This window comes from Malania oleifera, chromosome 13, assembly GCF_029873635.1.
Source record: "Malania oleifera isolate guangnan ecotype guangnan chromosome 13, ASM2987363v1, whole genome shotgun sequence".
NCBI lineage: Eukaryota > Viridiplantae > Streptophyta > Magnoliopsida > Santalales > Ximeniaceae > Malania > Malania oleifera.
The window spans coordinates 28,929,232-29,001,320 of record NC_080429.1 but is presented as its reverse complement, the minus strand read 5'-3'; the positions used below and the strand labels follow the sequence as shown (position 1 = coordinate 29,001,320).

The following is a 72,089-nucleotide window of genomic DNA, read 5'->3' as shown; positions in this document are numbered from 1 at the left end:
AGTTTGCGTATAACAACAGCTACCAGGCCAGCATTGGGATGGCACCGTATGAGGCGCTGTATGGTAGGAGGTGCCGATCCCTGTTATACTGGGATGATATAGGTGAGAGATAGATTTTGGGGCTAGAGCTGATACAGCAGACTCAGGATAAAGTCAGACTTATCAGAGACATGATCAGGATAGCAAGAGCCGACATAAGAGTTATGCGGATACTCACTGACGAGAATTGGAGTTTGACATAGGAGATCACATATTCTTGAGGGTGGCACCGCTGAAAGGGATTATGGGGTTTGGGAGTAAGGGTAAGCTGAGTCATAGGTATATTGGACCATTCGAGATTCTTGAAAGAATGGGTCCAGTTGCCTATAGGTTGGCATTAACATTGGTCCTATCTAGAATCCATGACGTATTCCACATTTCTATGCTGAGAAAATACGTCCCAGAGCCCTCCCATGTGATCAGCTATGAAGCACTAGAGCTGGGTGATACCTTGACTTATAAAGAGGTGCCAGTGCAGATTTTAGACTAGAAGGAACAGGAGTTATGCCCGAAGAAGATTCCACTAGTAAAGATGATATGGCGCAATCATGCAGTAAAAGAAGTTTCATGGGAATTAGAAGAAAAAATGGGTAAGAGTTGTCTGTAGCTATTTAGTGGGACCCAATGTGACACCCCGACTTTTTTCATAACAATTTTTTTTTTCCATATGAACCACACATATCAGCCACGTCAACCACTGATACCATAATACATAACCCGACCCGCAAGTGGGTACCAGGTATACATCATACACACATGCATAATCCTAACAACGAAAGCCATTTCATATTCATATATACATCCCACAGCAAATACACATACCAGAGTACAAAACCATCCATAAATACAAGTCTAATACAAAACCTCTAAGGAAGCCAAACGTCCCTAACTCAAAATACTCACCCTGGCTACTCAGGGTATCTGCTCCCCTCTATCTCAAAGCTCTATCACCGGGTCAATCTTGGTTTCTTGAAATATTTAAAAGATTGGGTGAGACACATCTCAGTAAGACGGAATAAATTATCTACAGTGTGTGGTAATATGAGACTCATTATATCATAACATATAAGCATACCAGTGTTAGTATTTTTTGAGAAAATATACCTTTTCACATTTATCATCATACAGATATACAAGATAAGCTTACAAAAGCTTTTACTTTCATTTCAAAAATCATTCAATATAACCCAAAATTTATCCATGAAATTCCTAAGAATAGGGAAGCTTACCCGCCTATACAAGCAGTTTCCCTCTGCCCTGATATCGTTTGCAGCCTAACCCGATTAACTCGGATTCAGCTACAACTAATACTTATCAAAGCACTCACCTTACTCAACAATCCCTCAAGTGGTGTGTTTTACTTCGCTTTAATTATTTATTAACTCACACTATTCATTTCTCATTTCATTATTATTCCTATTTTCATGTTCATTTCCATTTTCCATTTTCATTTTCATTTTCCATTCCCTTTTCCTTTCCATTTCTATATCTAGCTCATGAGTGTCACCATATTGAGGTATCCGTGTTTGTACTCATGGCTGCCCTGAGCATCTCGCTCCACGTCATGCTTCCTCTTATGAATAGGGTTGTGCGGCCCGAAACCTGGACCTAACCGCGGCTGGCCGTCCCAATTAGGTCAAATATCACCATATATTTCATGTCTATAGTACGAATGGCCAACCAAAACCCTAATCCAAACTCAAGGGGCACAAAAACTCTACTATACGGCTCAGCCTACTACCACGCCACATGCTCCACGAGCTTATATGGTTGCACTACTCCATTAGCAACGGTACTGTGTTCTCATTATCATAATCCATCATTAGGGTTTACATATTCATCCATCACGGTTTTCATTGCTACATACCAAAAATTATTATGTGGTATTGGCAATTCATCCATCACATGTATGTATTCCCTGTGCAGAATTCCATATTTCATTTCTCACACTTTATTATTCATATTGCAGAATTAACGTGCAATATTCACATTTCATATAATCATACTTCGCATTTTTCATATTGCAAGAATTAACATTGCAACATTTTCATTTCCCATATTCACATTTCTTATCATCATGTTTCACATGTCCACATTCCTTATATTCATATTGTAGAATTTTGCATTGCAATTACACATTTAAAAATCAGTATTCTCAACACATTTTATCATATAAATATCTCTTTTCACAAATATTCAGTATTTCTCAAAATACATTCACATATTTCACATTTCCTCAGTTTCTCAGAAAATGCCTTTCCTATATATTTTACTTTCATCATTTTCCCATAATTCAATTCTCATACCATAACACATTTCAATATCACATATTTCACAGGGTAATTCATTTATCACAGTTTAAACATTTCCCAACACAATTCATATGCCACACAAATTTCATTTGATATTTATATTATAAATAAATTTCAGGTAAAATATCATATACCATTTTCACATATTTTTCAACCCATAATTTCCTTAAAAATACTGCTACAATTTATTCCCCTTACCTGACTTACTGAGATGCTCTTAATTTATTCCAAACCTACACCCACAGTGTTCCCAGCTCAACACCCTAAAATTTACATTTTCCCAAACCAAACTTCAGTATTATTCCATCTACTACACTTCCCTCAGTCCAGAAATACTAAATACCTTATAAAATTTTAAATAATCAAATTACTCAGATTTTGGGATGGTGCCCAAGTTGGCCTAACCAACGAACTACTCCAACAGACTTGAAGAGAATCTTCCCAAGAGCAGCGTGGCGATTTTCGGTCATCGAACCGGTGAAGAACGAAGTCAGAAATCTAGAGAGAAGGTAGAGGAGACGATTTTAGAGAGAGAGAAAATGGCTGCATGAAAATTTCGCTGAAATCCTAAGGTTGGTACATTTATAAAATTCGGATTCATCGACGAAACATGTCACCTCATCGACGAGTCCATTAAGGAAGTTTGTCAACGAACTCCTAACCCTCGTCGATGAAATTCAAGCTCCACTAAACCCCTGTCGGTAAGTTCTCGTTGACGAGACACGAGTCCACGTTGATAAGCCCAAGAAGGCTACTCGTCAACGAGCGCTCTGCGGTTTTTCAACGAGACCCTACTGAGTCCCTTTAGAAAAATAGTTTTCCCTCCTTTTTTTATTTACTTAATTTCTACAATACTTCGGATCTCTACATTCTCCCCTCCTTATAAAATTTCGTCCTTGAAATTTACTATCTATATGAACACCATCTTTTGAGGAAAAATCGGCTACTTATTTTATTGCTTACCCTCACTTGTGGTGGAGGAATATCGTGGTTACAAAGGGGTTCTGAGAAATTACAACCATTGAAATAAAATTCTCCCCTAAACCATTAAAATCTAAACACTACATAATCTACATTATACAAATTTAACTACATACCTTAACCCTGATTCCCGCCAAACAGGTGCGGATATCTCTGGCGCATCTGCTCCTCTAACTCCCAAGAAGCTTCCTCTACTTCATGGTTGCACCGCAGAACTTTTACCAATGGTATACTTTCGTACGTAGCTTCTGTTCTTTCCAATCTAAAATCTGCACTAGTGCTTCTTCATAAGACAAACTATCACTGAGTTCCAATGCCTTATATCTAATCACATGAGAGGGGTCTGGGATGTATTTTCTCAACATCAAAATGTGAAATACATCATGGATTCTAGAAAAAGCAGGTGGCAGATCCAACCTATAAGAAACTGGACTTACTCTCCCTAGAATCTCAAATGGCCTAATATACCTAGGGCTCAGTTTACCCTTCCTCCCGAATCTCATAACACCTTTTAACGCTGCCACTTTTAAGAACACATGATCCCTGGTGTCAAACTTCAACTCTCGCCAGCAAGTATCAGCATAACTCTTCTACCGGCTCTGCGCTACACTGATTTTATCTCTGATGAGTCTAACTTTATCCTAAGTTTGTTGTATCAGCTCTGGCCCCAATATCTATCTCTCGCCAATATCATCCCAATATAACAGGGATCAGCACCTCCTGCATTATAATGCCTCAAATGGAGTCATCCCAATGTTCGCATGATAGCTGTTATTATACGCAAACTCGACTAATGGTATAAATTGTATCCAACTACCTCCCAATTCCAACAGGCATGTTCGTAGCATATCCTCCAATATTTGTATCATCCTCTCCATTTGTTCATCTGTCTGAGGATGAAATGCAGTGTTGAATGACAACTGAGAACCCACGGCCTCTTACAAACTCCTTTAAAAACAGGATGTGCACCGTGGGTCTCAATCTGACACTATGGATATGGCACGCCATGCATTCTTACTACCTCTTGAATATATACAACTCTGCTAACCGGTTTAAGCAGTAGTTAACTATGATAGGCAAAAAATGGGAAATCTTTGTAAGTCGATCCACCACTACCCAAATGGCGTCCTGTCCATGAAGCGTCAGCAATAACCTAGTCGATCCACCACCACTTCCACTCAGGAATATACAGTAGCTGCAATGACCCCGGTGGTCTCTGATGCTCAGCTTTCACCTGTTGGCATGTTAAACACTGTGCTACAAACTCGAAAATCTCTTTTTCCATTCTGCACCGCCAAAATGAATCCTGAAGATCCCTGCATATTTTAGTGCTACCAGGATGTACCGTATACAAGGATCGGTGCGCTTCCTCCAAAATCACTTTTTTAATCTCAAGATCGGAAGGTACACATAACCTGGTACGGAAACTCAACGCCCCATCATCTGGGATACTAAAATCTTCCTCTAGACCATCTTGTACTTTCTCTATCAGCTCTACCAGTTCTACATCACTCCTCTATGCCACTTTAATTCTTTCCTGTAGAGTCGGTTGCAACACCAGATTGGCAATAAATGCCTTATGGTCACCCTCCACGAGTTTATCCCCATTCTTTCTAGATCCATCTGAATCGAATGCTGGATCTCCACTACAGATACTGATGCACCCACAGATTTTTGGCTTAAGGCATTAGTCACCACATTAGCCTTTCCCGGGTGGTAACTGATGGTGCAGTCGTAATCCTTTATCAATTCTAACCATCTCCTTTGCCTCATATTCAACTCTTTCTGCATGAAAAAGTATTTTAAACTCTTATGATCAGTAAAAATTTTGCACCTACCCCCATAAAGATAATGCTGCCAAATCTGTAGTGCGTACACTACCGCTGCCAGCTCCAAATCATGGGTAGGGTAATTCTTCTCATATTCTTTTAACTGACGTGAGGCATACGCTATAACTCTCCTCTGCTGCATTAGAACACAGCCAATTCCTTTATGCAATGCATCATTGTAAATCACCAAACCCTCATCACTTGAAGGAATCGTCAACACCAATGCAGTGATGAGTCGCTGCTTTAGCTCCTGGAAGCTCTGCTCACATTCATATGACCGTTCAAACTTTACCCCTTTCCTAGTCAACCTCGTAAATGGACTGGACAATCTAGAGAAACCCTCAATGAACCTGTGATAGTATCCAGCCAATCTCAGAACTTCTAATTTCCTGCACATTCTTTGGTCATACCCAATCTACTACCGCCTCGATCTTACTCGAGTCTATAGAGAAACCACCCTTGGAGATCACATGTCCAAGGAAAGTAACCTGCTTTAGCCAGAATTTACACTTCTTAAATTTCGCAAACAGTTTCCTTTCCCTCAGTATCTGAAGTACTATCCTTAGATGTTCCTCGTGCTCCTCTGGGTTCTTTGAATACACCAGTATATCATCGATAAATACCACCAAGAACTGATCCAGATACCAGTGAAATACCCTGTTTATCAAATCCTTAGCTTTGGTGTATTCCCAAGAGGGGGGGTGAATTAGGTATTTAAAATTTATTCCTAGGTTTAGCAAATCCAATAGCAGTATTTTACAACCTAAGGTCTTTCTATATACACATAAACCCAAATGCACAGATAATATGCAAAAATTAAATCATGCATGACATTCATAAAATAATATACATGTATAGAAAATAAATTACGAAAAAGTAAAGTGCACACACGATATGTTATCGGGGTTCGACCAACTGTGCCTACGTCCTCGCCTCTAACTTGCAAGTCCGAGAATTCCACTAAAGCTTACTTAACGAGTGGAGCAGCACCAGTTACAACTAGGTCAATTACTGGGGCTGGCCTCAACCTACAACTGTACCTTACCAAGATGGTGCACCTAGTTTTCCTAACCAAGTCTAAGCCAATCCAGGACTATTTAACAGGGTTAGTCTCCCTCTTCAGGCCCACGCCTAGAATACAAATGATATAAAGATTTGCATACAAAAAAATGCTTCTTTACACAAGAAAAATGTACCACTACACACAAATAATAATCAATGCACCTCAAGAATGTATGAACTATAAGTTTGGTGCTCTACGTATGCATTCAACACTCAGTCTAATGATTATTTTCAAGCAAGCAATAGAGTGTTTAAAAGGCTATTCTTTGAAAACCAAGTATACCAAATCTCAATGTCAAATCAGTGTTTCAAAGAAGCAAGCAATAATATTCAAACAAACTCAAAAATATTTTCTTTAATGTAGCAAGCACAAGAGTTGTTTGAAAACGAGCTTGTAAAATATTTTCTGCACACAAAATATAAGCTTAAGGAATCTTGCAATATCAATGCAAAGACCCTCAAGCTACTAAGTTTTCCCACACAAGATTTATTTGTTAAAATCAGTGGGAACAACTCTACCCTAACTCTCAAGATAAAAATCAAACAATACAAACTTCAAATGAGAGTTGTTGGCTTTTTAGAACGGAGGACTAGCAATCTAGAAACTCTCACAATACTTGGATAATCAAGGAATAAGTTTATGAGAGTGAATGCGAGTAGCAAGAGATAAATAGGTTTTGAAAATTTTGAGAGAATGTTGACTTAATGATTTTGCTAATCCACCCTTAATTTTACAAATAAGCTTGTATATGTAGGCATAGGCAAAATTGTGACCGTTGGGGGCTCAATGGGCATTATTAAAAAAGTTTTAAACCTATTTAAAGAAAATAACCCCATTTTACCACTTTAACCTCGATAAAAAAATAAACAACTCAAGAGTTTTCGGGTGCCCGACCCAAGGTTTGGGTGCCCCGAACAAACACAGTGTAAAAAGGTGTTGTTCGAGGTTTGGGTGCCCAAAAATGGGCTCGGTATGCTGACCGAAGTGATTCCTTAAAAGTCTGCGATTCGATCACCCGGTCTAAAGTTCAATATGTCGAACTTATAAGTTTGGTCGCCCGAGGGTAAAATGAACGTGAGGTTCGGGCACCCGGGTTGGTGAAAAGTGACCTGACACAGGTTCGGTCAATCGTGGAAGATGTGTACATTTGGCTTCGGTCTGCTGAACATAGGTCAACTTGTTGACTCATCCACGGTTCGGTTGACCAAGGCAATTTGAACTGCCAGGTTCGGTCGCTTGAATGCCTTCCTTTTTTTACCTTTAAGTCATGATTTTTCTTTCAATTTATTCCCCTAATATGTTAAGTGATTTTGGGGACAACTTATGTACTAGTGCTGGGACCTAGGGTCTTTCTAAAGTCTTTTGAGGACACTGAAAAAATCCAGCAAGGGTGATTCCCAAGGCCTTTCTAAGGTCTTGAGCTTATAGTCCTACATGCATGATATGCAGATTATTACAGACCTTTTCTTAATTAAGATTACAGACCCAAATAGAAATTACAATAAATAAATATGTCAGGGTCTTCCTTTTCTTCAAGTTACTGCATGCTATCAATGTGATCCAGCTTAATATGATCCTATAGACAAACTTGAAAGTCATCAAATACGAGAGTATTTGTCATTATCAAAACTAGGAATGACTCATAGGGTCAACAATCTCCCCTTTTTTTATGATGACAAATACTCGCCTACTTCTCCCCCTTTTGGCAACAACAAAAAGGGCCTAGAAAAACATTTGAGTATATATAGGAAAATAAGTGGAAAATATCATTCATATATAAGATATGGTTTGGGAAAATTTTAAGAAAATTTGGCAGCATATCGTTTGAAAGTAGAGCATTTTCCAAAAATCTTTGTATACAAGAGACCTGATTGAGTAATATATTGATAATATATCCACAACTACTTACTCAAACAATCTTGTATTCTCAAAAAACATAAATATAATTATCAATATGCAAGAGATATGATAGTCATGCATTGCAAACCATAAACAAATTCACAAAGCAAGAAATATAACAATAACACACACAAACTGTATAACTGGTCATTAAAAGGTTCAAATGACATAACAAACATGATTAGACCAGAAATATATACACAAACCATTGCAATTGAAACATATCATAAGAACCGTGAAAGATTTGAGTTAAAAGCACACGGCATATGATACCAAATAGAAGGTTTGAGCATAAAAGCAGTCTAACTAGTTCGCATGCATTTTCATGTGAAGTTACTGAACCAATTATGCAATTTAAAAACATATAATAATAATAATAATAATAATAACAATAATAATAATAATAATAATAATAATAATAATAATAATAATAATAATAATAATAATAATAATAATAAGGCAAGTAATAAAGAGTTTAGTTTTGAAATTTGATCTTGCCAAAAGTACATATAAATAAATATATATATATATATATATATGTATATAATAATAATAATATATCTCCTTATAATGTTTGCAAAATGGTACTGGGGGTTGCTTGCTAAAAAAGAAGCTTAAATTTAAAATAAGCAAGCACAAATTTTCTGATTTGTAAATTAAGCACATACTAAAATATAACCAAAAAACCACAACCATAATGATTCTAAAAATTTAACAATCACATGCAAGATCATATGGCAAGTACAAACAACTGTGGCAATATAAAATAAGATTTTCAATAATATCATTTCAGTTAAGCACATGTCACACTCGATTCAAAATAGATCTAAGCTAAAAGGTGTTGGTGAGCATAACAGGGTAGTAATTTAATTTTAGATGCTCCCCCTATCAATTTGAGTTACAGCTTAGATGAAATAAACTGCTTATACTTAATAAGGATTGATTTCATTAAGAATGCCAAGTAGTATAAGCCATCAATCCAAATCTTTAAAATCAACTATACTGAGTATTTGTCAATTACATTTGTCAGTTGATTAGTATAGTTGTCCCTATAGACCATAGATGCATCAGAGAGTATATATTAAGGCATGCAATACTGTTCATAACCCAAGGACATTCCATATCAAATCATGAGGCCTTGAGCGCAAGATACAATGTTTAGAGATTCTTAGAAGAGCCTCAATATTCAAAAAGCGAAATGATGCATATAAGTCATTTATGCGCTTCCTATAGAGATGAATTTTAGCCTTTCTAAATCTTTGATGATTATGCTAAGATGAAGTTTAATTATTCAATTGATTTTCTGTAATGACCAGAAAAATTCTAATGATAAAATAATATATGAGAAAGATAAATAAAAAATAAAGAAAAGAGAGGGAAGAAGAAAGGGAAAAGAAATTTGAAAAGGGATAATAAGCAAGTGATCGTCGACAAGTAGGATTTTCTCGTCGACAAGTGATGTTGTGTGCCTCGTCGTCCAGTATATACATCTTGTCGATGAGGATTAACCGAGAGGCTTTTGGCTTTTTTGAAACTCGTTGATGAGCTCACGGTCTTGTCGACGAGTGCTCTTCAGTGGTTCGTCGACGAGTCCACGTGGCAAGGTCGAGTATAAGAAGGTTTGGGGAAGCTTCTCTATGAAGGAAACTTATTTTCCTTCAGTTTTTTTCTCTCTAAACGATTCCTCTCTCTTCTTTCTAAGAATCCGGCCTGGATTTAGTCTGAATCACTAAACGGAAGTCGCTACGGTGTTCTAGGGAAGATTCTCTACACATCTAGCGGATCAATTTCTTAAACTGGGCATTTTGGGAAACACTCCTAAGTTGAGGTAAGGGCCTAGATGCTTAGTTTTAGGTTTTTATAAGTTTATTTATGTAAGAACCCGAACCATGATATTTGGGTTTATTATACAAAAGAAGGGTAAAACGGTAATTTGGGCAAGCTTCATCGACGAAGCTAGAGTTCGTCGACGAAGTTTTTATTATTCTCAATGATGAAATTCAGTGTCTCGTCGATGAGGAGATCCCGAAGGATTTTGGAAAATCTGGAATCTTGGGCTCGTCGACGAAGCCACTATCTCGTCGATGAAGGTAATGGCGGACTCGTCGACGAGGACGCCAATTCGTCGACGAATCCACTCGAGTCAAAGGGGCTATAAATATTCAAATGGGTTGTTTCCAAGCTAAGTTAGCTTAATATCTTTACTCTCTCTCCCTAGAACTCGAAGCTCTCTCTCTCTCTCTCTCTCTCTTGATTTCTTCACCGTTCGTCACCAAATTCATAAACCTGACGTTACTGCAAGGATTAGGGAAGGATTCTCTACGTTTCTAACGAATCGGAATCTCGTTTCGAGCAGTTTCGTGTTTTGGTCCAAAATCGAGTTAAGGCTCGATTTTTGTTTCTGTTTCAAAATACGTATAGTAGTAAGGATTGTAAGCATGTATCGTATTGTGATTTGTAGGTTTTGGAGTCTCGGTTCGTAGTTTTGGGGACCGTAGAGTTCGTAATGGAATTCGGGTTAAGGTAAGGGGATTCAGTTTATATCAGTTACTTTTCGAAATCGGGATTGGTAAGCTTGTAGGCTACGATTATATGTATGTTTCGTTATCTTATTTGGGGAAACCTATCGGGTAAAATATGGGATTTTTGGGTTACTCTTTTTGGGAAAATTTGGAGATTTCGGGTATCATCTCTATTTTGTTTGGAAAACCGTTTGTTTTGTTGAAACTGTATTATTGAGATGACTATTATCCATATTTGTATAAACTGTATACTTGAATTTGGAAAACGATATGATTTGTCGTAAACCAAATAAGTGTGGTATGTATGGTTGTATGTAATTGTTCCAAGTATTTTGTAAAACAACTATGTGGCGGCTAATTACCGTATGCTGATAAGAATAGGAACATGAGTTCCAAAATGATTTCAGGTTTTGTGAAATCAGCTAGGGGCGGCTAATTACCGTACGCCGAAACAGTTATGTGACGGCTAATTACCGTATACTGCGCCATGTACCGGTGTGAAAATCATGGGCGAGAGTGTCATGCTCTATATCCAAGGGTGTGAAATATCACTACGTATCCCAGCTGGTCACCGAGGGGTGTGAGCTACACTGTAGTGGCAATGTAATCACTGTGAAGTTTTGGGTTCATGGAGTAGTTGCGTACTAGTGTGAGCTACATCGTATTGGCAATGTAATCGTTGTGAAGCTTCGGGTTTCATAGCGTAGTTGCATATTAGTGTGATGACACTGACCATATGTTTTGGGTATCATATGTACTGGAATGAATTTGTGAAAATAGTAGAACTATATGGAACTGTATGGAAATGTTTTCGAGCTATATCGTATTGTATAGTGTTATGTTTTGCGTAAAATAACACTAGTATGCCACACACTAATATAACCTGCTTTCTTCCTTACTGAGAGATGCCTCACCCCGCATGTACGTACAATGTTTTCAGGTCCATCAGGTAGTTGTAATTAACATCCTAGCAATCGGCAACGGGGGTGTCGTTAGCTGCTGTTAGTTCCTGATTAGGTACGAGATTTTGCAACCGAGTTGTCGTGATGGTTTTTGTAGACACCCAGAGTATGTACGGTATTTATGGGATTGTATACCTAGTATTGTATGGGTTCGTGTATCCTAGCTTTGTACAGACTCTGGTATGGTATGTTATATAGATAGATGAAGCATTTTCCGCTGCATAACTGATGAGTATGGATGTATATGTGTATGTGTATAGGGCATCTATGTACCCACGGGATCGGACCCTCTTACTATATTGTATCATGTATGTTTGAATTGATACAGAGACAGGTTAGGTTACTATATTCACACCTGGGACCCATCTACGTGTTCGGGGTGTGACAATTCAAGATTTATAAGTTGAGAAAATGTAGAAATAATAGCTTATTTGGGGTTTATTTAATTAAACTAGGGTTTTTGAACCAGGGTCCGGGTGAGCATCACAGGCATCAATTTGGGATACTTGTTGGTGTAGTTCGAGGATTCAGTGTAAGGGGAAAATTTATATATTAAATCAGGTTTTCATGAATTAAAATGGATTATGTTTTATTTATGTATATATGTTTCGATATGGGTATAAAATGCCAACCATGTAAATTATGTTTTCTGAGCTTAGGACTGCTTATTTAGCTACTTATATATGAAAATGAATGGATGAAAGTGGAAAGTATTTCAAGATAATTATGTAAGAAATGAAGGAATATTTTCAGTTAACAAATGTTAAATGTTGGTTGGCTTATTTTACAGGCAATGTATGAACTTTTTTGCTAAAATGTTTGGCATGAGTAGATAGTAATGTTGTTAGAACATATGTTATTTGTATGAGATGCAGACTATGTAAGAAATGCACTGTTAATGAAATGTTATAAGGGTCATGTTGCTTGTGTTTGATAATGCAACCATATATGCAAAGACAGCAAAAAGGAGCTATAGACTAATTCATGACAGCTAAAAGGAGTTGTGTTAGTAGATTCTAGCGCATATCTATATGAACTAACTGATGTACAGCTAAAAGGAGTTGTAGTACGAATGAATGAAATATAAAAATGAATGAAACGGATATGAAATATGAAATGTGAATGATGTAAAATGTTAGAGGTTACATAAAGTGAAATGCCAAGAAATGTTAAAGTTGTGAATATGAATAGATACGGATAATTAGATAATGATATACAGAATAATGTATTATGATATTATCAAGTACTTATGCTAGTAGAACATGTCATGTTAGGGCGGGACAAACTCTTCGCCTAAGGGTTTGCTGAGAAAGGCGAGTGCACTAGTAGTATCAGATGTAGCAGTAGGCTACATAACACACTAGGACAGAGGGAAACTACTTGTATGGGCGGGTAGATTTCCTTATTTTTTGGGGGCCTTCGCTAGTAAACTTTTGTATGAACTGTGTGAGTACAAGATTAATCTGACACTTGAGTGCTTACTGAGTAAGATGAGTGCTCTGGTTTGCTTCAATTGTGACCTTTGGGTTGCCTATTATATTAGAGCAAAAGGGTGCTACTTGTATGGGCGGGTAATCACCCTTATCCTTGGGTAGTCTCATGGGTGAATGTTTTGCATGTGTTTGATAGGGTTTAGAAAATGATTTCAGAATATATGTTGTTGGTTATGCAAATGACATTAAAATGTTGATTATAATCTCATGTGGGCCACACGCTGTTTTAATGTATATTGTTTCTTTCCCTTACTGAGATGTGTCTCACCCGATTACAAATGATTCTTTTTTAGGATCACCACATAAACGAGCTTAGAGGAGCTCAAGTTGGATATAGCATTTTTGGGTTCTAGATAGAGAAAAGGATATAAATATTTTTGATGATATTTGAGATGTATATAAGTTTTATGTTTTAAGTTTTCTGGATTTTATGGATGGTTGTGGAACATACTAAATATTGTTGGAGATGTGTGTATATATGGAAATACAGGTGATGAATGGCTATTATGGAATATGGATAGAATTAGTAAATTCTGGTATTTATTTATATGATTAAGGATCATAGTTATGTTTTCTGCTGCGTATGTATGATTTAAATATGGATTATTAGGATTTTATCAGGAAATAATGCACCAGACCGGGTTTAAGGGTTCAAGGCGTTATATTTTCATTCATCCTTTCAAAAAGATTTTAACGTCTATTTTATCATAATCATCTTTAGCACAATGTTTTATTTTGAAAAAATTCATGTCAAAATTTCGACAGCATGCCGTTTGTAAATCAGACATTGTCCCATAAAACCTATACCTGATAGGTTCATAAGCAATTTATAGTTCAGTTCAAGGCACACGAGAACCTATAACCACTACCAGTATGCAATACACATCAACTGCATCTGCCATGCAGGAGGCTTTCAACCCAAGCATGCAATCCAGTAGTATTATCAACAATACATATAAAGTATATACCATCCATTAAGATAACATGAATAATAAATGACATGGATAGTTAGCCATAGTTCAGATCTTATAAGGCATGTAGACACAAAATATAATTACGAGAGCATTTAATTTGTTATGTCCATGAAAGTGAAAAGCTCCCCCTGAGTTATGCACTAATCTTGACTAAACATGCTTAGGCTTAGAGGACCAAAGATTCACATGCAATACTTTTTAAGGGTCATAAGCCAACGTATACTTCTTTACTTTTGAATTTCAATATATGATAGAGGTTCAAGTTCAAATGGCTTTTCTTTCTTAACATTCATGCATAGGTTTCTTAGTTATTGCATTTTCATATATGTTGAAACCTATGTCATCATATTAGCTATTTAACTTATTTCTAAGGATATGAAGCTCGAATGGATTTGATTTAATGTTTGAGAGCTAATGAAGCAAATAAGAATAAATACTTTTAAAGATTCAATTTTTATTAAGTTCGGTTAAGTACTTTGGAAAAGCAGGACATTATTTAAGATAGGCAAGCTAAAGATTATGTCCTGACCATTTTGGAAAATAGCAACAAGGACAATATGAATTTTTGAACATAGCTCTTTGGTGGTTGGAAGTACCCTTAAAGTATGATCATAATTTTGGAGCAAGGATATGAACCAATGAGAGGATGGATCTTTACCTAATGTGATCATGGTATGGTAAAGATTTCCTATGAAGGAGATAGGTGAACCAAGATTAGAGGATTTTTATATTTTAAGCTCAAAGGGAATATTTTCATTTACTTGATTCCCTTAGTGGATGCGTCTAATTTTGATTATGAGCAGGATGTCTTTTTAATTAGCACTAGTAGATATGGAATTTATTATCATTGGTGCTTATACGTATAGTGATGACCAGATTTTGATTAATGAGATTAGCGTTAAAGGTATGTATACTAGGATGGATCCCTAAAGCTCATTTCTGTGCATGGACAACAGTTGCTTAACTTAAGATGTTTTATCTTCAAGCATGAGTTAAGCATTTTGAATTAGTTACCTGGCAAGGATGTTATGTCCAATTTGAAGTGGATGCTAATACTAGGTTTTTATATTTTGACCCGAACCACTTCATAAGCCTATAGTCATCACTACCCCTAAACTTAGGAACTAAGGGAAGATTAAAATATTAATATAATTTCTATTGGAATCTAATCTTCCTTAGATCCTACAAGGTTTGCTTTCATAACTACCCACGCCTTCTCCTTATCTAAGCCTCTGGCACTTCTAGATGGACAAGTAGATTGAAAGTGCCATTTCATTTTTTGAAACAAGCAAAATTTATATGCTCGTGAAAGATTATGCTTATTTATTCGGCTTTTACTCATTAAGGCATTTTTGTGACTGTGGGACTTGAAGTATGAATCCTTTTTCAAAGATTTATTTCTTTTAATTTCCAAGGGTTTATTATGATTGATCTTCTCACTTTTAGCCTTAAGCGACACTTTAGAATGGTCTTCTATTTTTCTCTCAAAGTAGATGATTTTCAATATCTTCACCAATTTTTTATTCTCTAAAGTGGCATGGTAAGCTTTCAATTCTTTTAAATTTTTTTTTCCCATATTTTTGTTTTGATTTTTCAGAATAGTTTTATGATAAGACATTCCAACTAGAGACATGAATTTTAATGAATCATTTTCTAGTTGTCTATTCAATGACATGCTTTCATCATAAAACTCATTGCATGATTCAATACAAGATTTATCTCTATAACTATCATATGAATCAATGCATACAATACCATCATCAGAAATAGTCAATGATTCATCATAAGATATATCACAGTTATTACATGAATCATTGCATTCTATGTCAATAGTAATATCACAATATTCAACAGATGGTCAAGTAATGTGTTGCAGGAATCAACAGATGAATCATCACATACAATATTAGTTAAACTAGAAGGAGAAACATATACCTCCTTGTTGATTATTGCAATATACTCATGATCTGCCACTACCTGATCATTAAGACTTGGAGCATTTGGAGTGGCAATCTCCTTTTCCTAGGATTCTCCATATTTCTTTTCAAGTTCATCTCAGATTTCCTGCGCACTATGACATGCCACAAACTCAACAAAAATATTAGAATCTAATGCAAGATATAACATGTCCATGGCATATGAATTTTCATGCATCAAATTAATATCATTTTCTACTAGCGTACAAATTCCACTATCAATCATCTGTCAGGCCCTCCAATTCATAGATTTTAAAAATACGCTCAATCGACTTTTCCAACGGGTGTAATTTACACCACAAAATACAGGAGGACTGGAAGGTGACCATCCCTCTCTAAATGGGAATACACCAATTTGAGTCATTGCAATTTTTATAAAAGCTGTTAAGCCTAGTGCAACGAGGCTCTTATACCAATTGTTAGCTTTGGTGTATTCCCAAGAGGGGGGCTGAATTGGGTATTTAAAATTTATTCCTAGGTTTAGCTAATCCAATAGCGGTATTTCACAACTTAGGGTCTTTCTATATACACATAAACCCAAATGCACAGATAATATGTGAAAATTAAATCATGTGCGACATTCATAAAATAACATACATGTGCTTAAAATAAATTACAGTAAAGTGCACACACAATATGTTATCAGGGTTCAGCCAACTGTGCCTATGTCCCTGCCTGTAACTTGCAAGAGCGAGGATTCCAATAATGCTCACTTAACGGGTGAAGCGGCACCGGTTACAACCAGGTCAATTAATGGACCTAACCTCAACCTACAATCGCACCTTACCAGGATGGTGCACCTAGCTTTCCTAACCGGGTCTAAGCCAATCCGGGACTATTCAATAGGGCTAGTCTCCCTCTTCTGACCCACGCCTGGAATACAAATGATATCAAGATTTGTGTACAAACAAATGCTTCTTTACACAATAAAAATGTACCACTATGCACAAGTAATAATCAATGCCCCTCAAGAATGTATGAACTATAAGCTTGGTGCTCTACGTGCGGAATCAACACTCAATTTAATGATTATTCTCAAGCAAGCACTAGAGTATTTAAACAGACTATTCTTTGAAAACGAAGTATACCAAATTTCAATGTCAGATAAGTGTTTCAAAGAAGCTAGCAATAATATTCAAACAAACTCAAAAATATTTTCTTCAATGTAGCAAGCACAAGAGTTGTTTGAAAACGAGCTTGTAAAATATTTTTTGCACACAAAATATAAGCCTAAGAAATCTTGCAATATCAATACAAAGACCCTCAAGCTACTGAGTTTTCCCACACAAGATTTATTTGTTAAAATCAGTGGGAACAACTCTAGCCTAACTCTCAAGATAAAAATCAAACAATGCAAACTTCAAATGAGAGTTGTGGGCATTTTAGAATGGAGGACAATCAATCTAGAAACTCTCACAATACTTGGATAATCAAGGAATAAGTGCATGAGAGTGAATGGGATTAATATGAGCTAAATAGGTTTTGAATTTTAAGAGAATTTTGGCTTAATGATTTTACTAATCCACCCTTAATTTTGAAATGAGCTTGTATATATATGCATAGGCAAAATTATAACCGTTGGGGACTCAATGGGCATTATTAAAAAAAGTTTTAAACCTGTTAAATAAAATGACCCCATTTTACCACTTTAACCTCGATAAAAAAATAAACAACTCGAGAGTTTTTAGGTGCCCGACCCAAGGTTCAGGTGCCCCGAACAGACACAGTGTAAAAAGTGTTGTTCGAGATTCGGGTGCCCAAAAATGGGCTTGGTATGTTGACCGAAGCGATTCCTTAAAAGTCCGCGATCGATCTCCTGGTCTAAAGTTCGATATGCCGAACTTATAAGTTTGGTCGCCCAAGGGTAAAATGAACGTGAGATTTGGGTGCCCGGGTTGGTGAAAAGTGACCTGACACAGGTTTGGTCAATCGTGGAAGATGTGTACATTTTGGTTCGATCTGCTGAACATAGGCCAACTTGTTGACTCGTCCATGGTCCGGTCGACTGAGGCAATTTGAATTGCTAGGTTTAGTCGCCCGAATGCCTTCTGATTTTTACCTTTAAGTCATGATTTTTTTTCAAGTTATTCCCCTGATATGGTAAGTGATTTTGGGAACATCTTATGTGCTAGTGGTGGGACCTAGGGTCTTTCTAAAGTCTTTTGAGGACACCAAAAAAATTCGGCGATGGTGATCCCTTAGGTCTTTCTAAGGTCTTGAGCTTATAGTCCTACATGAATGATATGTAGATTATTACAGACCTTTTCTTAATTAAGATTACAGACCCAAATAGAAATTACAACAAATAAATATGTCGGGGTCTTCCTTTTCTTCAAGTTACCACATGTTATCAATGTTATCCAACTTAGTATGATCCTGCACACAAACTTAAAAGTCATCAAATACCAAAGTATTTGTCATTATCAAAATCGGGAATGACTCATAGGGCCAACAATAAACACTGCAGGAGCATTTGTCAACCCAAATGGCATAACCAAGAATTCGTAGTGGTCATACCGAGTCCTAAATGCCGTCTTGGGAACATCCTCTGCTCTGAACTTTATTTGATGATACCCAGACTGTAAATCTATCTTTGAGAAAACCTGTGTCCCCTGTAACTGATCAAATAAATCATTGATGTGGGGAAGCGGGTACTTATTCTTGATAGTCACTTTATTAATTTAACGGTAGTCGATGCACATTCTCATCGACCTATCTTTCTTTTTTACAAATAATACCGACACTCCCCAGGGTGACACGCTGGGAAAAATAAATCCCTTATCCAATAGTTCTTGCAACTGATCCTTCAGTTCTTTTAATTTTGCCGGCGCCATTCTGTACGCCCCTTTCAAAATCGGCGTTGTCCTTGGCACTAAATCAATAGAAAAATTTACCTCACAATCAGGAGGTAGTCCGGGCAAATCCTCAAGAAAGACATCAGGAAAATTCCTCACTATCGGGATATCCTCCATCCTCAACTCACCCTCTTGTATCGCCTTTACACAGGCCACAAAACCCTGACAATCATCTAACAACAATCACCTCACCTGAATAGCGAATAACAACTATGGTGGAGTACGCACACAAGACCCCAAAAACCGATACTCCTGTCCCCTTAGAGGTCTAAACACTACCTCCTTCTAATGACAATCTATACTAACATAGTAAGCTGCTAGCTTGTCCATACCCAGTATCACCTCGAACCTATGCATATCCAAAACAACTAGACTAGCCATTAAAATCCTCCCTTGAATACACACTGAACAATTGCTAAGTACTTTATCACAGATCCCCACAACCCCCATTGGTGTAGCCACTGACAAACTGACACCCAACCACTATGTTTCTAACCCATAAAATTTAATATACTCCGGGCGAGAAAAGAATGCATCGCCCCCGAATCAAAGAAAATAGTAGTTGTAAATGATGGAATTGAAAATGTACCTATCACCACATCTTCTACAACCTATGCATCCCTCGGTTTTAATGCGTAGACTCGAGCTGGGGCAATATTCCTCTACTGTCCGTTATGAGGTTCCTGATGACCTCCTCTGTACGGTCTCAAAGCAAGCACTGTCGCTGACGTTACACGACAATCCCTTGCCATATGTCTCAGCTGATGACACTGATAGCAAACCATCTCCCTCATTCGGCATTCACCCGAGTGTCTCCTATAATATGTAGGACAAGGAGGGGGCACCTAACCATCCTATACAGCTCGATCTCTCACTATCTGTCTCCGTCCACCTTTGTTGTCCTACCTCCTCCATGGCCCCCGACTGGACCATGCCTGAACATCTAAAGACGCAGGCCTCTTTCCCAAACCCTGCGCTGCGGTGCCTCTCTGAAGGCCACCCTCAATCATGGCAGCTCTGTCTACCACCTCTACAAATTTCTGAGCTCGAAAACCTATAACCTACTCAAATAGAATCTACCTCAGACCTTCCTCAAATTTCCTCGCCTTCCTCTCTTCATCGGGTACCAGATACAGAGCAAACCGTGACGGCTCGACAAACTCACCGCATATTGTTGTACTGTCATTAGTCCCTACGTCAGATGCAGGAACTCTGTTGCCTTTGCACTCCTAACAGTAGTGGGAAAGTACCTCTCGAAAAACATCTCTCTAAAACAGCTCCACGTCACCGCTACAAGGTCCAGTCTCTACTCCACCAACAACCTCGCTAATCTCCACCAGCACTTTGCTTCCCCTGTCAACTTAAACGTCGCAAATAGAACTTTCTGCTCATTTATACATGGCAACACTGCCAACATATCCTCTATGTTTTGGAGCCAGTTCTCAGTTACCAATGGGTTTGCTCCTCTAGAAAATGAAAAGGGTCTCATTCGCGTGAATTGCTAAATTTGGCAGCTCCGCTCCCCTAAACCTCTAGCCATCTCGGCCATCACCTACTAGGTGACACTACATAGTATAGCTTCTGGGTCTCCTCCGCCCATACTGGATGGCCCTGCATCATCACCTCCAGCCTGTGCATTGCTACTCCCTGGATCCATCCACAACATATTCCGCTATACATATCTCTCTATCCCCATTTAAGATTCAATCTTACCATACAGAAATATGATCCGGCGATAGTGTATATGGTTTCCTAAAAGTCGTCACCCCAAGAAAAACATAGAAATAACAACGGAACTCCTGCTTCCAGGTCACAAGATAGAACCCTAAATTCTAATTTCATCCTTTTGCAATCATTTGACCCATATCTCATCAATATCAATTCCTATACTCTGGTATTGTATTCAGTTGTTCACTAAAGTCTGCAGAACCTAACAAACCTAGGCTCTGATGCCAAACTATGACACTCCGATTTTTTTCATTCCATTTTTTTTTTTCCATATAAACCACGTATATCGGCCACGTCAACCACTGAAACCATAATACATAACTCAACCCGCAAGTGGGTACCGGGTATACATCATACACACATACATAATCCTAACAGCAGAAGTCATTTCATATTCATATATACATCCCACAGCGAATACACATACCAGAGTACAAAACCATCTATAAATACAAGTCTAATACAAAACCTCTAGGGAAGCCAAACCTCCCTAGCACAAAATACTCACCCTAGCTACTCAAGGTATCTGTTCCCTTCTATCTCAGAGCTCTATCACCAGGTCTATCTCGGTTTCCTGAAATATTTAAATGATTGGGTGAGACACATCTCAATAAGACGAAATAAATTATCTACAGTGTGTGGGAATATGAGATTCATTATATCATAACATATAAGCATACCAGTGTTAGTATTTTCTGAGAAAATATACCTTTTCACATTTATCATCATACAAATATACAAGATAAGCTTACAAAAGCTTTTACTTTCATTTCCAAAATCATTCAATATAACCCAAAATTTACCAGCGAAGTTCTTGAGAATAGGGGAGCTTACCCGCCTATACAAGCAGCTTCCCTCTGCCCTATTATCGTTTGTAACCTAACCAGATTAACTCGGGTTCAACTACAACTGATACTTATCAGAGCACTCACCTTACTCAACAAGCCTTCAGGCGGTGTGTTTTACTTCGCTTTAATTATTTATTAACTCACACTATTCATTTCTCATTTCATTATTGATCCCATTTTCATGTTCATTTCCATTCTCATTTCATTTCCATTTTCTATTTTCATTTTCCATTCCATTTTCCTTTCCATTTCTATATATAGCTCATGAGTGTCACCATATTGAGGTATCTGTGTCTGTACTCATGGCTGCCATGAGGATCTCGCTCCACGTCGTGCTTCCCCCCATGAATAGGGTTGTGCGACACGAAGGCTAGACCTAACCACTGCTGGCTGACCCGATTAGGTCAAATGTCATCATATATCTCATGTCTGAATACGACTGGTTGGCCAAAGCCCTGATCTAGACTCAGAGGGCACAACAACTCTACTATACGGCTCAGCCTATTGCCACGCCACACGCTCCACGAGCTCATATGGTTGCACTACTCCACTAGCAATGGTACCGTGCTCTCATTATCATAACCCATCATTAGGGTTTCCATATTCATCCATCAGGGTTTTCACTGCTACATACCAACAATCATTATGTGGTATTGGCATTTCATCCATCACATGTCTATATTCCCCGTGCAGAATTCCACATTTCATTTACCGCAATTTAATATTCATATTGCAATATTCACATTTCACATAATCATACTTCGCATTTTCATATTGCAAAATTAACATTGCAACATTTTCATTTCCCATATTCACATTTCTTATCATCATGTTTCACATGCCGACATTCCTTATATTCATATTGCAGAATTTTGCATTGCAATATACACATTTCAAAATCAGTATTCTCAACACATTTTATCTTATAAACATTTCTTTTCACAAATATTTAGTATTTCTCAAAACACATTCACATATTTGACATTTCCTCATTTTCTCAGAAAATACCTTTCCTGCATATTTTACTTTCATCATTTTCCCATAATTCAATTCTTATACCACAACACATTTCAATATCACGTATTTCACAAGGTAATTCATTTATCAAAGTTTAAACATTTCCCAACACAATTCATATGCCACACAAATTTCATCTGATATTTATATTATAAATAAATTTTAGGTAAAATATCATATACCATTTTCACATATTTTCCAACCCATAATTTCCATAAAAATACTGTTATAATTTATTTCCCTTATTTGGCTTAGTGAGATGCTCGCAATTTAATCCAAACCTACACCCACGGTGTTCCCAGCTCAATACCCTAAAATTTACATTTTCCCAAACAAAACTTCTGTATTATTCCATCTACTTCACTTCCCTCAGTTCAGAAATACCAAATACCTTATAAAACTTAAAATAACCAACTTACCCATATTTTGGGATGGTGCCCAAGTTGGCCTAACCAACGAATTACTCCAGCAAACTTGAAGAGAATCATCCCAACAGTAGTGTGGCAGCTTCCCATCATCGAACCGATAAATAAAGAAGCTGAAAATCTAGAGAGAAGGTAGAGGAGACGATTTTAGAGAGAGAAAGGAAATGGCTGCATGAACATTTCACTGAAATCCCAATGTTGGTGTATTTATAAAATGTGGATTCGTCAATGAGACACGTCACCTGGTCGATGAGTCCATGAAAGAAGTTCGTTGACGAACTCGTAACCCTCAACGATGTAATTCAGGCTCCACTAAACCCCTCTTGGTAAGTTCTCGTCGACGAGACACGAGTCCACATCAATGAGCCCAAGAACACTGCTCGTCGACGAGCGCTCTGCATTCGTCGATGAGACCCTATGAGTCCCTTTAGAATTCCTCAGGTCTCTACACTCAGAGGTGAGTTGACTATTTTGTATAATGACTTGCATATTGTATTGTAGGTAGTGTTTTGGTTTTGTTATGAAGGGTTTGGGGAGAACTTTCTTTTATGTGAATAATTGTAATCTCCCATGACCCTCCCTTGTAATCACGGTATTCTTTTACCATAAGTGAGGGTTATTAATATATTTGGGATGGGGCTGCTATATAGGTGGCCGTAGGCTCTTCTTGGAGGCGAATAAACATTAGCAAAAACTGTGATAAAAGTAAGATTATATTTAACAAATTTTGAGGACGAAATTTCTACAAGGAGGAGAGAATGTAACGTCCCAAAAATAATTATTACAGGAGGATGTAGTGATTCAAAAAATAAATAATTAATTAATTAATTTTAAAAAATTTAAAAATTAATTAATTTTTATTTTTATTTTTATTAATTAAATATAATAATAATAATATAATAATAATAATAATAATAATTATTATTATTATTATTATTATTATTATTATTATATATATATAAAATATATGTATCACCAAGAAGCTTCACGATTTACTTTGCAGAAATCTAGAGCCCCCCCCCCCCTTTTGTTGCTCACACGCTCTCTCTTTTGTGTCCACCTATCTCCCTCTCTTTTTGATTTCTTCAACCAAACGGGCGCCGATCAAAAATCAAAAAATACCACTAGGCTCCATTCTCCGCCACTGACATTTCTACTAGAGTGGATTTGTTGTAGGAGCGACGTAGACATATCTCCTAGGGTAAGGTAAATTCTCATTCTTGCCTCATATTTTCTTAAATCTTAAGTCAGATTGATGATTGGAGACCACCACGAGAATCTATGGATGATTCTTTACAAGTCTAGCGGAACAGATTTCTCGTGGGGTCGTCATAGGCATAGCCCCAAAACTAGGTTAAGGGGGTTATTTAGAGATTAATTGTTATTTAATTAATGTAGATTTGGAAATGTTAGAATATTGGGCATTCTGGGGTTGAACTAAGGTTATTGAATTCAAGGTTCAGGTGAGCGCCGCGAGTATAATTTCGAGATCCCTGCAAGCATAGTTCAAGAAACCGGGTAAGGAGAATAAATTATAACAGTTATTTTGAGAACTATTGATTTAGTTAATATGTGAAAATGAGTATATGACATTTTGTCTGAAATTATTATGATATAAATATCAGATAAAGTTGTGTGGCATATGATGTATATTGAATTGTGGTGTTTTGGTTTTTGAAATACAAGAGGTGATGAAAAGTGATAAATATTAATGAGTATTTTCTGAGAAATACTGAAATGTGAAACATTGATATATTTATGGGAAAATGATTATGAAATGATGATATGTTCTATTGAGAAATGTTGAAGCACGTGAAACATGATATATACTATTATGAGATGATGAAATGTGCACAAAAAATGATGAGAATATTTTTATTGAGATGAATTAAAATATGCTGATATGAGGTTAATTGTGAATATTGAGATGAGAATATTGAAATGTGAATATCATAATGTGAATACTGAAATGTGAACAAAGAAAGGTGAATAATGCAACGTGAATACTGTAATATGGAAATTGAAATATGATGATTGAATTAAGAATACTAATTGTAAATTTTGGGAAATGTGAATGTTACAAAGTACGAAAGCTGCAATGGGATTATTGAAATATGATTGATGAAATGCCAATACCGGATTTTGATTGCAGGTATGTGGTAATGATAACCCTAACAGATGTTTATGGAAATCCTAATGATGGGTTGTGATATTTAGCACGGTAATGTTACTAGTGGTGATAGTGCAACCACACGGACTCTTGGAGCGTGTGGCATGGCAGTCGATTGAGCGATTTAGCAGAATTGTTGTGCCCCCTGAGTCCGGATCAGGGCTATAGGCCGGCCAGTCGTACTATAGACGCAGGATATATGATATGATATTTTGATCTAACCGGGTCGGCCAGCCGCAATTAGATCCAGCCTTCGGGCCTCACAACCCTGACCATGGGGGGAAGCATGGCGTGGAAAAGAGATCCTCAGGGCAGCCATGAGTTATAGAAGCGATATTGGTACTAGGTACTAAGGAAATTCATGTGCTGGAAAGTGAAATGGAAATGGATATGGAAAGTGAAAGAATGATGAAATTGAGATATGAAAGAAATAATGGAAAATAGGAAATAAAGAATGATGAAATTGAGAAAAGGATGTGTGTGAGTTAATAACATAAATAATTGAGGTGAAGTAAAACTCTCCGCCTGAGGGCTTATTGAGTAAGGTGTGTGTCCTAATGAGTATCAGTTGTAGTTGAACCCGAGTTAATTGGGTAAGGTTACAAAAGATATCAGAGCAGAGGGGAGCTGCATGTATGGACATGCAATCTCCCCTATCCTCAGAAATTTTGCTAGTAAATATGGGTTGTATATGAATGAACTTGAGAAATGGTTTTAAAGCTTATAAAAGCTTGTGTTTTATAACTATATGATTATGAGCATATATATCAGTGTATTTTATCAGATGAATTGATGAATTGAAAAGTAAAATGTGTTATAATTGAACTCATATTGCCACACACTGTAAATAATTTATTCCGTCTTACTGAGATGTGTCTCACCCAAATTATCTAAACTTTTCAGGGAATAGAGACAGACCAGGTGATAGAGTTTCGAGATAGTAGAGAACTGGGACGCTGATATATAGGGTGAATTTTTGGACTAGGGAGGTGTGATTTTCCTAGGGTTGTATTGTTTTTAAGTATGAGATAGAAATGTATGTATATGGATATTATTACTCTGGGTATTGTGTTCTGGATGGTATGTACATTATGTCTTCTGCTGTTAGGTTAATTTAAATAAAATGTATGTTTACTCAGTACCCAAGGGTCATGTGAGTGGTATCAAAGTTGTTGATGTGGCCGATGGTTGATGAATATTTGCTATTTGTTGAAAAAAAAATGGTATGAAAAATCAGGACGTCACATTGGTACTTCTGGAGTGGCGGTTTCATTTTCTTGTGTCTCTGCATATCTCCTATCCAGCTCCTCCCATATATCCCTTGCAGATTTACTTGCCACAATCTCAAAAAGGATATTAGAACTTAAAGCGCAATAGAGTTTATCCATGGCATTTTGATTAATCAAACTGAAATCATTTTCATCTATTTGTGCACATCTTCCTTTAACAATCACTTGCCTGACCCTCCTATCCATTGATTTTAAAAGTACGCTCATTCTAATATTCCAATGGGTTTAATTGACACCACAAAATGCAGGAGGCCTAGTAAGTGACTGTCTCTCACCAAATTAAGCCATTGCAAACTTTTACAAAAAAGTTTAAGTCTAAGCAATTAGGCTCTGATACCAATTGTTGGAATTAGTATATTCCCAAGAGCGGGGGTGAATTGGGCATTTAAAATTTTCTCCTAGGTCAATTCAACTTCCACAAACAGCATCACACAAACCTAGGGTCATTCTATACAATCAAAAACTTAATCAAATATTTAAACAATTAAATACATGTACAACATATAATAAATCAAACATAAACATACATGCGCTGAAATTGAAAGCGTGGAAAAAAAATGGAGGGCCGATACAAAATTTGTTATCGGGATTCGGCCAATATAGCTTACCCTCCTCCCTCAAGCTAACAAGCAAGAGGATTCCACTATGTGCTCGCTTAACGGGTGGAGCGTCACCGATACAACACCCTCTCCCTAATGGGCAAGGGAATACCTTAGGTCAGATTCACAAGGCTGACCCCAACCTATACAACCACCCCTTAGAAAAGTGTACCTAGTTTTCTTAACCGGGTCTAAACTGTCCGGTGCTTTCTTAACTTGGTCTAAGCAATCCGGTACTCTCCTAACCTGGTCTGAGCAAGTCCGGGACTCTTCACAGGGCGAGTCTTCCTCTTCCAACCATACGTCAGGAATACAACAAATATGAAATTTTGTACAAAGAAATGCTACTCAACAAACAAATGTGTACACAATAAAGCTTAAATACACTCACGTATGATATGAAATAAAAGCTCAATGTGAGTATGTGTGGTATTTCTCAAAATGATTTTATAACGTTAGAAAATGATGTATATGATAATGCACTTCAAAGATTTGAACCCAAATCAATTTCTCCAAAAATATTTTCAATAAAAATTATAGGAGAACCTTTGGATTTGCTCTTAAAATATGATTTGAGAAAATGAATAAGATATGAGAGTAAAAGATATATAATTTGTAAAAATAAATGCCCAAATGAATGCTCAAAAACAATGTTCTCTTATAAGATTTATCAAAAGAATAATAAAAAGAGTAAAAAATTAAGTATAAAATTTGAGAGAATTTTTTGGGCTAATCAAATCACTAATTATGAGACATGAGGGGGTATATATAGAGTTGGACAAAAATATGACCGTTGGGGACATATTAAGAATTTTTGAAATTGTTTAATGAAAAATTAACCTGGTTTAGTGCAGTAAAAATAGTTTGACCCGAGAGGTTCGGTCGACCGTATTAAAGGGTCGGTCAGCCGAGCCAACACAATATTCCAAACCTTCGTAGGTTTGATTGCTTAGCCTTAAGGCCAGTCTGCCGGTTCACGAGATTTGGTCGGTCGAGGATATTTTTGAACTGAAAGCTCGGTCGGCCGGGGCAGGTAGAAAAAGTCAAGTTTGAAGGTTGGTCGACCATGGAAGATACATTTAATTAAGGTCGGTCATTCGAGGCTTCGTTAAACATTTGACTTTTGGACTTAAGTGTGGTTGGTCGACTGAGCAAATTTGAACTAGAAGAGTTTGGTCAACCGAGGCTTTTTAATTAAACCAAAAAATCCAACGTCGGTCGACCGGTCATTATAGATTTTATTTTGGCCCTATTTTTTACCCCAAAACTATTCCAAAAACCCTTGTATGATTTTAGGCTTTTAGAAAAAGATTTTTGGTGCAGGTGTTGGGTCCCCTATGGTTAGTTTATGGTCAATCTGAGCTCTCATCCATATCATGCATGTCATGCATTATTACAAACCAAATACAAAAACAAAATGCATTTACAATTAAAAATAGTTTTCTTCTTCTTCTTCTTCTTCTTCTTCTTCTTTTGCTCCTTTGATACGACATGGAATTCGCCAAGTTGTGTGAACTTTAAGTTTTGTCCTAACTTCTATTTTCCCTTTGTTTTATGTACGTGCCAAAATATAAACCTCTTCAAGCACTTGAAAACACACATTAGATCCTTGTGTTTTGTCAGCATCAAAAACAAGGATCGGACTTAAAAAATCAACGTATAAATTATTGTTGAAAAATGTTTGATATCAATTTTATGTTGAATAAATAATTTATTGAACTTTTAATAGTATACACAACATATATTTAAACTATCTTCATAGTTATAAAAGTTTATTCCTTTACAAAAAATAGTTAATCTATTAGATAATTATGAATGATTAATAACTTTTTTGACAAAATTACCCTTATAAGATTAAGAATATTTTTATTAATTAATTTAATGGAATGAGTGTGGCAAAAATACCAAAGAGGGAAAAAAAGACGAAATTATTTTGGGGCATAGGCAGCTAAAGAACAAAAGAAAAAACATATTAGAAACATAGAAACATTAATTGAACACATTATATCCGCATTACATGGTAGTATAGTATACATTAATAAAATAGCATATATATTATGTATTGTGATTTAACTTATTCATATAATATATAACTTATTAATTACATTATACTATCCAAACAAATTAATTAAAAAATAATTTAACTTAATAAGTAAAACTATTTTATATTATTCCTAGAATTTAATGCATTTTATGCATTGTAAATATAAATTATATTTAAAATTTCATAACAATACTATTAGTCATTGGCCTTAGAGTCGAGTCTAGAAGGGGGGTGAATAGGTTCTTTTGCATATTTTCACTTTTCTCTACAAAATAATAAATCTTGACAAGATGTAAGCAATTATATCACAATATATAGAATGTAAATCATGCACAAGATATAAATGAAAGAATATAGGGAAGAGCAGCTTGACAAACGATATTAACGTGGTTTGGCCTCTTGCCTACATCCACGCCTTGAGACACACTCAAGAATTCTCAATCCACTATCAACCTCCTTCACTGGTGGAGGAGTCTTTACACAGGGGAACACATCTCTTTCGCTCACCAAGAGCCTTACCAAGGGAACCAATCCCTTAACGCTCACCCAGAGCCATAAGGTTCACCAAGAATCCTTGTAATTCGGTTCACCAAGTACCTTCACATGAGAACCAGTCTCAATTGCTTACAAAGAGCCCAAACAAGGGAACCAATTCTTTTAACACTTGGTTCACAAAGAACCCTTACAAGATGAATATAAATTACAAAAATAATGTTCCTTGAATGAGCTGATTTATAATACAATACAAAACAATTCCTAATCTCTTAAGTAATGAATCACAATAAGATTAGAGAGCAAGAGAGAGATTGAGCATAAAAATGATGAACTAAAATGTGATATGCTTGGAAATAATAATCACTAAGATCAATGTTTAAACAAGTTTTTGGACTTGTATTTATAGGCAAATTGGACTACTAGCTAGTTTATGGTCATTGAGCTAATAAATTATTTATTTATTTAGGAAACTAATCATTTATAGCTATTGGGTGTAGAATCCCAATGCAAACCATTAATGATTTTCCCCAAACCGTCGACGGTTTCCTCAAGCAAAAATCCATTTAGCTCTCTGCCTAAAACCATTGACGTTTTGCCTTGTTTCTTCAAAATCTTGATTTTAAGGTGCATAAATAAGGTTTAAACCCAACTGAGACCAAGTTTCAAAAAAATTATAACATTAATATGATTTAAAACTTGTCTCATATAAAAATACATTTGAGTATAGGATTTTTTGTTAAATTCTTTATTTTGTCTTTGAAAACGATGAGTATTAAACTAATGACTTAGTGAAATCTTATATACTCTTATGTCCTAGTATGCACATGCAATTTGCTCAACTCTTAATAAACATGTGTGAAACAGAACTACAGGAGTTATAGCAAGTACTACCTCAAACACTCTCCATTACATATGTTTCTATATAAGCTTCCATTGGTATGTGCTTGAACTCTTCTGATTGAGTGTTTACTTGATCTTTGCCTATTTGAGTGTCCACTCGATCTTTGCCTATGTGAATGTTCGCTTGATCTTTGCACAAAACCCGTATCTGTGTGATTTTGCCACTTATACCTATCACAGCTTAGTATGCAAAGATTAGTTTAATTAAGAACCATTAATGGATTGTTATCATCAAAATACGATAATTAGGATCATGTAGCCACTTGGGCTAATAGTCTCTATCAATTAAAATAGATGGAATGAAACTAAAATGAGAAGGCATCAAAGAATTTCTTATAATTTTAGCTAATAGATGTCAATGTCGTTACACCTTTGATAGTTTAGAAAATGCGCAAGTGTAGTTTCCAAAAATTTAAGAATGCATTTGTTGGATAACTAGTTTAAGAGATGCAAGTATATTTTGATCCTAATATTTTTCGTTCATACTTTTGCACTTGAAATTTTGAATTTATAGAGCCACCTTAATAGTTCTGCTACAATGATTTTGCATAGTTTTTTCAAATGAAAATCTCCTCGAGGCCTACCGAAGTTAAAACACGACAATGTGCTAAGCATTTCAAAATCGTTTGTCATATAGGTAAATGAAGACCAAGATTTGATATGTTCTTCAAAGAGCATTTTGGTATAAAATGTAAAACAAAAACAAGGTAGAAAGACCAAACCATGCAAATTATGGGAAATTATTGATTTTAGCTAGCCAATAATGACAATTATTTTGTGGGTACAAAAATCAACGACCCATGCCCTTTGAAATGGATTCATTTTTTTCACATATTTCCAAATCTACCACCCCAACTCCCAAACAAAGCTAATTATGTAAATCAACCCAGCCAGCACCAGCACCACTCAAGTACAAAGGGGAAGAATTCTATGCGGGCATGGTGCCAACTGACATTTAGACTGATAATTTTCCAGTGGCCATTGACAAAATATTTTTGTTGAGTTTCTAAACACACCATGGTTATAACTCTACGGCTTTGGGAGACCACAGATTAATTCATTATAATTACAAAGACGCAGGCTGGCAGCACTAATTGGCAGCGCTATATAAAACCTTCCCTTGAAAACAAAGCCATCGGGCTACAGCAATCAAAGCTAACAATGACATTATACTTCTCCACATGCAAAGCTATTCAGAAAACTTTCCCTGTATCTCATTCCCACTCCAGTGCCCTCAAGTTAGGTTATGGGGACGGCGGTTGCTAAATACAAGACATCATTAAAAAAAAAAATGTCAGGGTTTCACAGCGAACCAGCCGTGACCAAATTAAGATTTCCAAATCAGGTACAATATAGGGAAAAAAGAAAAAAAAAAAAAAAAAACCAACCACATCTCAGCATCTCGTCAATATCCAGCTCGGACTCCTAACCCTGTTCCATGCACACAAAACACATGAGTATACAAATAAAGCAGTTCTGAATTGATCAATTCAATCAGATCTACTCCCAAAACAGCAGTACCTGTAAACATGGGGCGTCAAGCCACAATTCATTGGAGAAATGGTGTTCAAGAAAATTAAAGAACCCTGCTTTTATAATCTGTCAATCATAACCAGAATCCACTCGAACGGTGCCACTGTGACGCCCATAAAAGTTCCCACCACTACGCCTCGAGTGACTGTGACCCCTCTCCCTGAACTTTGAACCTGTAATATGTGAACCATCTGTTGGACCTTCAGAGCTGTGCGATTTGCTACTATTGTACGGGCCCACTGGCTGGTACTCGTAGTGTGAAGCGTGCCTGTGTCTATCCCGGTTTGCAGATGGATTATGCTGCCTGTTATCCTGCCCAGCTGAGCTCCACTCAACACGAGATTCCTGTCCCCTGCCAAAACGGCTGCTTTGGTTTCCATTCTTCCGGAACCCTGATGACAACCGCTGCTCGTGCCGATTATCCACAGATGCAGAAACCGGCTCAACAGGGCTAACAGGACCTTGTTTTGGGGATTGAGGACGCCCTTTGAGTGAAGCTACTTTCCTCTCTCTCCTAAGATCCTGATGCCCCACCAGTGGTGCTTCTGCTCCAATGCTATCTTCAGATATGGTTTGATGGGAGTCAGGCTGGCTAATATTTTCATTGGTCTCCTTTTCATGCCGTGAAGGAATATGCACCCCACCCTGGGAAGTGGACTCCTTGATAGCCTTACCAACCTGATGTGTAGCATTCTGTCCTCCGTAAGACCTGCTTCCCCGTTGATTGTGAGTAGAATTTGGCAGAGATTTTGGTTGCCAATGAGATGTTGAACGTTCCCAAGCACCCCGATTCTCTTTCAAAGCAGCACCTCTATCCACTTGACTCGTCTCAAGGGCTGGAGACTGGGTGAAAGTATTATCCACATCCCCAGCATTTATGCTCTTCTGATCAAAATCATTCCCTGAGCCTTTGTGTCCCTTAAATGAGTGTCGCTTTCCTCTGCCCGTTGCACCCAGATCTTTTACAGCAGGAACTTTTCCTGGAGCAGCTGACTCAGAATTATCAGTAATGTTCCAGCCATCAGTCATGTTCCAACCATCATCATACTTTGGCTGCTCTTTGGGTAAGTGCACATCAGGCTTCAGAGTCTGATGGTCAATGGGTATATCAACATTCTTGCTTATATTTGAAGTAAAAGATGATCCATCTTGCAAACCTTCCACAGGAGTTGATTCTGTTGAAACCCGTTGTTTCCACGATCCATGTGCTTTTGCATGCTTATTTTGCCTGCCTTGCCCACTCCTGGACTCCAAACCATGCCCTACTTTTCCCATCACCAAGCCAGCAGGCTGAGTATTTTCAATGCTCCGAGAACCAGATTCCACTTTAATAGTCTCATCTGATCTAATCTGCCTAAATGGAGCTGTCGTTTGTTGAATACTTCCTTGCTGAGCCAGTTCTTTGGCTACTGGTTTTGGAACATATCTCTCCATTTCTGCCCTCTTGCTTTTAGGACTATTCTGCACTAAAATATCACTTTTTGCTGACATAGTAGTAGTTTCAGCTACATTTCTGTGGTTGACTTCAACAGCAACTTCCCTTTGGTTCTGTGAACGGACAGGTGCCCAGACAACAGCATCATTGCTATGGAATTTCTCCCCTGAGTTTGTAATTTGTGGGTTCCGTGGCATCCTGCGGGAATGCTGAGGCTTCCACTGGTTATTTACTCTTAGATGAGTTTCCTCACCTGGTAAAGAAGAGCGCTGCTCTGAAGACTGCATTGTATCATTAGAACGCACTAGAGACTGAACTGAGCTGGCTTCCAACTTGGAATCAGGAGTCTCCGGTTTACTGCTTTCCATAGAAGTTTTGGCAAGAGTTGTCTCTTTTGGAACAGGTAAAGAAGAAGCAGTCATAGAAGATGTCTCCTCCAGCTTTTGCTTGTTCTTGCCACCTCTATTATTTTTCCTCCTCTGATATACTGTGGACTCTGCCATCACACTTGGATTAATGGGCAAGCTTGACTCACTGCTCAAGGAAATTTCATGGTTAACCACCTCAGCAGATGCAGATGCAGATGCATTGGTTGCTGTATCAGTATGACTTCTTGGAGCTTCAGTAGCATTGGTAGTAGTTGACATTTCAGTTAAATTCTTGTCCAAATGAGTATTTTGCTTCTGTTTATAGCTTATTCGTTTCTGCTTGGAGACACTGCTATCTCGGCCTTGCAGAGTAGTTTTAGCATTAGCGGTGTCAGTACTATTATGATCCTGCTGCAAGGGCAAAGATTGGTTATGTGTCACAACAGCTTCCTCATGGGCATTCTTTGTTGTCCCCGGAGGCAATTCCTGGGACAAAATGACAGATTCTCCAGCTGTGCTCATGCTCTCGCCCATCTGTAGTACTGAATTAGATTTGGATACTGATTCTGAGGTTGGTACTCCAGATCTAACAGCATCTACTGTTGATGCAACAAGATTTCTGGATTCTCCTTGCTTAAGCTGGATAGCACCATCCAATTGAACTTCATCCAACTTCTTGTCTAAACCTTCTACTGCTTGTGTACGCTTGTTTAACTCTTCCAATTTTGCATGAGCCTTGGCCTTCTGCTCTCTTGTCCGTTCTTCCTCCTCCTTCTGCAGTTGTTTTGCTTTTTGTTTGGCTAACTCTTTCATCTTAGCCCGCTGATGGACCAAGTATAAACACTTAGTACATTAAACTTCATGCGCATTAAATTCAGGGAACCAAGAGAGAGAGAGATGTATTACCTGTGCATGACAATCACTTGGATCAAATGTGGGTGTCACAGAATCTCTATCATCCTTCCCTTGAAAATATGATCCAGACCTTTCAATAGACTCTGTTGATGCAGGGCGATCTTGAATATGAGGATTAGAAGAAGTTTCAAAGTTCGTCACCGAAACCACATTTGATGAATCTGCAACAAGGGGTTTCTTGCGCCACCCATCTGTCTCCTGAGGGCTGAACTTCGCTTTACCACGATTGTCAACCACAGCTTGCAAGCCATAATTACCTCTCCTGTGAATATGCAAATGAGTATTTTCCCCAGCACTGGATGTACCATGTCCAATATTAGAAAATGAAGTAACAAACAAACCTGGATACAGTTGTTCCAGCAGCTGTAGCTTCAAGGCTTAGATCCCCAGCATCAGCACCAACATCATGTGAGGCAGGGATAGCAACTCCACTAGCATGAGTTCTTTCAAATGCAGCATCAGTACTAGCTTCATTCATAGAAATGTTGGCATTGGTGTTACCACTATTTAATCTCTTCTTGTGATCCTCCCTGTTAGAAACAGATGACACATCATGCCATCCATCAGAAACCCGGGCTTTTGCATTTAAACCCTCTATCTTCTGTATTAAGGTGGAATCTGAAGAAGCAGAGGAGGCATTTTCCAACTTTTTTGTCAAACTCCTATCAACAGCCTTTGCATCACCCATATTTTCAGATAAGTTTTGCTTGCTAGGGCGTGAAGAACAACCTCCTTGTTTTCCAGAATGAGAAGACGATTCTTCACCCATGAGAATTCTTCTCGACTCCATATCTTCATCATTCTGGTAATCTGCTCCCCAGTCATTCTCCCATGATGATGCTCTTGCATGGTTACCCTTTTCAGGATGTGGGTCATTGGTTGCAGGGGCATGCTCCCACTTCTGTTCTTCATCTTTCCCATTCCAACCATTGTTTTGTTTCAGTAGAACCTTGTTTGGTCCTCGAGTATCGCGAGGATGAGTGGATTCCACTTGTTCTGAAGCCAATGCTTTGCTAGTCGAACCATATCCACTAAAATGGGCATGTGAATTGCTGGGATCAGGAGCATTTTGGCTTGAATACCTGTTATAAACAGAGGGACCAGCAGCCATTCCCATAAAAGGAATATCACGTTCATTGGGATTGCAATAGCCCATCGGAGGAGCATAATAACCCTCATAGGTCACTGGCCCATGGAAAAATCCAGGCCTAATTGGTACACTTGGGCGGATAAAAGCATCAGGCATATGAGGTCTGTACAAATCTCCATTCTTTGGGTGGTGTCCTCTTGGTCCAGCTACTGGTGGGGGAGTTGGCTGCGTGTTGGCAAGAGCAGCAGGAACCTGAGGGCGATAGTAAGGAAATGGTTCCATAGGAAAACCACCAGGAGGGACTGGGGCTCCATATGGAGGACCTCTAAACCAAACACCACCAGGAGAACCAGCCATTGGAGCACCATGCCAAGGATCAAAATGCTGAGGGGGAATGCTGGCATTTGGGAATGGTTGAGGATCACTCTGCCACTTCTCCACACCAGGCTGGGCCCCTCCATCTTCAACATATGGAGAACTCTCTCTTCTCCAACTATTCACAACTCCACCCTTGACATTTGCATTTACAGAGACATCACCTGCAATATGAAAAGAAATGTAAATACCATCTTAAATCAGAAAAAATACACAAAAACCTACTTTAAGAAATTAGCACCAGAAGAAGAAACTTGTTTCTTATGAAAACATAAAAAGTAGAGTGCATGTATGCAAACCTGAAGAAGTCACAGTACTCTCTTTCACTGGTGCCACCACACCAGAAGATGATCCAGGACGCCTGTGAGGACCATGGTCTGCCAATAGTTGATCAAGCAATCAGAAGATGCACAGCATTTTGCAGGTGAACAATTACAGATACCCTACTAGATGTCGAGGTTATTTACAGTTACCGCTATGCTTATTGAAAGAACTTAACATAGAGTTCCTCAGGGACTAGTTCTCATAATGACAAAACCATTTTTGCTGCCTTCTAAATTTTATAGAAGTTGCGTGTTTCAGAATTTAGGGATTTTATACTAGTTTGGGACACTAGCTTATTTCAGGAATTTTTTACACCTCTCGGATACCAACAACACTAGCCTGACAGACATGCGCCGGACACATGTTAAAAATTGAATAACATATTTTTCTAGACACTTCATACATGGTGTGGGTGGGACACTAGCAGCAAAACACCATTTTTGTTACTTTTGTTCAACTCTTTAATTTGATTATAAAAATAAATAATAAAAAAAACTCCAAAACAAGAGAGGAGAGAAGCAGAGAGTTGGGGGTTGTAAATTGTTATTGGGTCATTTATCATTATTAGTATGTGTTTATGTTATTAAGTGGGACTGTGTGAGTCAGTAAGGGTATTATGGTCATTGGCATTGTACTTGACATGTATTATAAATATAGGACATATCATTGAGGTTAGATTTCCATGTTATCCAATTACTCAACATGGTATCAGAGCAAGATCCAGCTTGAAACCTACGTGCATAGTGCATACTAACACCAAACCCTAAACCTCAAACCTACGGCTGTAGAGGGATTACTTGCATCACCAAAGACCAGAAGCGAAGTCCAGTAGCAGCTGGAAAGCACTCTAGTTGCCATCAGAGAATCCTGGATGCTGCTGCCCTCTCAGAAACTCAAATAAATTCTTCATATTTTGCAAAGATAACCACATCGACACACAGAACCAGCTGTTCTACAGACCTGTAAATTTCATAGCCAGAGAGAGCTCCATGCGCCGGCCGGAAGCCAGCAAATCCGACTCCACACACCGGCACATGAAAGTGCTTTGAGCAAGCTTTCAGCTCTGATTTTTTCTAGAATGGTCTGATATTCTTCAGAGGCCATGGTATCAAGTTGTTGGTCCTATTCTTTGTTCAAAGATTCAACCTTTTTCGATCACTCACTCATGGCAATTCATTAGTTCTCAGGTATTATTAAAGCGATCAGCTGGGGCCTTGTGGCAGTGGCAGTGGCAGTGGCAGCAAGATTAGGCGAATTTTTAGGACTATGGCAATGCTATGCCCAATTGTTGGTGGCTCGTTTGTGACTGAATCGGTGGTTGACTTGTTCGTGGTTGTTCCGATCGGTCCGAAAGTTCGCTTGTGGTTGTTTCAGTTGGTCCACAAGTTCACTTTTGGTGTTCCAAGAGCAATTTGTTCGCTATATACTTCTGATTTTCCTACTGTGTCAAGGTTGTGTGCGTGTGTGGGGATGGCATCCTCAAATCCCAAAAGTGTGTTTCCCTCGTCAATTACTTGTTTGGATGAACAACATACTGTAAATGTCTCAAAGGATGAGTAACAAGCAACTCATCACATTGCATCTTCTGCTCAAAAGGGTAATCCTACCATTTGTATGTCATCTGGTATCTCCCCACTAGTCCTTGGATTATTGACTCTGCTGCTATTGACCATATGATAAGTGTAACAAACTTATTTTCTGCCCTTCAATATCCGAAAAATCTGCCTCAAGTCACACTTGCTAATGGGTTCACAACTATAGCTAAGGGGATAGGAACAATAAATCCTACTCCCTCCATTCTCTTTCCTCTTTTTGTACATTCCTAACTCCCCTTTCAATCTCATATCAGTTAGTAAGCTTATGAAGGCACTAAATTGTTATGTAATCTTCTTTCCTAATTCCATGATTATTCAAGATCTGAAGACAAGGAAGATAATTGGTACAAGACGTGAGGCTTGTGGACTTCACTACTTTGAGTCGCTCTCTTCTGCCATAGCCTGCACAGTTGTCGCTACACCACTTCAAATCCATAGTCACCTTGGACAAATTGAAACAACTAGTTCCTACCTTGAATTCTATGTCTAGTCTTAAGTGTGAGTCTTGTCAGTTGGGAAAACACCATCACATTCCCTTAGCTTCTCAGGTCAACAAACAAGCCAATAGTCCTTTCATGCTCATCCATTCTGATGTTTGGGGTCCTTGTTGTGTCACATCGAGATTGGGGTTTCGATATCAGGATGAGTCGGAAGACGTAGTTGTATTTAATGAAAGATCGTTATGAGTTGTTTAATATCTTTTCTGCCTTTTGTTCTCAAATAAAAACGCCATTTGATATGCTAGTCAAGACACTTCGTAATGATAATGCTAAGGAATACTTCAATACACAACTCAATACCGATATGACTAATTCTAGTATGATCCATTAGACATCTTGTGCCCACACTGCACAAGAAAATAGAGTTGCAGTATGAAACGAACATATTCTCGAAGTCATCGTATCCTATTGTATCAAATGAATGTCACTAAAGTTTTTTTGGAGTAATGTCATGCTCACTGCTTGCTATCTCATTAATAAAATGTCATCCTTTGTCCTTGTTGGTAAAAATCTCATATTTAGTTATCTTCCCTATCCCTAAGGCTCCTTTATTCCCCTTTCCTCACCATATATTCGATTGAGTCTTTTTTCCATCAATTAACTCCAGGAACGAATAAGTGTGTGCTATCAAATGTATTGTTCTGGGGTATTCCTATTCATAAAAGTGATATCAATGTTAGCCCTACTTTACATCAATTTTTTGTCTTCGCTTATGTCCTCTTTTCTAAGTCTACTCCACAATACTATGATTCCTTTAGTTTTGTTGACCTTAAAGAGTCCCTTCATCTACCTTGCTTCCAAATACAAACCTAATATTTACGCCCAATCCTCCTACATCTTTTAGTTTGATTCCTCTTCTTTGCTTGGATCATCACAATTAGCAGGTATACACACGGCGACTCAAGGGAGGAGAGCCGCCTCTAGCTTCTACTTCTACACTTCTAGTTCCCTCATCAGACGATCCTATTTCCCCAGATATTTATCCTCCCATTGCTGTTCGAAAAGGTAAACATAATTGTACTCAACATCCAATCTCTAATTATGTTTGTTATGATTTCTCGTCACCCTTATATTACTGTTTTGTTAGTACTTTGTATTTTGTTGCTCTTCCAAAATATAGTTTTGAAGCCCTATCCCATTCTAGGTGGAGGAATGCAATGATTGAAGAGATGCATGCACTACAGGATAGTGATACTTGAGAGTTGGTACCTATACCTTCTAATAAGTCGATGATTGGTTGTCATTGGGTGTATAATGTCAAGGTTAATCCAAATGGTCCCATGGCTCGATTGAAGACCTGCCTTGTTGCTAAGGAATATACTCAAGTGTATGGTTTGGATAATTCAAACACATTCTCCCCAATCACTAAACCTGCTTTAGTACGTTTGTTCATCTCCTTAACCACTACTTGCCATTAACCTCTACATCAATTAGATATGAAGAATGCTTTCCTACATGATGATCTCCAGGAGGAGGTCTATATGGAGCAACCACCTGAGTTTGTTGCTCAGGAAGGGAGTCACGCTTAGTGTGTTAGCTCAAGAAATCATTATATGGTTTATTACACTCTCTGAGAGCATGATTCGTTCAATTTAGTGTCGTCATACTTGAGTTGGGCCTCCAACAATGTGTAGTGGATCACTCCAAATTTTATTGGCGTACTCCATCAGGACAGATTTTTCTTATTGTGTATGGATGATATTGTGATTACTAGAAATGATGATCATGACATCTAGGATCTAAAGCTATTCTTACATACTAAATTGCAAACCAAGGATTTGGGACCATTGAAGTACTTCTTGGATATAAAGTATCAAGATCTCGCATGGAGAACGTTCTTGTCACAAAGAAAGTATCTTGACGTTTTAGATGAGACTGGTTGTTGGATCCAAATCTATTGATACACCCATGGATCCCAACAATAAGTTAATGTCAAATATGGGTGATTTGGTGCCTAACCCAAGACAATACTGAAGACTTGTTGGAAAATTGAATTATTTTTTTGATAGAAAAAGAAATTCATTAGATAAATAAAGAATGTACAATCAAGAGAAAAGACATCTCCTTCAACGAAATCTAAGAATCCCCAAAAAAACAAAACAAAAAAATGAAAACACAAAATACAGCAAACTCAAATCAGCACACCCTTAAAAGGGACTTCCAATCCTGCTAAACATCTATCAAACACATCCCCTTAAAAAATTTCCATTGCCCACACACCACAAAAAGCACTTTCTCCCGCACCAACCAATATGGAATCTTCTTCCCTTAAAAAATACGTAGATTACGTTCCTTCGACAAGCCCCACAACACAACAAATAAAGCATAAATAAAGTAATACCTACCTTCCTCCTAAACCCCATAAAAGATATTGCCAAGGACGACTCCACTTTTCTAGGACAAACCCAGCTTTCCCAAAAATAATTAAATAACTTGTTGCAAACCTTCCATGCAAAATCACAATGCAAGAAAAGATGAGAAACAGATTCTGAACAATCAAAACAAAGCATACATATATTAGGGGATAAAGCCTTTAACGGTCTCCTCATCTGCAGCAAGTCATTCGTATTTATTCCATTAAGCACAACCGAAAGAAACACTTTGATTTTATGGGAGATTTTGACATGCTAGAATACTTTGTAGAGTGGAAAGGAATGATTGGTATCGACCAAGAAATCAAAGAAAGATTTACCAAACACTCAAGGAATCCAACAACCAAGATCGACTATCATCCTCAGAAGGCATCCTACACTTGTTCAACATAACCAACAAAGAGGATAATTCAATCGTTTCCCTATCATTCAAGGCTCTACTAAAACAAAAATCCCAAGAAGGTAGATTAGGACCGCCCAAATCTACAATAAAAGAAAAAATGGGATTATTTTTCCTTGAGCTCAAACAAAACAAGCGAGGAAATGAGGTGACCAAAACAACATTCCCCAACCATATATCTTTGAACAAAAATGAATGTTGCAACCCTTATCCATCATAAATTTGGTGTGGAGAATAAAGGGAGGATAAATCTAGGAAATAGCTTTCCACAGGCTTTCTGAAGAACATCTAGAGCCTAAATTAGTATCCCACCCATTCCCATCAAGTCCAAATTTACTTTTGATAACTTTATGCCATAAGGAGGAAACCCCTAACGAGAACCACCAAAGCCATTTAGCCAAAAGAGTCTTGTTCTTGAAGTATCACACAGACACTACTAGATATATATTTCGCAACAAGTGTTGTGAATCAATTGCTCAATTCTCCAAACACAAGTCATCGGGATGCATTATTTTGCAATTTGAGATATCTCAAAAGTGCTCCAAAGCAAGGTCTCTTATATCAGGATATATGTCAAATTCATCTTCAAGGATATACATATGTAGATTGAGCTTGGTCGTCTTCCCACCAAAGATCCACAATCGGGTACTGTATCTTTATTGGTGGTAATTTGGTATCTTGGAAGAGTAAGAAACAAACTATGGTGGCCAAGTCAAGTGTTGAGTTAGAGTATAGGGCTATGGCTCACACTACATGTGAACTTGTTTGGCCAAAGAACAAGTTGGAAGAACTAGGTTTTCCACATTCTCAACCTATGGAGTTGATGTGTGACAATCGAATTGCTATTCATATTGCCAGCAACCTGGTCTTCCATGAGTGGACAAAGCATATCAAAGTTGATAGCAATTTTGTTCAAGAGTAACTTGTACAAAAGCTCATTACAATAACTTATGTGAAGTGTGATTTTTAGCTTGCTAATTTATTCACTAAAGCATTGGGAGATGCTCGTGTGAAATTCATTTGTAACAAGCTAGGAGCATACTATATATATGCTCCAACTTGAGGGGATGTTAATGGTTATTGGGTTATTTATCATTACAAGTATGTGCTACACAGTTATATTAGTAAGTGTTAGTAAGGGTATTATCGTCATTGGTATTGTACTTGACATATATTATAAATTGAGGGAGAGACAAATCATTGAGATTAGATCTTCCATCTTACCCAATTATTCAACAAGGGTTTAGACTTTGGAGCCCTAGCCTCACTGCGCCAAAGCCTTGCAAGGCACTACCGCCCGCTAAACCTCACAACCCCTTCTTCACTAAAGCAAAGAAGACAAGATTTGGGACAAGTTTGCGATTTGCCTTGGCATCCTATTGCTTGCATCTTTAGTTCAAGTGTTCAAGCTTCAACTCTTCAAGCCCAGCCAGCACACTAGTAAGTCATGTCCACCACTCCACTGCCAGTTCTCCTTCCCTACCACACTCCAATTCGCCAATTGCAACGCTCTATTTAAGCGAATCTGTTTGTTTTTAATTTCTTAATGAATGACAACAAATGAGCCACAACCATCACCCACCATGAGACTTTTTCTTTCTTGGAGTTGGATTAGTATTCTACAATATGAATGCAGCTGATGATTGCGTAACTATAGTTTGTAAAATGTGCAAACGATAATTGTGCATGGATGACACCTATATTTTATTTTGAATTAAAATTACCTCAATATTTGGCATCTATAAAAGAAAAACATGTCTATAATATATAAATTAATTAACATATCCAATCATGGTGTATCCTCATGTTCTAAAAATAGTCATATGACCATGTCTTTGTCATGCTGTACCGTGTCCTGTCTCTATCGGTGCTTCCTAGAATCCAATATTCTCAGTTAGATATTCTTTAGCCTTTAAAAGGTAACCATAATTTAACCGATCATTAGATGAGGAGATGGTTTACTCATAAAACTAAGCACATAAACAAAGTCATTTAACATACAAGGCAGTGAAAAGCAAGAAAGTCACTAACATACAAGGTGATGAAGCAAGCCAAGAAGCACAATATATTTTTGCAACCTGCAGCACCTTGTTCCACATGCTCACATAGGTTTCAAAAACAAAAGCCTTATTGACTCCACATCGCCTGATGGCATGAAAAGCCCCAAGCATATGCTGAGATTTTTGTGGATTTAAAGACATAATAAGATTCTCATGATATTTGCATCATGTGTACAACAATAAGGAGACAGCTAACCACTATTTTTGCATTGTGATGTCTCATGGAGTCTCTGGAATAGTCCTCTTGGCATAGTTCAAGATTAGAAAGGGCTCTCATAAATTTGAAGGCTGTGCATTTGAATTGTTTGTGACAGATGCATATATTGGCTTCTCTGTCGTCTTTGGCTATTGAAGTTTTTAAAGGAATTTATTTGATTCTTTAAAAATATACAAAGGGAATGGGGACTTTTTTTTTGTTTTAATGGTGCTTTGTTTTTGTTTAGCATTTTTATTTGTTTGGAGGATGCTTTATTCTCTTGCCATATATGTTTCTCTCTCTTTCTGCACAAATGCTCCTTTAATCTCTTTGTCCATCCAAAAAAAATTTAATACATAAGATTAAGGCTAAGCAATAATATAGTATAAATTATCAATACAAAGACCTAACTCATAACTGTAAACACAAAAGCCCCAAAAAAATTTGTTATCACCTGTGAGATATACATTATGGAAGCAATAAGTAAAATGTGTCATGACAATATGCAACATATAGAACAAAAATAGTGTTTGCATTCACATACTAGTACCAGGAACATGACAAACCATCAATCCAAGAATAGCTTCCCTCATAATTTCTGACAACTACAGATATACCTCGTTCCCAAAATAATTATAAAAAAAAAAAACCAGAACAAGCATACGTTCATTGAAAATTAAAAAACATCCAGACACTAAATTCCTCATCAGAAAAATATTAAAGAATTTGAACCAAAATGACTAATAACTTTCATACAACATTTTTTTTTGGGGGGGTGAGGAAGCTTTATAGGAAGTGCAAAGAATGAAAACAAGCTGACAGACATTAAGACAAACAATACAAAATAAATAAACAAATAAATAAACTGCACAGCATCAGCACATCAACATAAAAATTATTGAGACAATTAATGAAATTTTTTTTATAAGCATGGGAACCTTGTGATTCCGTGCTCTTTCCAGAATTGTTTTTCTCCGAACCGAGTGTTGGAAAATCTCCAGAAATCAGAGAAAAGCCATCATTCTTGGAGGATGTCACTCCCTGCATGCATAACCATGAATAATTGACAATGCAAGAAACCTCAATGGAGTGAACAGAATTTTCAGATAATGGTTCGGGATAAATGTGAACATCCCTGACCACAATAGCATAATTAATATGATTGAATATATATAATATCATAATATTCTTATAACTGAACATTACAGCATTCAACTGAACTAGTTAACTAGACACAAATACCAATTTTTCTGCAGTCCCAGCTCCACCCCATGCAACTGAGTTTTCAGACGAGGGTTCAGCAAACCGTGATAACTGTGAGCTACCCGGTCTTGGCTCTGCACTACGAGGACGCAGTGATGTTATTGATGCCTGATTTGATGTTAATGCCCCAGAAGCTGATGATGGCCTAGAATTTGGACCCCAAGCATTGGCGCTAGATTCATGGGCTCTATCACTACCAGCAGTTGATGGTCGAGTGCCACTTCCACCAGATGAAGGGCGGCCACTGAGACGACTTGGTGAACCAGGACCACCATCAGTACTTGGAGACAGTGTTGAGGAACCCCATGCATTTGATGCAGAAGAAGAAGACGTACGACTGCCCCAGCTAAGAGTTCCCCTAACAAGTGTATAAAATGACATAGATCAACTTAACACTCAACTGAAAACATAAATACCTTAGTTTAAAGTCTGAAAATCAACAAAAATCATTGAAATTATGATTTTGATGTCAAGAAAGGAAAAAAAAGACAAAAGATTAATATAGATACATACATACATACATACATACATAGAGAGAGAAGGGGAGGTATATTAAATCAAAGGCATGTTACTCACTTGGGAACAATTTCCACATTTGGGTCCAGGCCATGATTTTCTGACCTTGAAAACAGACAGAAGATGCAGCATTTCAGGGGGCAACCCAAGTACCTCATGAAAAAACATAAATGGTCCTTGGAAAAAACTAAATACCTTTGGCTGGGTAAATTTAAAGGTTTTGGAACAGCAACCTTCCCTAGAACAGTCATTCCACTTCTTCTTACAAAACCCGAACCCGACCTGCATTACCATAATTAAATAACACAAGTACAAGATGATCAATAATCAAAGCCGTGAAATTTCATAAATATATCCTGTGATGCATTTAGACTGTAGATAAAAGGAAGTAAAAGTTGCAACGATCCTCTCAATACACAAGCACTGAACGACTAACATAAGAAACAGTAAGCAGAAGAGGGTCAGAAATTAATACAAGATGAATTCCATGCAGCAGTCCAGGAGAAGAGATCAGAACAAAATCCATAGTACAACCTCTTATGCATTCCAATTTTCAATCACCACCTCCCCCACACCCACCAGGCGGAGGATGATTCCTCAGAAATAAATAAATAAAGACAAAAAATATAACTACTAACAGTGGCAGCACCAATAATAAAAGGAATTCTCCATAGTATGGAGTCCATACCCAAAAATAAATTCCTACAGTTACATTAAGTTCTTTTTTTTCAAAATTGACATGTTGATATTTATTATTGATAAATTATCCTTATAATATGTCCACATCCACATCTATTAAACTGCCAAATCCTAGTCACCTGACTTTATGTGAAATGAATTTCAGAATATGACTATTGAGAAAAGTGAGAAGCCAGGACAGATATTTGCCACCATTGAAAACAAATCTTCAGATCTGATTGAAGGGTCAAAGCAAGGACTGCTGGAAATTAACAGAATGGGCAAACGAAGAGAATCTCACTGTGAATGGGTAGAAGAGAGCAGTTAACTGCTGAACATGGACTAAGTTCTCAATGGAAAGGGGACAGACCCTTTGTTTCAGGGGATTAATGCAAAAAATCGACCTTGCTGTTTGAGCTTAAGAGAAATATTAATCACAGGATTCTAGAACTCCCCAAGTTAAATAAAGGTGGTCACAGATGAATCATTTTCTCAGAGGAATATTTGGTTAAAAGTTGGTACAGAATTTTCAGGTATTTAGAAGAGCTCTGCATTATCTTCTTGCCAATTTATAAAATCAATAGCAGGGAAGGGAGGAATATCAATCCTTCAATTGAGGCAGTTTTGCAGAAATCACATTGTCAGGTCAAAAAATCCCTTGTCCACGTCATTACCAAAAAAATATTACCCCACACAGTGAGAGCAGCCTTGGCGGCTCATCACTTTCCATGAGAATCAAGAACATAAGCATTTGGGATAAAAGAAAGAGAAGATGCATACAGATAATGAAAAAAGAAAGAAGAAAAAGCAGCTGAAAGCCATGCAGCATTACAAACAGTGAGTGGGAGATGGTAAAAGTTCTGATTTCAAATACATGTGACAGGCTTAAAAGAAAAGAGGCCATCGTTGGAGGCTCCTTCAAAGAGCTCTGGGTGAGTCTTCAGGATAATTGGGCTTCATCAAAGTGGTTCTCTGGATTGACCACTAAAGCCAGCTCATTTGAGAACTTTTCTAGACTCTGAGCATAAAAATGAGTGGATCAAGAACCTGCTTAACCTAACACACCTTACAGGAAGAAATGACATGTACCTGGAAGGCTCAATGAATTTCAACAATAAATCAATTGAAAACATTTAATGCGGGCAGGGGGTAGGACTCAGCAGGAGGAAAATGGGAGTAGCCAATTCAGAAAACCAGGAGGCAAATCCAGTAGGGGAAGACCAACCAGAAATTTACTGGAAGGAGACACCAAGGTGGGATTAGGTAAATCATTTGGCCCTCGTCCCCATGGAAACAAGTTCACGGGGAGAAATGGGAAGGAAGATTGATCAAGTCTTCTGCAGCTCAATGGAGATTGAACCTCCAAAGAGAGCAAAAAATTTCAACAGGTGTTAGCCTGGTTACTGTAAAAAATTTAAGTCCATTGGTGATTCCTTTTGAGGGTAAATGGCAAGAAGAGAATAAATTGTCAGGAAAGAAGGGTGCTGGTGTCAACAACCTTGGGGACAATATAAGTTGGGATTGAAGAGAATGGAATTCTCCATTCAGTATGACAGAAGCAAGAAGAAAAAAGGAGCAGATGAGGAGAAAGGAGGTAGGGAACTCACTGTTTGTTAATGAAGCCTGTAAAGTTCATTTCAAGAATGTTCAAGGGTTGAACGTCATGACAAGGATTTTTGGATCAATGGCAGAGTGATAAATGCTCATAATGCATGTTTACAGGAGACAACCATGCCCTCCCCTCCCTGGCTGGAGGGAAGGTGCTGACAAAAAATTGAGAACTGTCTGGGGAACTGGGAGGGGAAATTGGGTCTGCCTTCCAGCATGGTAAAGCTGTGATGAGGAGAGTGAATCAATTGGAGGTGGCAGACGAATGAATAGGGACCTACAAGGCTAATTGTTTAATGAAATTAAAAGAGAATGGATGATGTAGATTTTTTGGGACATTTGCTGACCAGGAGAAGATCAGATCAGGGAGTTATTTCAGAGTGAGCTATCTGCTGTCTAAGACACAAGAGAGACAAATGATAGATTCTTAAGGCAACTTTAATATGGCTCTTTACACATCAAAGAAGTGGGAAAAACCCAGAAACAGCACGCATGAGAGATTACAGAGAGTTCCAGCCTACGGATTGCCTGGTTGACCTTCCAATTTTCAGGGTGACCTTTCACGTGGTTAAATTTAAAAGAAATCCTTCTTTGTCCTCAATTCACAAATTTTTAGTGTCAACCAAATGGAAGAAGTTTTATCAAACAGTGTTTCAAAAATCCTGCCTTGGCCAACTTTAGACTACCACCCTATTCTCCTTGACATGGAGGGTGTAGCTTGGGTCTAACTCCTTTTCAGCATATGGTTAAAGGTGAAGGATTTGGGAGTAGAGCAAAGTAGAGGTGGATAACTTTCTGATTGAGGGTTTTGAAGATATGTGGTTGCAAGTTAGATAATGGCTTAAGCACTAATAAAAGTAAAAAATATGGAATAAGGATGACTTCCAGGAAAGAAACTGGGAGAAGACAGAATCTTAAAAAGTAGCTGCCCAATGTCATTGAGCTGGCGAAGATCTCATGGAGGCAAATTTAGAGTTCTTTGGCTTAAAGAATGTGATAGAAACGCAAAATTCTTCCATCAAGTGGCAAATTCTAAGTGGTAACTTCTTGTACAAGTTGAACATTGATGGGATGATTTTCAAATAAGCGAGGGAAATGAAGATTGCTACTTGTGGGGAGGAAAGGCAAACTACTCGCCAGAAATGGGAGACAGAGACTCTTATAAAAAGCACTATATCCCTCTATCCAATCCTTTGCTCAGTGGCCAAAAGATAGGAAACGTTGCAAAATAGATTTCTTAAGGGGCAATGAAGGAGAAGAGTTTAACCATCATACAGTGAACCGGAAAACCATCAGATAGAGAAGGATTGTGGAGATAAAGAATTAATTTCCTTCACTAAAGCTCTCCATGGGAAGTGGAATTGGAGATTCATGGAGGAAAATGATCATTTGGGAACAAGATTATTGAGGTCAAAATGGTTTAGTATAAAATGGATGGATCACTAAATAAGGAAGAGAATTTAATGGGGTAGGGAGTGTAGAAGTTGATTAGGAAATTTCCGGAAGAATTTTTTTTATGCCACATGTGGCTATTAGTCTAGACTATGGAGAAAGCGAGTTTTACTGGCATGACAAACAGTGTGAGAAGCATCCTTTAAAATAAATTTTCTCTGATGTTCTCCTGGCTATGGACAACGATACTTTAATTTGCCCTAGCATAAAAAGAACCAGGATAGGGGTCTGTTGGAATATTAATTTTGAGACATGCTCAAAATTGGGAATAGAGTCCTTTTAAAACTTTTTTGAACTCCTGTACAGGATGAACATTGATGTTCAAAGGAAAGACATTTGGAGATTAATTAAGGCAAAGAAACTTCATGTTGAAATCCTACTATCAGGAGGCTATTCGGGCGGATGTGCATTGCTTCATTACACTTCCCTCAGAAGATTATTTGGAATTCATCCAGCACAAAAGTAGGCTTTTTTTGTAGAAAAATGAATATATTAAGAATGGAGAAAAAGTTCAAATGCTAGAGGACATGATGTCCTCCAACAACTAAAAATGAACAATTACAGAAGTGGTTACACTCGATCCCTAGCACCAGTTTCTGAGCCTGAGAAGCAGCTTCAGAGAGAAAAAAAGGCAGATTTCCTTCCACAGATTCCATGCAACAATGAGTACTCAGCACACTTTTTTTATTCGCCTGCTAAACCAATTACTTGCCAATGTGGTTTTGAGCATGGGGGATCTGCATTGGGTGATTTGGGGTTTAATGATTCAAGAGCTTTGGCATGGAGAGGTGTAAAAACTTGTAAAAATTGAAAGAAAGAAAGCAAAAAAGCTCTGCTATAATTGCTGTCACCATTTATTGGGCAGTGGTTTTTTTTAATTGGATAATAAAAATGCAGAAACAGCTATCCCAAAAGGGTTCAATTGACAGTTATGCATTGAATCATGGACCCAATTTGAATTTTTTACTTTTTTTTAACTTATAATATTTTTTTTAGCATAGCTTACTTCAGTAAATTTAAGACTGTATTGTTAGAATAACAAACAAGCAGCTTACAAATCCTATTTGAATTTTTTTTAATAATGCTTGTGATTTCCAAATTTTTCTTATTTTTTCTTCATAAATGTTTTTATTTGTATATTTTTATAAAAAAATAAAATTCCCAAAAGGCTTAATTGAAGCTTACGCCTTGCCTCATTAGGGATAAATTGCCTGGCAGTATGCTTTCACCTTTTTTTTTTATTTCAAAAGAAAATTTCACTAATAGGAAAAGAATTTACACAAGGAAGAAAGTGACACCTCCCAAAAAAGAAAGGTAAAAAACAAAGGAAAAAAAAACCAACAACAACAACTAAAAAACGACAAAAGAGAAGGAATCAACAAGCCAACAAGTTCCTCCAATCTCTTTATAACTCCTGGAAACTAATACCTCTGAAAAATCCAAAACCAACACACCACAGTAAAGCCAAATACAGGATTTTATCCCAAATCAGTCAGCACCATTGAGTATGCTTTCACCTTTTTTTATAGAACTTTGTAACTCTTGGGAAACTGATACCTCTGAAAAATTCAAAACCAACACGCCACAGTGGATCCAAATCCTGGATTTTGTCCAAACCAGCACCTCATCGAGTATGCTCTCACTTTTTTTTTTTTTTTATAGAACACTGCTAGAGATAGAAGAGAAAGCACGATCAAATTTTGTAATTTATACAAGGAGACAATTTTTTTTGGGACAAATAAAGAAAACATTATTGAAAAGGCATCAAGGGGATGCCAGCCCATGGTACAGTACGTCAAGCACCATGAATGGTGTCACATAATTCAAAGATTACATCATAATCATTAACAACTGTCCTTCTATGCCAACTATTGACCACAATAAACCAGTGTTCTTTGCTGATCTGGATTGCTGAGGTTGAATTTTTAAACATTCACCCATTCCTCTCTTTCCAAATGCACCAGAAAATTGCAAGAGGAATGAGGGACATAGCCTTTCTCTTATCCATTGTTGCCCAAATCCCTTTCCAGGCCCAGAGTTCCCCTCCCACAGAGTTAGCAATAACCCACCGCTGTCCGATCAGAGACAATGCAATATTCCAGAGATTACTGGTCCAAGTGCAATGAGTCCAAGTGCAATGAACGAGGATGTGCTCTACAGATTCTGCATCAGCCCATGCAAAGGAGACATCTGTTGGCAACTAACAGACCTCTTCTTTGCAAATTATCCAATCTAAATTTTACCATGTGTTGCCTCCCACTCAAGGAAGGCAACTTTGGTGGGGGCAGCTGTCTTCCCATTCTGAGTCCAAGGAAAATTAAAGTTGTTTTGACTCCGAAGGGAAGAGCTTCCTGTAGAAGGATCTAACAGTGAAGCTCCCTTCTCATCTAAGGCCCATACAGGAAGATCAGTTTTATTATGTTGCTGGAAGCTGTAAAGAAAGCTGTAATAATCTGTGAGCTGGTTGAGTTCCCAATCTTCCACATTTCTAAGGGGGTGTTCCAAAAAGCGTCTTGATCATAGGCCACGTTGTAAGGGAAATAAGACACTAAGAGCATCTTGAACGCACCACGAATCATGCCAAAAATAAATGTTGTCCCCATTCCCCACCTGAAATCTGATAAAAGAAGCGGGATCATTCCAACCTACCTTGATGAAATTCCACACCCCTACATCATGTGGTCCTCTGTTAGCCTAGGAGATCCAATCATTATGTTCAAGCCCATATTTCACAGCAATAATTCCCTGCCAACGGTGGTCTTTTATCAATCATGATTCTCCACAACCATTTCCCTAACTGGGTTCACTGAAAAGGCAGAGACTTCAAACCCAAGCCCCCTAAATGAAAGGGTTGTATCACCGTGCTCCATTTGACAAGGTGTGATTTGAATTCCACCCTAAAGTTCCCGCAAAGAAACCTCCTTTGAATTCATCCCAAGTCTCAACTAAAGTCGAAAGGGGAAGGAGAGACAAGAAGGAAACAAGGAGATTTGTCAAGGTGCTTCTAACGAGAGTGAGTCTACCACCTTTTGATATCCTCTTCCATCTAGCCAACTTTCTTTCAAATTTTTCAATGATGGGATCCCACACTCCTTTATCATTGAATTTGGCGTCAAAAGGTAGCCCAAGGTAGTTAACAGGGAGCCACTTTGCGATGGAGGGGCTAATAAATTTAAAATTGATGCCATCCACTACAAGTCTCCAACTTCCAAATTCGAAGTAAAGAGCTTTATGAAAGGTGTAGATATCCCATTTGATGTCCTCTACCACAGTTAAGGCGTTCTCCCCAATTTCAATGCTAGAACAGTGTTTAGTCCACACTGGGCTGGCATTTGAGGTTCAGTGAAAAATCCGGTATTCTGGTGTCCCTCCTTGAGCCATAACGCTATAGATTTCTGCCTCCTGGAGATCTCTTCAAGACTAATAGCCTTGGTTAGCTCCTTATTCAACAAAACTCTTTTAACCCTTTCATCAGTACTAAGCTCTTGTCTCAACTCTTACTCATCAAGGATCTTGATCTTGTTAAAAATGCTAATCTTCTTCCCCTGAATGATCCCAAATGTGCTTTCATTCCACATTTTGAGCTTCTCTTCAATCCCTTCAATTTTGAAGCTAGCACAAAGCTAGCTTTCCCCCTCAGTATGTAGCATGGTGTGGGAGATGTGGCTCATATTCTGAGCGGATCACATATACCGGAGAAAGCTACGTGAAGCGAGGGACAATTGCATGAGAAGAGTGTGCAGCACTGGGGCAAACCGTCGACTGAGTAGGCCAAATCGTCGACGGTTTCAGGCAATACGCAGAAGTATTTTCTCAGCACCAACAGTTGACTGTTTGGCCTAAACATTCGACTGATTCAGTCGGCGCAAATTGTGAATTTTGAATTCGGGGGCATAGATTGGGGTTACCTAGAGGATTTTCCTCCAAGGGATAACTATAGATGTAGTTTAATTTTACTAGAACTCTTCTATAGGAATTGGGTTCATACTTGAACACTATTGTAATTCAAAGATATAAGCTTTGACATTGTTCATAGTGAAAACCAAAGTGCTGCTCCCATGGACGTAAGCTATTGCCGAACCACCTATATTTTGTGCGTTCTAGTTGTGTTTTTCTTGTTCTTATTATTGTTTGATTGCTTCTTTAGTATATTTCATCATTAAGTGTTTGCATTAGTGATTGTTGAGTGCTTCCGTTGCGCATATTCTGATCGGACAAAACACCAACAAGTGGTATTAGATTCGATGAAGTTCAATGTGAACAAGTTCGATGGAACGGTAATTTCGGGGTTTGGCAGCAAAGAGTGAAAGATCTTCTAGTGCAACAAGGGATGGTGAAGGCTTTGTACGAAAAGATGCCGAACGACATGAACGAAGCAAGTTGGAAGGAGCTTGACGCAAAGGCGGTTTCCACAATTTGACATTGTATGGCCGATGACGTTATGTACAACGTCATGGATGAGGAATCGCCGGTGGCGATATGGTTAAAGCTTGAAAGTCTGTACATGTCCAAGTTGCTAATGAACAAGTTGTTACTTAAGCAAAAGCATTATGGGCTTAAGATGGCGGAGGGTTTGAATCTTTCTTAGCACATCAACACTTTCAATTAGATTATTAGTGATCTAAAGCGCGTCAATGTGAGGTTCGAGGAGGAAGATAAGTCACCGATGTACGAAAACCTAGTTATGACTCTAACTTGGGGAAAAGAAACTCTAGAGTTGGAGGATATTACGAGTGCGCTGCTGGGGTTCCACCAAAGGAAGAAGGCCAGCGACAAGGGTTCACATGCTGAAAGGCTCGTGGCAAAAGGGAATCAAGATCGTGGGAGGAGTGGTTCCCGGAGTGGATCGAGCGGCCATAGGGCTCAGTCCAAGTCCAGGAAGAAGAACAACGCGCAGTGTTTTAAGTGCGGCAAAAGAGGGAACATAAAAACCGAGTGTCCATAAAGGAGGAAGGGAGGTGCTGAAAACAAAGAAAGTTCGTCAACAACGATGAATGTAGTTGAAGGAGATTTAGGGAGCAGTGACAGTGATATGCTCTCGGTTTCATCGGGGTCGGATGAGTTCGCGGATTCTTGGATTTTGGACTCTGCATGTTTGTATCATATGACGCCAAATAAGGACTGGTTCACCACGTACAGACTGGTCAGTTCTAGTTCCATTCTGATGGGGAACGATGTTGCGTGCAAAGTAATCGGGATGGAGACGTTGTGTGATGTGAGGCACATACCAGAGTTAAGGAAGAATCTAGTTTAATTAGGCACCTTAGATTGCAACGGGTACAGTTACAAGTCCAAAGGTAAGGCAATGAAGGTGAGCGAGGGAGTTCTAACCGTGATGAAGGGGAAGAGAGTGTCGGGTAATATTTACACACTGCTGGGTACTACGGTTGTAGGTGGAGCTGCAGCTGTAGAGTCTGAGTCTAACAGTACTATTCTGTGGCATATGCATTTAGGGCATATGGGAGAGAGTGGGATGCAGGAACTTCACAAGAGAGATCTTCTGAAGGGGGCAAAATAATGCAAGCTAGAGTTCTGCAAGTACTGTGTACTTGGGAAAACGAACCAGGTTCAGTTCATGACGGCCACACACAAGACGAAAGGAGTGTTAGACTACATTCATCCCGATGTTTGGGGACCGGTGAGAGTCTCATCACGAGAGGGACATGTGTACTTCGTGAGTTTTATCAACGACTACTCACGAAAGGTCTGGATTTACTTCATGCGTCACAAGTCAGAAACGTTTGCCAAGTTCGAAGTGTGGAAATCTGAAGTGGAGAACCAGATCGAGAGAAAGATAAAATTCCTCAGGACAGACAATGAGACTCAGTACACAAAGGCTCGCTTGGTAGCAAAGGGTTACTCGCAAAGGAAAGGAGTAGATTATAATAAAATCTTCTCCCCTGTGGTCAGGCACACTTCCATTAAGGTAGTGTTGGGGCTGGTGGCGCAACATGATCTGCATCTGGAGCAGATGGACGTAAAGACAGCATTCCCCCATGGTGACCTGGAGGAGCTTATTTACATGACACAGTCGAAAGGATTCAATCAACCTAGATAAGAGCATTTAGTCTGCAAACTGAACAAGTCACTGTACGAGCAAAAACAGTCTCCAAGGCAGTGATACAAGAGATTTGATGCCTATATGACCCAGATTGGCTACAGGGGGTGTGAGTACAATTGTTGCGTCTATGTGAGAGAACTTGTGGACAAGTCTCTTATTTTTCTACTGCTATACGTAGATGATATGCTGATTGCTGCTAAAGACATGACCGAGGTAAATTGGTTGAAGACTCTGCTTGGAAAAGAGTTCGACATGAAAAACTTGGGTGCAACCAAGAGAATACTTGGCATGGAGATTCGCAAGGACGAAGCTGCAAAGAGACTATGGTTATCTCAGGGTGGCTATGTGGAGAACGTGTTGGAGAGATTTAGCATGGTCAATGCTAAACCAGTGAACACGCCTTTGGCAAGTCATTTCAGGTTGTCTACCGCCCAATGTCCAAGTACGGACGATGAGGTTCGGGATATGTCAAGGGTCCCCTATGTTAGAGCAGTGGGGTGTCTAATCTATGCTATGTTGTCAGCATGGACAGCAAGTTCTTCTCGAATTCAGGTCGACAGCACTAAGATGCTATGAAGTGGATTCTCAAGTACTTGAGGGGTACAACCGAGCATGGCATAGAGTTCAAAGAAAAACAGAGTGATCCGACAATGGGGGGGTACATGGATGCTAACTACGCAGAAGACCTAGATGAAAGGAGGTCTACCACGGGGTACGTATTTACCCTTTTGGGGGAACCATTTGTTGGAGGTCTATGGTACAGTCGCTCGTGGCGTTGTCTACTACCAAGTCGGAGTACATGGCAGTGGCTGAGACTACCAAGGAAGCGTTGTGGCTTACGGGATTGGTCAGAGAGCTGGGTGTTCAGCAAGGTGGAGTTCGGCTGCAGTTTGATAGTCAGAGTGTCATTTAGTTGACGAAGAATCAAATGTACCATGCGACAACGAAGCACATTGATGTGCAGTATCACAGAGTCAGGGAACTGATTGCTTCAGGGGAACTTCTTCTTGAAAAGGTCCATACATCTGACAATGCGGCTGATATGCTGACAAAGTCGGTCACGGCGGAATGCTTGGACTTGATCAACATCTCCAAGTGCTAGAGGGGAGACGGATCCAATCTACAGGGCCTAGGAGCAGCAATTGTGCTTTCAGATTTCAAAGGTGGTGAATATTTGCCAAGGTGGAGATTGTTGGAGATGTGGCTCATCTTCTGAGCGGATCACATGTACCGAAGAAAGATACGTGAAGCAAGGCACAATTGCATGAGAAGAGTATGCAGCACTAAGGCAAGCTGTCGACTGATTGGGCCAAATCGTCGACGATTTCAGGCAGTACACAGGAGTATTTTCTTAGCACTAATCAGTCGATTGTTTGGCCTAAACAATCGACTGATTTAGTCAGCACAAATTACGAATTTTGAATTCGGGGGCGTGTAGATTGGGGTTATCTGGAGGATTTTCCTCTAGAGGATCACTATAGATGTCGTTTAGTTTTACTCGAATTCTTCTAAAGGCATTGGGTTTATACTTAAAACACTATTGTAACCCAAAGATGTAAGCTTTGAGATTGTTCATAGTAAATACTGAAGTGTTGCTCCCGTGGACGTAGGCTATTACCAAACCACGTATATCTTGTGCGTTCTAGTTGTGTTTTGCTTGTTTATATTATTGTTTGATTGCTTCTTTAGTATATTTCATCATTGAGTGCTTGCATTAGTGATTGTTGAGTGATTCGTGATTGATTGTGCGCGCTTTCGCTACGCGTGTTCTGATCGGACGAAACACCATCACATGGACCACCAAAGCTTAATGAAGTCCCCAAAGCCATTGTGCTTTAACCGTATCTTTTCAAAGCGAGATGGGGTTGGTCCCCATTTGATTCCACCCCTGCCAATGAAGATAGGAGACTGATCTAACATGGGCCTAGGAAGGAGCACTTCAATGGCTTTAGGAAAGTGAGCATCCCAATTCACTAACCCCTCATTTGGTTTGCGGAATCAGGCTTGGAATGGAATCATAAACCTGCATTTAGTTTGTAGAATTAAGAATGAAATCATATTCCAACCAATCATATTTTTACGTTTGGTTTGCAGAATTAAGAATGGAATCGTATTCTGGTCATGAGAGACTGAAATCAATTTTTATTCCATGGAATCAAACTCATTTTATAATAAAAAATGCTAAAAACAACAACAAATGCTAATAATGCGAATTATTATTACTATTATAATATAAATAATAACAATTAATGATAATTGCAAAAACAATAAATAATATTTATTATTATAAAATAATAACAAGAAGGACAATATTAATAATAAAAAGACCAAAATAATAATTATAATTATTATTATAAAAATAATAAAAAATACTAACAACTAATAATAACTACAATAAAAATAATATTTATTATTGTAAAATAATAATAACAAGAAGAGCAATAATAATAATAAAAAGGCAAAAATAATAACAATAAACAATAATTGTGATAGGAATAATATTTATTATTGTAAAATAATAAGAAGAACAATAATAGTAAAAAAGGAAAAACTAATAATTATTATTTTAAGGAAAATAATTATTATAAATATAATATAAAATAGTAATAACAACAACAAACAATAATAATTACACTAATAATAATCACTATTATGGAAATAATAAAAAACCAATAATCAAACAAAAACAAAAACAAAAACAAAAATAATACAAATTTTTATTATTCTTGTAAAAACGATAATAACTAGTAATAATTACAATAACAATAATAAAAAACTGATAGTAATATTTATTACTATAAAATAGTAATAATACAGGGTAACATAATAATAAAAAGTGCAAAAATAATAATTATGGAAAATAATAATAAAAAGTTCAAAAATAATAATTATTACTATTTTAAGGAAAATAATTATTACAAAAATAATGAAAAAAATAAAAACTAATAAAAATTACAATGGCAATAAAAATTATTACGATAAGATAAAAATAAAAAAAAAACCAAAATAATAATAAAAAGGAAAAATAATTACTATTATTTTAAGGATATTAATTAGTATAAAAATAAAAAATAATAATAACAATATAAAACAATTTTAAAACTAATAAAAATCACTATTATAAAATAAAAATAATAATACAAAATTAAGTAACTATGTACTAGGGATTTTTAATTAATAAAGATGACTTATTTTTTATTCTATTATAGAAGTCATTGAAGAATATTAAACGTTGGAAGGAAATTGAAACTGGATTCCTACAGTAATTTCATGTTAGTGACCAAACGCAGTAATTGCATTCCAAAAGAAATTCCTTTCCCATCTTCATTCCATTCTTCCCTCGATTTCTTTCCTACTTCAATTTTATTCTACAAACCAAAGAAGGCGTAAGATAAGGAATCTATCAATTCTCAAGAAGGAAGGTGGGTCCCCAGAGTTGGATCAAGTTAAAGCACCACCAATGAGAGAGAGATCAATGAGGGTATTCATATTGGTGAAGTCCAGGAACTCTCTCATGCAATTGTTCTCCGCTCCGCCCCCACTTCTTTCATGGGGTACAACACCATGTTGAAGTCTTCTCCAATAACCAAAGGTGCATCCCATCGACTTTTAATCTCCAAGAGCTTAGTTCAAAACAAATTTCAATGAGGTCCTTTGCCTGGGCCATAGACCCCAGTGAGAACCCATAGAAAATTATCATGTAGATTTTTAAACAAGCGTGAGTCATGGAATGATCGATCATCTCCACCACAATGAGATTCCACAAAACAAGGATGCCCCTTGCTTTGCCCACAGCACCAAGAGAGATCCATCCACAATTCACGATCCATATTTTCCACTTTAGTTCCTGCAAGTAGACAATGTCACCTCTCCGTTCTTTAAGAAAGGATTTGATCAGGCTCCTTCTGTCTTTGTCATTTAATCCCCTCAAATTTCAGGAAATGAGCTTTCTTAACATAATTTAGTAATGCACATCCGACTACTACTTGCCTAGACCAAATCTAGGCATCCACCCAATTAATCATAATTTACCGTACATTCCAAGAGTTTCAGTTCCCTGTTCATGTCCGGTTTCTTGTTACTGCCTATAGGTTTTTTGGAGCTAAATTGAGCCCCTCTCTTCTCTTCTTCTCAATCTCTTCAAACAATTTCAAAACCCTGTCTTCAAAGCCATCGAAAGACACGCCAATGGCTTCACTGATCATTTTCATTTTCCATAACACCCACTCGGAGACCTGCTCCTTAAAAAGTACGCTTTCTGGGTCTAATCCAGTCAACATTTCAAAGTTGGGGGTGCCCTGGGTAATGGCCAGATTGGGGCTGGTTTGTAGGGCCTCCATGGGGTTTGAAGGAACCGAAATTAAGGTTAAAACAGTGGCACCAGCCTGCAAAAATGGAGGCCCTGAATCTGGTTCCTTCTCAGTATCGCTAGAAGCAAAGACCGGAGAGCGGGGCTCAATCTCAGGGCTTTTCCACAAGATTGAAGTCTTCTCAGCTGACACGGAGGTGCCTTTGTGGGAAGTAAAGGGGATGAAAGCATTAGATTTGGTTGCTGGGGAAGTTTTAGGGGGAGGGAGGCCAAGGGGAAGAGCCCCTCAAACAGACTGCCTTTGCCCACCTTCAGTTCTGTCCCAAGCTCAACAAAGGAGGAGAAGAGTTTAGGTTTGCCCAGGCCTACACTGTTCTTCTCAAAAATGCTCACAAAAGACTGTGCAAGACAAGACGACTTCCCCCACCCCAAGAAATTCTTACAGCTGGTCAGTTTTCGGGATCAGTAGAAAGGGTTCTCCGCAGCAAGGACAGGCACAGTGGGTACAAGTCCTGGCTGTTACTGGCTTCAACAAGGTCCCAGGAGCTGCAACAGAGCTGAGGCCTTCAAAACCTCCCAGCTTGAGGAGGGAAACATGGGACAGCATTTTAGATTTTGAGCCACCCCTTTGAATCGAAACCCTCCAGGAAGATCAAATGTCTCCAGCCTCTGCTGTTGGATTCCAAAAGGGAGATGAACCTGCCATGCTTGTTCAACTTTAGGAGAAGGGAAAGGGTTTTCTCCTTGCTCTGCATTTTATGAAACCACGAGAATGAGCAGGGGGCCTCTTCTAGAACTCCAGAAATCTTCCTAGGCTCGAAGGAACCAAGCAAGCTCTTCCAAATCTAGAAAGATGGAAGTGCAACAACAATTCATGAAGCTCCATGAGTCTCAGGATATCAATTTCCTCCCCTTCAATGAAGGTCTGCCTCTCAATCCACACCAAGAGCCTCGTGTCAGCCATGGAAGAAGGCAGGATGGTGAGGGTGAGCGTGGGGGATCCCCCAAAGTCATAGGGAATGAAAGCCAAAGCAGCCCAAGGGAGAGCATATTGCAGAGGGTTTGGGTTTTTGGTTACAAGAAAAGGAGAAGGCAAGGGAAAGGACGAGGAGAGGAGAAGAAGTACATGGATCTTCTGGATTAAGGATGCCTCCTGTCGTCATGGAAGGAAGGGCCCATCGCAGCAAACAAAGGAGGAGGGGTCAGCAAGGTGCAGGGAGGAGCATCAAGAGCATAGTCAGGAGATGTTCTTTTTCCTTGTAAAAGGAGCATATTACAATTAGAATTTAACAAATATTAATTTATAATTTCTAGAAAAAGATTTTCCTGCTTTTTGTCAAAGCCACATAACATTTGTATTCTAATTTTTTATACATTATCTATTTTTCATTATAATGGAGGCTGGCCTTGGATCAACGGTAAGGTTACTCCTGTGTGACCTATTGATCACAGGTTCGAGTTCAACAGAACAGCCTCTCTGCATAAAAGCAAGGGTAAGTTTGTGTATATCATGATGAACCGCCCCTACAGCCCTACCCTTGCAAGGGACACCCTTTTTATCTTTTTTTCATTAAAATCAACTAAAAATGAAAACAAGAGTGCACTCTTTCAGTTTTGTATCATTTCACATTTGTTCAATCGAAATTTTTATTATTAATTCATAATTTAAATAATTAATTTCTAAACAATCTCCCATAATTTTGTGCAGAGGCTATATGGTACTCAGTGTTCCCTCATTTATTTTAAAATATATATAAGAATAAAACCAAACCTCATAGAGCTTCCTCTTTAATCTGTTTTAGCAGTTCAAAACATATATAAATGATGTGGAGTTTCAGCATTTGCAGAAGTTCTATGTTAGACAAATTTAATAATAGAAAATTTGATAAACTATTACCTGGATATCAGAATATTCCCAACCTTATCATCAAACATGATATCAGAATTCAGAATGCATTGAGCAACTCCCACGGTTAATCAAGTATAAGGCTGTTGTTAATGCTTCTCAAATCAATTACAGAACTTCTCAAACTATTCCACGTTATTCTAATATAACATATTCTTCTCAATAAAAGGTTTATGTTTTGCTTTCATTTATATTATGGAAAATGAAAAGTTAATGAATATGATTTCCTTTCATTAATGTCAAATTGCCAGAAAATTCTCCAGATTACGCACAACTATCAACCAAATTCTGAATCATTCTGATATTAGATGAACCTCAACTTCTTGAATTTGTAATCATGTGCACAGCATGTAGGCGAGTGGAAAAAGCATTAATAGTACATATCTATTATCTGACATGCAACGGACCTTAGTTGGCAAAACAAAAAATAATAGTAAAGAAATAAAATACATAATTGAAGAAAAAAAATACCTTCTTTCCCCAGTCAACATACTTGAAGTCATGGTTCAATTCTAGCTGAAAGGTCATCCAAACAGTTTTACCAGGTCCTGGAACAGAGAGAGAGAGAGAGAGAACCATAATTCCATCCATAATGGACAGTGCACAGAAAATGAGCATAAATTGAAAAAGAATATTTTAAAGTTCAGCCATACATAAAAACAACAATGTGCATAAATAAAAATATTGTTTATTTCATCCATAAAACAAAATCCATGGTGTAGATTGCAATAGCTCCCTGAAAACAACGTTCGACTTGCATGTGTTAAGCATCTCAAAAAAAAAAAAAAAAAAGTTAAAACCAAATTATGGCTTGTATGATATAACATAAATCAACACTCCAAGAGTATGACAGTAGAGAGAGAGAGAGACAGCATAGCTGAAGAGAAGAAAATCATACAATTTGATTGACACAGAACATTTTGATATATAAAATGGCACAGGAACCAGACAAGCTGTAAAGCGTACACCCAGGACTAGAATAACTGGGTAAGCCAATATGAAACAACTAGGGACACAATGAGGTCCTAAATGCAGGTGATTTTTTGGTTTAACTAGTAAATAGCCAATAAAAACTAATCTGTTTTAAATGTAAGAATTCTTTTAATTTAGGTGCAACAGTCCCAAACATTGTTTACATTAAACCCATGGACCTAAACTCCTGTTTTATATAAGTAAATACTGTAATAAAACATCAGGAAGGGCATACCCTTCACGATGGCTACAAAAGTCACACCACCGCAGGCAAAAATAAAACAATTTAATGGAATAGAAAAATACAAAATAAAGATCTAACTGTTAGAACATCAAGAAAATCCACAAAAAACCAACAGAATAAATGAATGTGTGAATGGAGATCCAATGCAACAATGTTGACATGAAGTTCCCCTACAGCCTTCCCAAGAATCCTCTTTCCTGTTGAAGATAATTACTATATTTTCCTATAGCAAAAGATTATTATTATACCAAAGAAATCACTGAGCACAGAAAGGCAGTAAGCCAAACCACATAGCATCATCCCCTTCTAAAATGCACACTCAACATGTCATAACATCCAAAAATGTCCTCACCATACCCAATAGAGACCAAAAAGTGAAAATCCTTACTCTTATATCCTCCTCACCACATTAACACAAAAGCAATAGCTCATTCATGTTTCGCCGTCATTCTTACACAAGCAATACCAACAGACAGCATGGGAACCCTTTCTCCAAAGAAGATTTCTAAAAATAGAGCCAATAAGATGTGTAATGTTAAGCTTCCCCAAGGATGTCAACAGAGCAAGTTTGTTTGGGAAGGGATTGCCTCCTCCCAAGCCTGCCACTAATAGGAAAGTCTCATCCCATTTCTCTCCCTAAGCCATGATGGATCTCTTCCAAAAATCCCATCCCCATTTGTATAACACCCCCAACCCCCTCCCAACATATCTCGCCTGTTTAATCAATGACTGAGCTGTCCAACCTACATAATCAAGTATCTAATTTACAATATTTTTATTCCAAACAAAAGAAAATTATCAAGTTAAGAAAAAAGATATCTATATGATAGGTGGTGACAAGGTGACAAGAGACAACAACCGAGCATTAAGTCCCACTGGTTGGAGTCAGCTACTCTTTTGTTCCAAATAATCTAGAGCTCCTCATAGTTGAATTGCAGTAAGTCCTAAGTGCATTCAGATCCTTAATCCAAGTTATTCTAGCTCTACCCCTCCTACTACCTCTAATAACAACCAAAACAAACCCCCCCTCAACTGGATCCTTATTTGGTCAACCGTTGGAAGTGCCTAAACATTTAACCATCCTTCCTTCATTTTAAATTGTGCCATGCTTAGCTCACCACTTGTCCACTCCTTATTTTGTGTTTAGAGTCATACAAATCATCCATCTTGGCATTTTCTTTTTTCACCTCTTACTATTAGACATGCTGCTTCTTAATTGCCAATGTTCCTATCCATACAGCACAGGTGGTCTTATGGTCACACTATAGAAGTTCCCTTTTAATTTAAAGTTATTTACTATACACTTGAAGCAGTTCGCCATTTTACCCAAGCAGCTTTATCCTTATGGACTACATCATCTTCAATTCCTACCTCAGCTTGCATAACAGATCCAAGGTATCAAAATGCTCATGCTCAGCTACTTGAAATTTCTGGATCATCAATTCAATATTTTCTACATTACACCTTGAATGACTAAACCTACATGTGGAGTATTCTGTCTTACTTCTAGTAATCTTAAAACATCTTAAATTCCAAATTTCATTCTACTCCACTGAAGTTTCATCAAACAATACAACAAGCTGTGCAAACTGAAGACGGCATATATGATATACCATAAATAATCATTTTGAGACTCTTGTAATTTCATCCATAACTGAAGCAAAAAAAATAAGGACTCAGTGTACATCAATTGTGAGTCGAAATTCCCTAAACTCTCCCACTATGATCTTATTCCTATCACTAGCGTCATTATCACCTTTTAACTATTTTTTTCTAGAACCCAGTAGAAGACTTCTGTACACATCTATCATAACATAAGATTTCTCCATGACAATATAAACCATATGCAAGCCCCCTTCTTTTTGCTGAACTTTTCCATCAATCTTCATAATTGATATATAGCTTCAGTGATTGATCTCTTGGGCATAAAACCTAACTAATCTACTATATCCTCACTTCTAACAGTAGCATTTGTTCAATTGCTCTTTCCCAATGTTTCGTCATATGACCCAAAAATTTAGTTCTACAATAATCATTACATTTTTTGATATAGCCCTCATTACAGTATATTGGAATCAAAGTGCCTTTCCTCAACTCAACTCACATTTTCTTAGTCCTTACAATTATGTTAAATAAACCATATTAAATTAACAATATTATGAGAATATGCTCGATATAACAAGCAATCTTTCTTACGATTTAAGTTACCAAATATTGAGAGAGAGTGATACATTATTTAAGCACAAAGAATCAAAGATCACTAATGAGGCTTGCAGTGTTATGGTAGAGACTATTAAATGCTGCTTTTGGTGTGAGTTTATCGTTCAGAAAGAGAAGAACAGCAAGTAATTATTATAGAAACCCCAAATTGCGACAATTATCACTAAAGGAACAGGTATTGTCAGAAGTCTTTAACCTAACCCCAAAAGCACCCATGAAATCAGCTTTAAGGTGTTATACCCAAACCCCACATTTTCCAATTGTAACCTTCACAAATCAGTTCTAAGAGAGTAAAGACAGGTCAGTTACCCAAATACTTCCACCGTTGCCATTCCTCAACTTCCTCCACCTTTCTTTAATGATTTCTCGTCTAACTTGTAATTCCCGCATCTTGCAAACAAGAAATTTCCAGGCCAAAATGCAAATCTCAAACTAAGTTGCTACCACTATCTTCAACAATAGTTTTCCATCCAAGGGTCGGCATGCCATACTTGCAACTAGCCATGATGTAGTGCAACACATCACACCAAATTATGTACCATGGCAAGGGTAGAGACAAGTGGAAAAACATGGGTAAGTAAAGGGTTTAAATATCACCTTATTATATGGGAAGTGGTTAAACAAGCCATATGTTCAGGAGGTTTGGGGCTGAAATCCCTCCTCACATCAAATAAAGTCCTCTTGGGAAATGGTTGTGGAGGTATATGAAGGAGAAAGACCACTTTTGGTGGGAAACCATAGCTTCTAAATATGAACTAATGCAAAACGCTTGGATAACACACAATAGTAGGGGACCCTATGAAGTAAGAGTTTGGAAATTCATTAGGGAAGGATTGAATCCTTTTTTTCCAATATGTGAGTTTTCAAGTGGGGAATGGGGCCAATGTTTACTTCTAGAATGACATATGGCAAGACAACGGTAAATTTAGAGCTGCCTTTCCTTCCATTTACAGTTTTTCTTGTGACAAAGATACCCTCATCAGTCATCATCTCCAAATCACTGATCAATGGATTTTTTTGGAATATTCCTTTTACTAGGAATGTGAAAGATTGGGAACTTCATGCACCATTTGACTTCCATACATCTCTATAATTTCTGGTACCAAAACATCCCCTACAAACCAAAATGTGCTTTGGACAGAAATGGTGTTTTCACTGTTAGATCTTTCTACAAGAAGCTCTCTCTGATAGGGATAAATTGCAACAACTATCCTTGGATTCTTATTTGGAGGGCAGCAGCCCCTTTGGTTGCCTTTTTCAATTTGGGAGTCTATACATGGAAATAAGGGGGCTTACAGTTACAAAGAGATGATTTCTTTGTATGGTAGATGCAGAATCAGTCAACCACATTGTTCTCCACTGCCCCTAGACAAGAAATTTGTGGAACATGGCTTCTGTCCTTGAATAGATATCAATAGGTTACTGCAAATTCCGTGGGAGGGGGGATTTGGTCTTGTAAAGGCATCAGAGCCACCAAGGAGAAGCAAAAGGCTTTGACTGTCATCCTCTTGTCATTTTTTGGCGTGCTTGGAAAGAAAGAAATCAAAGAGCCTTCAAAGAAAATTACTCAGCTTTAGATTTGCAAAGAGCAGTGGATTATTTTCCTACACAACCCTCATCACTCCATCCCACTTTATTTCTAAAATGAAATCAACTTCTATCACAACATTTTTTAGTCTCTCACTTTGTAAACACTTTTCCAAAGATAATTCTATAAAGCATGCCAATAAAAATTTTCCTGTCATTTGATGGAATGCCTAATCACATACATCAATTCACCCACCTTACTCCAATTACATGGGCAAAATCAATATCATGAATCTCTTTCCCGTCCCGCCCGACACCCCCCCCCCCCCCCCGGCATTCACTCACATGCACACATAGATGCATGCAATGACGTAAGCACAAATATATTGCTCCTTCAATTTTAGGGTATAAACATCATCACCAATTCTCTTTTTTTTTTTTTTCTTTCTTTCTTTTTTGATGGATAACAATCTCCATATTATTTCTGTGGGCATAGGATTTCACAAACAATTTCATTGATGAACATTAATCCCACTCGTTTCATGAACACATTTGCTTCCAACACATAGTTCATAAAGCAAGCTAATATAAATTTCCCCCGTTTGATTAACTAGTCAACAAAACCTAAATTCATCTACCTCACTCTAGTTGCATGATAAATGGGGAACATTATCATCATCTCTCTCTCTCTCTCTGTGAGAAAAAAGCGTGTCTAAGCAGCAAGTATGTTGCACTATGAAATTTACCAATAAACAATCTTCAATAGTTCTTTTTAATAGGCAATGACCTTCACTGCTTAATGATTCTACTTCTATCAAATTTTCATTCTACTTGCAATTCTCTCATATCACTTATAACCCATTTATCAACTCAACTATTATACATATGACTTCCCAAAATAGTTAGTAAACTCTGCCAAATCAAAGCTTCTGCATGATTATTTGACCTCTGCTTTATTTCATCATTCCTTCACTAAAGCTACATTTAACTCAATGACAAATGTTTTATATTGTTAAAAAATAAAAAAATCTACAAAACATTTACCATTATTTATCCTATTTTTATGGTGTTTGGTACTACCATAGTACCATCAACACAAATCAAAAACAGCTTTCAGAAGCTTGAAATGCCTCACTGAAACAAGCCAGGAAATTCAAAATATTTTTGTTAAAATTAGGCTACCAAGAGAAAGAGTAATGATTAATCAGTGCCAACAGTACATGTCTGTATTTTTAGCAGGACCTTATCATTTTAATATAGCTTCCTCGAATCTTTTAACTGTTTTAAATTTTTTAAAACTACGAAGAGAGAAGAAGGGGAAAATAAAGTCTGCAAGCTCAATAAGGGATCAGAACTGCAAATTCAGATTTGATTCTTCAATCCAGCAGTATCAATCACTGATTTAACACTTTATCCAATTCTCAAAGCATAACTGATACCATGAAAAATTAAATGATCCACTCACTAACAACGCATGTCCAATAAAGAGAGCCAACAGCGTACTCTTACCCTTACAACTCTATGATGAAATTAAAATAGTGTTACAAAGAAAATTAACAAAAAAAAAAACTTTTAAATTTCCATTCCCAATGAATTTTTTTAGATAAACTTTAGTTCCTAAGGAATTAAGCTAAAAAAACAACCCTAAATCTGGCTACGCAAAGTCCCCAAAAAATAGAACTCCCAGTTCTCCTTTTGTTTGCTGCGAAAACCTAGGCAAACAATGAAAACTTGAAAACCACGGGATAAAGAATAAGATCCAGCGTAAAGTTACAGTTCCAAGATTTTCCTAGTCTTCTCTTCTTGCTCCCCTTCTTATCTCGGAAAACAAACAGAACATTTATTCTCAGCGCTGTACAAAAAAAAAAAAAAAACCTATAATTCGCATAGAAATGACTTGCCTCGAAACAAATGAGTTTGCCGTGTCTGTCGAAACCCTAGGCAGAGAGAAATAGGGGAGAAAGAAAGAAAGAAGCGATCGAAACCTCACAGGTTTCGAGAGGATCGCAAGAGATTTAGGGCGGGAAGGATCTCTCTCCCTGCTGAAGGGACGGCGAACGACTGATGATTTTTCAGATCGGAGACTAAAACAATAAAAAGGAGGAGGAGGCGGAGGAGGGAGGGAGAGAGAGAGAGAGAGTAGCCCCCCAAGATATATTTTTACTCTCATTTACATGGTAAAAAGGGACCCGATCCATATACCGGATTACCGATTACGGGCTGCCCCAAATGTGTACGTGGGTATTTGGTGTCAGGGACTGTTTGTTTCCGCTAACTTGTCTCTTAATTTGATGTGTCCAGTTCAAGCGGTTTGATATCTGTGAAAATCAAAATCAGAAAATAAGTTTATAAATAAAATTAAAAACTTCCAATTAGGCATACTTCAAAGGGATTTAATTAAACAATTAGTTAATAGTAATTATATCATCATTCAATAATCACAAATGGTTTTGTTCTTAAGTATTGAGTAATTTAAAAGTACCATTATTAAAAAATAATAGAACAAACTTTAGCTAGAGATAAAGTTCAAGATTTATTGAATTAAACGTGATTAAAATAATTTATTTCCTCTAACTTATCTCTAAATTTGATGGGTTTAATTCAAACAGTTTGATATTTATTAAAATTAAAATCAAAAAATAATAATATTTAAAAATAAATAAAACTTTTAGTTGGGCATGCTCCCAAGTGATTTAATTAAACAAGCAGATAATATTGATTATATCATCATTCAATAATCATAAATGGTTTTGTTCTTAAGTAATTTTAAGTAATTTAAAAGTATCATTATTAAAAAAATAATAGAACAAACATCGGGTAAATATAAAATTAAAATTGAACAAATTAAGCGTGATTAAAATAATTAAAATGCAAAAAATATATATAAATTGAAATGTAAATGAAAAAATTTTAAAAAACATTTTTTTGATGATGATTCATGCGTGCTAACAGATAGTCAATACATTTTTTTATATTTGCACTTTCCTTCCTTTTTAATTAATTAAAAATGTATTGACTATCTGTTAGCACGCATGAATCATCATCAGAGACCCAAATTATTTTCATAATTATCTCTCGGCTTGGCTAAATTCTAGGTTTCTTTATTTCTTGATAATTTGTTTTTTTGTGGCTAGCAACAGAGAGTTATGGGTAGCAGCAGTTTCTTTAGGTGATCGGTGGTGCTGTCGGTGATTTTCGGTGGGCTCTAAATTGTTGTTTGGCAGATCTGTTGAAGGTGTCGGGAATTTCTGTGGAGTTATTGTAAGAACCTGAACCGTGAAATATGGGTTTAATTAAATAAGAGAAGAGTAAAATTGGAATTTGAGTAGACTTCGTCGATGAAGCTAGATTTCGTCGACGAAGGCTTTGTTATGCTCGTCGGCGAAGTTCAGAGGCTCATCGACGAGAAGAAGCAGAGAAATTTCGGAAAACCAGAGATCTCAGGCTTGTTGACAAGGTCACCGTCTCGTTGACGAGTTGACTGTATGGCCTCGTCGATGAGGACGCCCGAGTCAAAGGGCTATAAATATCCATTCTTTTGCTTCTAAGCTAAGAAATCAAATTATCCTCTCTCCCTCTCTCTCTAGAACTCGAAGGGCACTCTCTCTCTCTAGAATTCTTCATCGTTCGTCGCTGGAATCGTAGATCTGACGTCACCATAAGGATCATGGAAGGATTCTCTACAAAACCTACGGATCAGAATCCCGTTTTGGCCATTTACGGGTTTCGGATTAAAATCAAGGTAAGGCTTAGTTTTCTTTTCTAATCCGGTAGTTTGGTAGAGGATGGAGTTATGAGTATATTCTGTACTGTGTTTTGTAGATTTTGATAACTCAGTTCGCTATTTAGGAGCCGTAGAGTTTGAGATCGGTCTTTTGAGAGAAAGGTAAGAGAATACAATTTATATTAGTTATTTTTGAAATCGGACTCAGTCGAATTATGGTCTACGGTCTTGTGTGTGTTTTAAATCTGATGGGTAAAATTATGGGTTTTTCATATTACAATTTTAGGAAAAATGGGGTATTGGGTTGCATCCCTGGTTTTGTTGAAAACCATTGGTATATTGTGATTTATACTATGTATTAGGGATGGTCATGCCTTGACTTTGTTTTAAACTGTATATGATTGGAAAACATGATTTTCGGATTACCAAATGGGTGTGGTATGTTTGGTTATATGAGCATGCATGAATGTGTTATTTTGAAATGCAATAGGAACTCGGTTCCGAATTGTTACAGGTACTGAAAGAGTGTCTGGCTCTATATCCGAGGACGTGTGTTTATCGCCTACCATGTTGGCAAGAGTGTTCGGCTCTATATCCGAGGGCATGAGCCTATACTGGTTAATCATCGAAGGGTGTGGATCCACCAGTTAGCGCCGGTACGATGCCATGGGAGTCTGGGGCTAGTCATGTGTCGGTGGCGCCGTATTCGCAGGTTAGCTACGGGCCAACGCCATATGTTGTGAACCGACTTCGGGCTAAGGGGTGTGATGACACCGTGTAGATCATGGGCGTGCATATGCATGTGTGTGCGTGTATGCACTGCACTGGAACTGTATTGTGAGAATATTGGAATTGCATTAACTGTGTTTATTTGCTGTCATGATAACACTCGAATGTCGCACACTAATATAACTTGTGTTTGCCTTACTAAGATGTGTCTCACCCCTGTTGTACATACATTTTTATAGGTCGAGTAACCGGAACTAGCGTCCTATAGTTGGAAGCATAGTGGTCGTTGTACTGCAGGTAGTGCTTAGGTGAGTGCTAGGACCTTGGTTTTGCGGCTTGTCGTTTTGGGGTATGTTGGCACCTGGATGTACGATTTTGTATGTATGTATGGAGCCTGGACTCCGTTTTATTTTGTATAGGCTCTGGAATGGTACATACAGTACATGTATAGAATGACTTTTTTTTGCTGTGTATATAATTTGTGTATGGATGCATATAGGGTGCCTTGTAACCCCACAAGGTCGGACCCTCATTCATTATGCTGTATCGTTGTTATTTGTATGATACAGTGACAGGTTAGGTTGCTAATTCACCCCTGGGTCCCATTTCTGGGTTCGGGGCGTAACAGTTATGGTGTAGTGGTTCTCTGGTTCAGAGGTTTTGTTTCTAGTTATAACGAATTCTTGGTGGTTGTTGACAGATTATGGATGGGCAATTCTAGTGAATCACGTTTATTCTTTCTGATTATATATAAATAACTTTTAACTTAATAATGTCATTAATAGTGGCCAAGAAAAGAATCTTATTCGATATTATAATTATATTCTAAATAATTTACTTTTAAATTTATTTTATAATACATACTAAATATGCAAATTAGAAAAATAAACTAAGTGTCGTTAACTAATATTTATAAACATAGTTAGTTGCAAAAATAACAAAAAAAAATCAAAAAATTTTAAAAATTGCTACCTGTTGCAGCAAAAAATCGAATGACCTTCACGATCCCTGATCACGACCACTTGAAAAGAGATAAATAAGCAAGGCTTGGAGGACCCAAGGTGTACTCCGAGGGATCTCTACGTTTCCTAAGTCAGGAATTGGTTTTGGAGGTTTTTTATGCAACAGTAAAGTAGAGTTTAGAATGAGATCCCTTAACCTCTTCTCTGAATCCCCATTTATAGTGATTGAGTTTGACCCAAGGATGATCTGTCTTTTCAGGTGGTCGTGATCAGGGATCGTGAAGGTCGTTTGATTTTTTGCTGCAACAGTTGGCGCCGTCTATGGGAACTTCTTA

General features: G+C 37.7%; 1 protein-coding gene across 3 annotated transcripts; it reads right to left on the bottom strand.

Moving 5' to 3' along the window:
• Positions 1 to 31,612: 31,612 nt before the first annotated feature.
• LOC131146262 (protein MODIFIER OF SNC1 1) lies at positions 31,613 to 68,507 on the bottom strand. 3 transcript variants are annotated; one of them, XR_009134285.1, is made up of 11 exons: positions 68,241 to 68,507; positions 61,848 to 61,924; positions 45,558 to 45,644; positions 45,423 to 45,467; positions 44,826 to 45,204; positions 44,522 to 44,624; positions 36,436 to 36,513; positions 35,013 to 36,300; positions 34,663 to 34,933; positions 31,942 to 34,578; positions 31,613 to 31,851 (listed from the first exon to the last, which is right to left on the bottom strand). XR_009134285.1 is itself a non-coding variant. In XM_058095735.1 (10 exons), exons 2-10 carry the CDS (start codon positions 61,877 to 61,879, stop codon positions 32,023 to 32,025), a joined length of 4,839 nt encoding a protein of 1,612 aa, XP_057951718.1. In that variant the 5' UTR covers positions 61,880 to 61,924; positions 68,241 to 68,487; the 3' UTR covers positions 31,613 to 32,022. The 3 variants fall into 3 exon arrangements, 1 of the variants encoding a protein (XP_057951718.1); XR_009134286.1 differs by lacking the exon at positions 68,241 to 68,507 and adding an exon at positions 65,122 to 66,619; XM_058095735.1 differs by having other exon boundaries at positions 31,613 to 34,578; positions 68,241 to 68,487.
• Positions 68,508 to 72,089: the final 3,582 nt, after the last annotated feature.

Coding starts and splice junctions, on each gene's coding strand:
- LOC131146262 (XM_058095735.1), bottom strand. CDS start 61,879: ATGACTTCAAGTATGTTGACTGGGGAAAGAAG. Junction 44,625..44,825: donor CTGGGACTGCAGAAAAATTG/GTATTTGTGTCT, acceptor TTATGCATGCAG/GGAGTGACATCCTCCAAGAA. Junction 34,579..34,662: donor CAAGTGATTGTCATGCACAG/GTAATACATCTC, acceptor TTGGTCCATCAG/CGGGCTAAGATGAAAGAGTT.